The 72,089-nt window shown below is 40.6% G+C and overlaps 1 long non-coding RNA gene across 1 annotated transcript; it reads right to left on the reverse strand.

Annotated features, from left to right (window-relative positions):
* Positions 1–11,066: 11,066 nt before the first annotated feature.
* On the reverse strand, positions 11,067–43,522 carry LOC123943274. The gene is made up of 3 exons (XR_006818606.1): positions 43,400–43,522; positions 31,359–31,462; positions 11,067–11,177 (listed from the first exon to the last, which is right to left on the reverse strand). It is a non-coding gene; the product is annotated as an uncharacterized LOC123943274 (long non-coding RNA).
* Between the last annotated feature and the right edge of the window lie 28,567 nt (positions 43,523–72,089).

Here is a 72,089-nt window from a genome sequence, read left to right on the forward strand (position 1 = left end):
TGGGGTTCAAGTCTGTTGACATTCAGACTGAACTATCCATGCTGTAGGCTCTTCTGGGTTTCCGGCTTGCTGACTGAAGATCTTGAGACTTCTTACTTCCATAATCATGTGAGCCATAATTCCTAATAATACATTTCTTTTTTATATTTGTCTCTGTTTCCCTGGAGTACCTTGACTAACACACCACCCCATCTCTACTTGTTCCATATCCAACGTCTTCTTTGTCCAGCTGGCCCCCAGTTGGGTTCCTCTATCTCCAGTTTTAGCATCTCTATCTACTGACTCTTTTCCCCATGGCTTGTGACATCCCAACTGCCCAGACTACTGGAACTGCCTCTCCGTCAGTCTGACCCTTCCTGGTTGACCTCCTGGCACTGCAACTTCATTTGGGGGATATAAAGATCAGTAAGGCACTCTTGAGGACCTCAGAATTCACCCATTTTACAAAGATTTATTGAGTGCTTATTACTTCCCAGGCTTTGGGCAAATGAACACAAATTCGATATGGTTAAGTCCCAGCCCTCACGATGTTTGATAAACGAGAAAAACAGATAAACTTACCATAATAGCAAAGCAATAGGTGACAGAGGCGTGCTGGAGAAGTGACAGGATCAAGTGGGGAGTTGGAAGCTATCTGGAAGACTTCACAGTGGGGAGAACTCCCTTGAATGCCAAGTGAGCGAGAGTGCCCCCAGGCAGGGAAGACAGCATGTGACAGGGGTGTCACCATGCTCAGTGCATTCTGCCATTATGCTGCTGTGGCTGCAGGTGGGGAGAGTATGTGTAATTAAAAGGATGAATGAAGCCCAAAATGTAATCTACAATGAACTTGTACAATTTACTGAACCTCTCTGAGCCTCCCTCTGCTTCTCTGTAAAATGGAGATTGCCCCATGCAGTGGTTACGAGGATTAAATGAGATGACGGACAGAAGGTGCTTCACACAACAGCAGGCGCAGTAAGTGCTCAGAGGCTCTTGTTATCTCGTGGGTCACAGGCCGGGCTTAGCCTGGCATTTCACAGAGACCGCAGCAGTGCGCTGGAGGAGACTGTACGATACAGGAAGTCCAGAGGGGGGCCAATTACAGTGGGCTGGGCCAGAGACATTGAAGCCCAGAGTGGACAGTCACGAAGAAGTTGGCATCTCCCTTCATTCTGGAAGGTGGGAAAGCTTCCCTGAAGTCACTGTGCATAGCACTTTACCATTGCCTTCTACCATGTTTTGGCCATTTGCCAAGGAGGCTCAACATGTAATTATACGTGACATACTGATTATTAATTGAGTATTTATTACATGCAAGGCATTAGGAAAACTGTCACACTCGTTAGTATAAGATCAAGTTCGTTCAAAAAGATAGTTCTTGTGCGAAAGAACGAACCTTGCAAACACTGAAAGCGCATGTAATTTTTTGATTTGAAGATGTAAAAGCAACTGAATTTACAAAGACTGTAAATTCAACCACTGCTTCTTTTAAAAAAAAATGATATAACATTCAAAACAAAAGAAGAACTCTTAATTTTCTCACAGAATTTATCCAGGTCCCCAAACCACCCAATATGGTTCTGTGGTGCTCAGCTGGAATGCTTTGGCAGGAGAAACAAAGACGAACTCTAGAGCCGTCTGTTTCCTTCAGGATGGTTTGTTCTCATGAGCACACATGAACTCAAATGTTCGCCAGGGCTTTCTGAAGTTCACGTAATATGATGTTGAGTGGTACATTAAACAATGCCTTTTCTTACAAGTTGATTTCAAAGGGAACGCGATAGCGTGGTCTTTGTTGGTTTTTAGGCATATAAGATGAATACATAAGCTCTGTGGTGTGGAGAGGGTTTTCTTTTTTCTAAATGAAGGTGGGAGGAAAAGAGAACCAGACTCCCAAACGTGGCAAGAAGGACCCCTACTTATAGGCACCAGAGTAGAAGCGTACACATTGGGGGGACCTTGTGTGTTATGTTCAAGTTTCCACGCCCAGATCCAGTATATCCCGATGCACTGCCACAGCTTTCTACCAGGGGTTAGGGAGAGTTTGTGTATCAGTTATAAGCCAAGAATGCAGCAATTTTCATCTTGTTTTAATGTAAAAGAGGAAAAAAAAAACGGGCAGGATATGAAAAACACAGAAAGAGCTGTTGCCAAGAATGCCCAGTGCCGATCCTGTATGTTGATGCTACTTTGTTCTGAGATCAACCATCAGTAGCAGTCACCCACCCTTCCTTTACCATGGGTCACAGAGCATTTATCTTCACTCTAAAATCCTGAGGCAGCTCTCCCCTGTTCTCACATTGGGCATCAAAGGTTGCAAACTTCTGCCATATTTTGCCTGGTTTAAATAGTATTTTTAAACATTTGTACCAACATTTTAAAACTGGGATATTTCACACAAAAATCTTAATTTTTCACTTCTCTTGTCAAATAAGAAGATTGTTCCATGGCAGTAAGAGCGGAAGGGGCAGCCCCCTTGAGATGTGAGAGCTAGAGCTCCTCTGCTTCCTATGACCCTGAGGCCGCCGGTCAGTCTCTATTTCTCTTGCTTGGACACTGCTGTGTTTCTTACAACAGAGAGGCATTTCTCTGTGCTTATATCTCTCTCTAAGGTGGGGAAATGAAACACACACACACACACACACACACACACACGCACACGCACACGCACACATACCCCAGACCAAGGGGTCAGCAGTCCTCTCTAGAAAAATCCAGCCTCCTTTGTACATTAGAGGTCTTCACCATTCTTTGTATGCTTCTGTGTTTGCTGCTTTCCATAGCCTTTCACAGAGTCCAGCCTTTCACAGGTCCCAGTGACTAGTCCTGGGTTCTAATTTCTACTCTGCCCCAAACTGGTGGTGTGACCTTGAGCAAGTCACTCCACTGTCAACCCTAGTTCCTTCCTCTGTAAGGTGAGGCAGTTGGTCTCAACCATTCAACTCTGAAACAACGTGGAGCTTTGCTGGCCCAGGCAGGACATTTCTTCTTCTCCATTTGGCCTCTTTTCCATAAAAGCCTCCCAGGGTTAGGCAGCCACTTCAGTCCCAAGCTGGGGATGCTGACTGACTGAAGAAGGAGAAAGAGGAGAAGAAGGATGGGAAATGAGAAGAGGGGAAAAAGCAACCCAAGGAGGAACCCAATCCAGAGATGAGCAGAGGGATAAGAAGGGGAAAGACGGTCAAAAATTTCTCATTCAAAACACCCAAGAATGAGGGGTGTCTGGGTGGCTCAGTCATTTCAACAGTGGACTCTTGGTTTCAGCTCGGGTCTAGATCTCAGGGTCAAGAGATGAGCCCGGGTGGCTCCAAGCTGAGTACTAAATAGGCTTGTCCCTCTTCCTCACCCCTCCCCCTCCCAGCTTATATGGGCACCCTTATACGCATGCTCTCTCTCTCTCTCTCTATCAAATAATAAATAAATAAATAAAATCTTAAAAAAACCCAAGAATGAAATAACATGATAGAAATCTTTTTACACTTTAAACAAAATTACATTAAATTTTAAAAATCATAAATATTAACTATAAAAAATTTGAAAAATTCTGAAAACGAAAAAAAGTAAATAAAAGACATGAACTATAATCGTACCACTTAAGGTCAAGGACTCATTAACTCTAGGTATATGCTCTTAACTTTTGTTTTTGCATTCTTTTTATAATATCAATTATATGATTTATAATTATTAATATATAATTCTTTGTATACTTCTGTTTATATATAATTATATAATATATATTATATAATATCAATTATATGAAAACCTCATTTAATTTGAAAACAACAGAAGTCATAAAGTAAAATAGTCAGAACTGTCCTACTAGTATATCTAGTTAAAACTAGATAGTTTTATATCTTTTTTTTATATCTTTATATCTAGTTTTAACTAGATATACCAGTATACTTCTGTTTTACTTATTTATGGTTTTTTAATAGGCCGCGCTTCCAGGAAAATGCAAAAACAACACAAAACAAACAAATAAAAACCCTCCTTGAATAAAATCTTTCATTTTCCATTACCTTTTCAATTTACCAGGGTAGTTTAAGGGTTTGACATCATTACTTTGACATATGGGCTTTATTATAAAAGGGTTTAAAATAAGACCAATTTGCAGAGTCTTAATAAAGGAATAACTTTCTGCATTCTGACTTCAGGTCTGAACAACATTTTCCTACAATCTTTTTTCTTTTCTTTTTTTTTTTTTTTTTTTTTTAGTGGGCTTTCCTTTGGCAGGCGTTGGGGTGTCATTTCAGAGGTCAAGCATTCCTTATGTCTATTATTTCATTTCAATCAAGAGCTATAAAGTGTTGGTGATAAAATCTTCTTAAAACTGATGATTCCAGTTTTTATGACACAGCCATTATAACCTCAATGGTTATAATTCAGTTTTTTTTTTAAGATTTTATTTATTTGACAGAGAGACAGAGATCACAAGTAGGCAGAGAGGCAGAGAGAGGAGGAAGCAGGCTCCCCGCTAAGCAGAGAGCGGGTTGCAGGGCTGGATCCCAGGACCCTGAGCCAAAGGCAGAGGCTTTAACCAACTGAGCCACCCAGGCACCCCATAATTCAGTTTTAGATAACTCTTTTTGATGCACAAAAGAAAAGTAAGAAGATGTCATTAAAAATGTTTGCAAAGGTGGAAGAATAACCTTATTGCTCCGAGAAGCTGGGGAAGAGCCTATCTCTACCTTAGCTTGTCATTAAGTGTGCTCGGAGAATGGATGCCCCAGATACAAAGCCCAGGACAGGAGAGGCCGCCTCTTCCCAAGGAAAGGCACTTGTTTGCAGGTCATTTTACCTGATTCGCCGAGTATCTCCAACCTTATCAGAATGGAACTACCTGGCTTATTCTATTTCTGCCTTGTTGATACCCTGGCTGGCCTTTCTTTTCCTTTCTTTCTTTTTCTTTCCTCTTTTCTAACCAAGAATGATCTAAAGCCTGGGGCAAGCTTCTGGGTGTTCTCAAGACTTACATGCCACTGCTCAAAGAGGTTGAGATCCCCGGGGCTGCAGTAAAAGGATAAGTTAATCACACATCCCTTGGAGATGCTCTCCTTGTTCTTTGCCAAAACAAGGTCTGAGAAACGAGGACTGCATTTAACAGCTGAGAGAAATTCTACCATGCAAAGCCAAAGATTAGTATTAGATTTTTAGGTTAGAGAAAGTTTTTGTTGTAATAATTTATCTTGGAGAACAAGAGTTTATTTTTCATTTATCAAGAGCTCAGCATTTCCCTCTTTAGAAAAATGCTTTGAGGGATACACTATACCCAGGAAAACACTCACTAACAACATATTTTTGTTTATCAGTTTAAGCTAAAAACTCTTAGAGATTAAAAAAAAAAAATTCCAGGGGAGCCTGGGTGGCTCAGTCGTTAAGCATCTGCCTTCAGCTCAGGTCATGATCCCTGGGTCCTTGGATCGAGCCCCAAATTGGGCTCCCTGCTCCGCGGGAAGCCTGCTTCTTCCTCCTCCACTCCCCCTGCTTGTGCTCCCTCTCTCGCTGTCTCTCTCTGTCCAATAAATAAATAAAATTAAAAAAAAATTTCTAGCGCAGGGAAGGAGGTGTGTCTGTTGGTACTGGTTTTCCCCAGAGTGGAGGACTTAGCCTCCTTTGCATGCCCGGTAATCCCTTTAGCCCTTGCAAGGAGAAGGCTGCCCATGAGAGGTGTTTTAAAATAACAGTACCAAGGATCTGCACAGTAGACGCTCTGCTGCCAGGAGGACCCCCATCTATCTTCAGAGGAAGCCACTTGAGGTTTAATATTTGGAATCTCAGAGCAGAGAGCACTGGAGAAAAGGTGATTCCAGAGTTGTACTGAGGATTATTTAAACACTTTTAGTTACACTTATCAGGAAAAGAAGACAAAGAGAAGAGAACAGGCAGAAGCAGCAGAAGGAATACCCTTTTTAGTAAGTGTGGTCAAAAAGTAAGATACACCTAAAATATTTTCATCCTAATGAGATAAAAATTTAGCTCTTCAACGCCTAAATATCACTCCCCTACCGAAGTCTCAAATTATATGCAGGTTGATGTAAGGTTCAGATGATGGGGTCCTGGTTCATCTGGTTTAACCAAAAGATGCTTACTTTATCCAGAATTCTCTCTTTCAGAATTAGACATGCAGAATCCTTTTTGGATATATCGTGTTTACTCAAATTTTAAACGAAAAACTTTTTGCTAGTGAAACTCACTATGGGTGACTGAAATGTTGCTGGGAGGCCAAAAGCTGTGTGCAAAAACATCTGAAAATGAAACACTCCCAGCACATAATCCCTTCCCCTGCATTGCAAGGTTTTCAAATAAATGAGAAAAGGAAAAATGCACATGAGACCTTGCCTAGGAGAAGAAGGTATGTGCATAGGGATCTCCTAGCTGCAAAGTGCTGACATTTGACACCGCTTTGAACCCTGCGTGCAGCTGGTGTTGGACTCTGAATTCTCTCCCACCTTGTTTTTGGCCTCTCACTCATCCCTGTGGCCTAGCGCCCCAGGGCCTTGAGGGCCTCTTCCCACCGCAGAGGTTGCAAGCAGGGCAGAGGCTGAGCTGGCCAGGATTCGATCGTGTTCAGTGAGAAGCCACCAGAAGGCAGGTCACCAATGACTTCCAGAGAGGCCACTTACTGACTTGCTGGAGAGTCTCTGTTGGTGTGTAACAAGCTTCTGAGAGTTTGTATATAGCTGTAATTAATTCAATCCCAGCCACACTGTGCCGCCGCCGCCGGGAGAGCTCCTTGCGTGAGGGAAGGGCACTGAAAATGTTGTTGTGGCTTCTGGGGTGTGGTAGCCATGGCAGCCCGGGGAGTGGGGCAGAGATTAGGCCGCCACAGAGCCATTGTGCCGGCCAGAAAGAATTAGCCTTTGATGTACACTGGGGTCTCTGTTGTTTTCTTTCCTTTGATACATTTAAAATTAAGATTCCGTGTTAATCTCCAATTAATTCTGAGATCAAGCTTCTATTTTAGCTCCTTGAATGGGTGATACTGGAATGCTTTAAGGGAAGTGAAGCCAGAATAAAATATTTTCCAATTACATTAAATACTTTGTGGGCACGATTATTAGGCATTGTTGTGTTAAGTGTGGGATTTTAAATCAGAATGTTGTTTAAGATCAGAAATCATTTCGAGTCAGAAATAGAGCACTTAGGACAATAGCGCTCCACACTTAAATGGCTGTACAAAAAAAAAAAAAAAAGAGGAAGGTTAGAAACTTCTTTCAAAAGTGGAAGTTCAACTTCATAGGTTGTACATTTAAGAGGATTAAATATGAAGTATGAAAACTCAGGACAGGATAGATAAGATGCCCACCAGATAGGAACGTGAAGCTGGGAGAAGAAATAGAAGGAAGCCTGTAGTGACTAGCTTTTTCTAAACTGCAGTCTGCAGAGAAAATCCACCGGCCCACGTGGGATTTCGTACAGGCCCTGATAGAGGGTCAAAGGACAGCTGACCTGGACTGGATCCAGGCCAGACTGTGAGTTTAGTTGGGACTTAACGAGAGTCACCTTGCTAGACCTCCCCACCCCCATCTCACCATCCCAGGTGTCTACAGCTGAGCCTGGAAGGCGGTGATTCTTTATAGAAAGGAAATAAGCTTCTCCTGGGGACTTTCCAGCTACCCCACAGGATAGTAAAGCATAGTAGTGACCACCAAATGATGCCTGAGATATGGCCAACATTTCTTACAAATTTGTAGGACAATCACGATTTTTAGTACTGCAACCCTTTACCCTCATAAATACAGGAACACTTGTTAGATCATGGGTCTGAGCTGTAGTTTGGGGGGGGGGAGTTTCTCACCATTTCCATGGAAACCAACCCGATATTTCAGTCCTTCTACTGTATTTCAAAAAAAGAGTGAACTTGCATTTTTTAGTCATCATTTCCTCTTTCCTGTCATGTGTCCTGGAAGTTGGGTGAAAGCAGGTAATTTTCTGCTTCTCTCTTCCACCCCTAATTAGGGGCCTGAGTTCCAAGTGATAATATCTTAAAGGGTCTTTACCCACAGAGTGGGATGGGGCGCACTCATCTGCACAGGTTCTGAGGGGGCCTGCCCCTGTTTAACTGGCTGCTAAGTATTTTTTTTTTAATTTTATTTATTTATTTGACAGACAGAGATCACAAGTAGGCAGAGGCAGGCAGAGAGAGAAGGGGAAGCAGGCTCCCTGCTGAGCAGAGAGCCCGAAGCGGGGCTCAATCCCAGGACCCTGGGATCAAGACTTGAGCCCAAGGCAGAGACTTCAACCCACTGAGTGACCCAGGCTCTGCTGGCTGCTAAATATTTTTAATATTACCTGACACAAAAACTTCATTTTATGAGACTCCTGGTCACCCAGTGAAGAGAACTGGTGTTCAGTGCAACACGCTGGGTTTGACATCATCAAAAGATTTGGGTTCAAGTGCCGTCTCTGCCAAGAGAAAATGAGACATTAGGTGTGAACACCTAGAGTAAGAGAGGTAGGACTGTGTATGATGACCCACTCTCAAATACAGCCTTTCTTATGACGTTAACACTGAAGGGAAGCATGCTGGAACATCCCAGGAAGGATCAACCAGGCTGCCACTAAGGTCTCATTGGTCTCATCAACTCAATGCTAAGATGTAGGGTAGACTTATCAAACCTTAAAAAGTATCCACAGGGGGCACCTGGGTGGCACAGTCAGTTAAGCGCCTGACTCTTGGTTTTGGCTCAGATTGTGATCTGAGTGTCAGGAGATCGAGCCCCATGTTGGCTCTAGGCTCAATGTGGAGTCTGTTTGAGACTCTCTCCCCCTCCCATTCTCTCTTTCGTTAAAATGAATAATTTTTTTTAAAAAAATGTACCCACAAGTCCTCAGAAAATCATTACTCAAAGTAGGATTCATTTTGGGTGGCCTCTTATTGATTTGTCTGCCAAATGCAGATTTTTAGACTCTGCTAAATCTAAATTTTGACATGCTGAGTCAGAATTTTGAAAGGTGCATGGCACAGGAATTTTGTTTTTAAACACTCCACAGGAGATTTTTGACAGGTGAATGTAAAGGTAAGAACTACTAGTTCGGTAGCCAAACACTGCGACACTCAACGCTGGTGACATTACAAACAAAAAAGAAGCCAGCTTCTGGATACCCAAACTACCGGCTGCTGCTCAAGGGCTCTCTGAATGCAGCTTCTGAAATGACTACTAGAAAAGTGTGCGTGTGTGCATGTGTGCGTATCTGAGTGTTTAGGAGTTCATGGGATTGTTTGAGAGAGACTGAATGCGTGTGTTTGAGAGAGTGTTGTGCAAGCTGTGCGTGCCTCCCCGGAAGAACAAACACTATTCTCAGGCCAGTCCCTCTGGATTCATGGCAAAATCACTAATTGCTTCTGGTTTCCATGACTTTGCTTGGATTTCCAGAGAACAAAGCTAGACATACTCTTGTCAAACTTGACCCTTATGAACTTAATGACCTTCTGACTAGGGCATCACCATAGAGTCTGTCAAAAAGTTTCCTCTAGTTCACACTAATCTGCACAAGTAAAGGTGCACTAGCTTCAGTTTTATGAAAAGCTTCTCAGGGATCTCTGAGCCTGATACAGTACACACATTAGAGATAAAGTAACAGAACCCCAAGGCCACACAGGCAGTAGGCAGCAGACTAAAACCTGGGGGAGCGGGGGCAGAATTCCTAAAGTTATCCGGCTTCCCAGTCCATATTTTGTAAAGGATTATGTGTCCCCCCACCTGGCCTCAATAGGCTCACTTGTTCTCAAACTTGTGCTTATGGTGTGATCGCCTCTCGGTCAGATGCATAGGAGGAGAGTGACAGTCCAGCTTCTGCAGGACCAATGGCTGCAAACTCCCACTTTTCTTCCAGCTGTCTCTTTTCTCCTGAGTGTGCCAGTCTTTGCCTTTCAATTCAGTTCAGTTCGATTTAACAAACATTTATTGAAGACCAGTTAAGTCCCAGCACTATCCTAGGTGCTATTTGTGTTCGCAGCTAGCGTGGGGAGGGTCCCGGTGACAGATGAGCAAGACCCTATTCCTGCCCTCCGAGTTCCAACCACGGACAGCCCATGAGACAGCTACACAAGTACCCATCCACTCCTCAAACTGTAAAGAATGCTAAACTAGTAGTTTACCCAGAGCTTGGAAAGAGAAAAAATTATTGTCTTGGGGAGTTCACGAAGGTGCAATTGATCAGCGTCTGAAAGGAAGCAAAATGTTTTGAGCCTCATTTCTTTGGGTCTTGAACGATCCCGTAAATGTTTTTAATTCTGTGACAGTGATGGACATATAGCCATAACTAGACATGAACTGAACACTGATTACTATACACACACACACACACACACACATATATATATATATATATATATATATATATATATATATATATATTCATTTAGTCCTCACAGTAGCCCTGTGTAATAATAGACACTGTTATTATCCCCATTTCTGAGGTAAAGAAATTGAGGCAAAGAGAGATAAAGTAACAGAACCCCAAGGCCACACAGGCAGTAGGCAGCAGAAGCAGGTTTGGATCCTGGGCTGTCTAACTCCAGGGGTGGAAAGCCTAAACACCATGCTGAAATGTACACACATTCATATTTTATGCCACCAACAACCTACCCTTTACTTTTTCTGCCTACATAAATATTTTTCTGACCAGTTTAGTATCCTTCTTATTTTTCTTCAATATTTCTACTGTCTGGTGAGAAGAAATGATTCACTTTTGCCTTTAATCCCAATATTTTATTGGAAGTCACAGAAATTCCAACCTGAAGAAGGCATGTCTAAAGGAAGTTTCTCCTCCTTGCTGCTGTTGTCCTGTCCCAGGGTCCACTGTGTTAGAGTCAAATGAGAATGCCCACTGAGGAGGGCAGGGATGTGAATTTTTAAACCTAGACCTACATTAGCGAAGATCCTATAAACGCAGGTCCAAATGATTCTGCCTAAATATGACTGCTGCCCCAACTCCCACCAAACACTCCTTGGGCGTTCTGAATGATCTAAATTTCTGGCCAAGGAAGGCGAAAGCTTCTCATTCAGATCCCCTCAGACCTTTGTGTTCTCAGACACTCAGAAGTGCCACATTAACAGCCACGAAGCGAGCACCCACGGGGGTAAGGAGCACATCACGGGCACCGGGAGTCCCAGGAATCACACGAAATAGGAGTCAAGTCCTTGCCGACTGTGTGCCTGCTGACTCTCTCCACACCTCAGTTGACACCTCTGTGGAATCAAGGCGAATAAGTCCCTGAGAAGGGTTTTTGTGAGAACTGAATAAAAGAACGTTTACAAAATGCTTAGTATGCTGCCTGCCATGTAGTACGGAAACCATACTTCTAATCTGTAGGAATTGATTATAATGGGGAAAGTAGAGTATGAGATACTTTGAGGGCTGAAGGGAAGAGATTAAAAGCAAAGAGTTCAGAATTGGGTGTTCCACTGCACCCGTGCATGTCCTTTGATATTATGTCTGCATCTCGCCCAGGGAAATCACTGCATTTATCAAAGCAGAACAGTTAGAGGCAGAAAAGCTGGACAGTAGTGCCGGGACCAACACCACAGGGGCCCCAAATGTTCTCCATACACTGTTCTGCCACCCAGTGCCCAACCCACACCCCCAACACCACCTTTGCTTGAACTTCCCACATCTCATGGCGTTCCTTCTCGGACGGGCCTGAGGGCTTGGCCCCTGCTTCCACCTCATCAGCCCGCCATGCCAACTTCCCTCACACCACACCTGTCCCAGCTTCACGCAGCTGGGCCTTCAACTTCCCCTGAGACTTCCTCCTGACCCACGGACTACTGAGAAGTGTATTGTTTATTTTCCAAATCTTTCTATTATAGATTTCTAGCTGAATGCCATTGTGGTCTGAGAACATATTCTTGGTGGATTTCTATTCTTTTAGCTTTACTAAGGTTTGCTTTATGGTATGTAAAGGGTATGGGGTACGTTGGTGAATGTTCCATGTGCACTAGAGAATACGAACTCCACTGTTGTTCGATGCAGTGGTCTGTAAGTGTCAACAAGATCCAGCTGCTGGCTAGTGCTGTTTAGATCATCTAAATCCTTATTCATTTTGGGGCGCCTGGGTGGCTCAGTCAGTTAAGCAGCTGACTCTTGTTTTCAGCTCAGGTCATGATCTCAGAGTTGTAAGACTGAGTCCCTCATCAGTAGTCTGCTTGAGATTCTGTTTCCCTCTCCCTTTGCTCCTCCCCCGGCCCTCTCTCTTTCTCTCCCTAAAATAAATAAATAAATAAATCTTTAAACCCTTATTCATTTTCTGTCTATTCATATCCGTTTATTAGAGAGGGTTGTGAAGTCTTCAGTCATAACTGCGTATTTGTGTATTTATTCTGTCGGGTTTTGCCCCATGCATTTCAAAGCTTTTCTAGCACATGCATACACATTTAAGCTTATGACTTCTTGGAAAATTGACTTCGTTATTATTATTAAACATCCTTCTTTACCCCTGGTAATCTTTGTGATTCTGTGGTCAACCGTGTCTGAAATTAGTGTAACTACTCCAGCTTTCCTTTAGTTGACCTTTTCATGTTATATCTTTCTCCTTTTTTTTACTCTTAATCTTAGTCTTTACATTTAAAATGGGTTTGTTATAAATGGCATATAATTGGGTCTTGTTATTTTACTCAGTCTAAATCTCTGTCTTTTGGGGCACCTGGGTGGTCGGTTTGTTAAGTGTCTCCCTTCGGCTCAGGTCATGATCCCAGGGTCCTGGGATCAAGCCCTGCATTCAGCTCCCTGCTCAGTGGGGAGCCTGCTTCTCCCTCTTCCCCCTGTTCGCATGCACCTGCATGTGCGTGCTCTCTCTCTCTCTCTCTCTCTCTCTCAAATAGATAAAAAACATGTTTAAAAAAATAAAATACATCTCTGACTTTTAACTGGCATGTTTAGATCATTCCCATTTAAAGTGATCATTGGTATCATCACATTGAATTCTACCATCTTGCTAGCTGCTTTCTCTCTAAGATACTAGTTTCTATGTCCTCTTCTGCTTTCTCTGGGTTTAGCTGAGCATTTTTATTTTTCAATTTTATCTCTTGTATTGACTTGTTATTTATGCCTCTTTTTTTTTTTTTAGATTTTTTTTAAGTGATTGACTAAGAGCTCTACTTTTCAGTGATAAAGAGTTTGATCATTTTGTGTTTCCTAAGAATGGGTTCGGAGAAAGGTATAGTTTTATTTCTTGCTAAGATGGTCTTTGAAATACTTTGGTTAAAATAGCTAGAATTTAAATAGAATATTGCAGTATGGAATATAATTTCATTTGAATAGTATGCTGAAATTTCATATGTAAGCAATGAACTAACAGACACTTTTTAAACATAGGAAGATTAAATCTGGATAAACAGAAATACTTTTCTGTACAAAAAGGAAAATACAGTGACTTTTTAACTTGTTTAGCTTTATTTTTCTGAGAAAACATAGCCAGAAATTATTGAATTTTCTTCTTAGGAAAATCCTGGAGAAATTTTCCCTTCTAGAGAAGCAGTTCTTATTTTTGTTTTGGAACCAGAGTCTCTTGGAGAACTTGATGAACAACACCGTTGAAAAACACATATGCTCCTCTACACATCAAATTTTGCATATAATTTCAGAGAATTCACTGAATCCCTTAAGAGTCTCTAAATCCCTGGTGAGGAACACCTGCCCTAGAGTAAGTAGTGAATGTTATCAACAAGTATTTTGCTGTAACTATATATCTGGGTATGTAGGCCAAATAGCAGAAGTATCAGGTTTGACTTGAGCTTCTTGAGCAGGGCAAGAGAAACTCTTATTCTCTTAAACTTTTTACTAAAGCAGCCCCACAGCCAGGTCACACCCAGATCTAGCTCTTAAATTTGTCACCTGCTCAGGTCTATACTTTAATATGACTGCAGATGGCAAAGGAAGCTTCTACAATGGCAAAGGGAACTTAGATGGTGAGAGCCACCTGGCTGGTCTACATGCCCAGCGTACCCAGGATATGTTTATCTCCTTTAATGCCATAGGGTAGAATTCTCCTAGGTGCAATCACTGCTTAAATTGTAGCTATAAACACCATGACAAATTTGTCCATGAGCAAATTTTCACACTAACATCAAAACTCTCTTTGGTAGAGAGAGGGAGAAAGAATGTTTTAAGTAACTGCTTGTATTTTGAAAATAGTCTTCCATTTATACTTAAAAACTCAGTCACAAACATTTGATGGCCGTGAGTCCTGAAGAATAGACCACCTATTCCTCCCTTATTCTTCTGCCAGGTTCTAACTTCTCTCTCCAACTGTAATACCCTCTTGAGTCAATCAAAACAGAGTTACTTGAATCCTCTCAGTAACAATTTTATAAGCAAATAACACCATTAACTTTGTTCTTCTGCAAAGGCAAGTCCCATTGGCTTGTATTCCATTCTTTCCTTTCATGTATTTGCCCCTCTTCATGATTCAGTAAAATCCATATCTTTAAGATATTTCTCTCATTTGCAAAGGAATCCCATTTTTCCCCAATTGACATAATGCCACATAGAAGTATTTTTAATATTATCAAATAGGGATGATGGATCCTATGTTTGGATCATATTTTTGAGTATTAACATGTTTACTTTCCACATAGTAAAAATAATAGAGTATTTTCATTAACCAGATTGAATGGAACTCTTTGCAAACAACCATTAATGAGCGGTTGACCTGTGGCCCAGAAGCTCACTCTGGCAGTTGAGTGCATTTGCTTGTAAAGCATTACAAGCATTTGCTTGTAAACAAGCAATGTTTATAATGGGGGGAAAAAAAAACCCTCTTTTCCAAATTTCCTAAATAAAAATGTTTGAGAAAACTTCTTTTCCAGAATAAGTTAAAGGAACCCTGAAGAAACCAAAAGGCATTCCTTTTTGCATGTTTGTGTCTTTTTTAGTGCCCTTTGAAATAATCAGAATGTCAGGACTTTGGCATTTCTAAAGGTACTCTAACCGGACAGTTTTAATTCCTCTTTATGCTTTGTAATAGTTTACACTCTACCAAAGATAAGCTTCTCTTTCCCTATCAACTTTTCTTTTCCGCTTGATAAACAATGATACTTTTTAATGTGTTCCCAAAGAAGCCAAAATGAACTTAGATCAATTTCAGGGACTTCCTTATTTACATGTCATCCTCATGATAGCCTCGAAACTATCATCCAACACAGCTCATCTATCCGCCTCGTCCTCCTCCTCTGTCTTGAGCATCTTCTCTCTGAACAGGAGCCCTTTCTTAATTGCTTGGCAATAGTACTAAGACTCATTTTCACTTAGCGCTAAGAAAAAAAAAAATACATTCCTGGTTTGATTCTACTTTTCCGAATAAAATGAGAACTAGAAAATAAACACACAAGTAAAAATTGGTGCATGATTTTCTCCTTCAGTTCCTCACCCTAAAATGAGGTATTGCACAAAATTTCTGATGTTCTAAGTTTTCCAAGATTGTGGTGTTACAGTACACTGTGTCACCTAATGGATCACCTAATATACTGACTTTAGGGCAGAGCAGGCCACTCGGGAAAGGTTAGCCACCCTTGTTTCAGCCAGCATTAGCCTCTGACAACTATGGTGTGTTTGCTACTCGAAAGCATCGTAAGTGCCTGGGGTGCCCATCGAGACTCACTTGTTTAGTAGTTCTGCAACTGTTTGCAAGTTCAAGGAAAGTTATTCTTTTCCTACAGCACCACCACAAAGCGCTTCACTTCTTGCATTTTCAAGAATCAGAGTGTGAAGGACAATAGAGGGAAGGGAAGAAAGGAGGAAGACAAACCTATGAAGACAGAACTTGAAGAGGGAGCAAGATCAAGGTCTCAGTGGAGGTGAAATAATCTTTTGTGGACGAGTGAAGAACAAAGGTCAGAAGAGGAAATCTGCCACCCATTTTCCACCCTCTTACAGTTTGGGGGTTAGGTGGAGGAATTTTCATCATTTTCTTGACCTGTACATGTGCCTCATCAATTAAAAAGATCCTTGCCATAGAGAAGTTGAAATTTTTGTAATGTTTTAAGTGTATCCATCTTTTCTTGCTTTCCATGGCTTCTGGGCTTGTGTCCTATTTAGAAAGGCTGGACTCATTTCATTCATTCCATGATTATAAACAAATTTAATCATATTTTATGCTAGGAGCTTCATTTTTAATATTTCAATATTTGATCCAGGTTTAATTCAGCTTGTGAAAATTAGAAAATTTATCTTTTTTTTTTAATATTTTATTTATTTGACAGAGAGAAATCACAACTAGGCAGAGAGGCAGGCAGAGAGAGAAAAGGAAGCAGGCTCCCTATGGAGCAGAGAGCCCGATGCGGGGCTTGATCCAGGACCCTGGGATCATGACCCGAGCCAAAGGCAGAGGCTTTAACCCACTGAGCCACCCAGGCGCCCCAGAAAATTTATCTTTCTTAATGTAATTTCATTTCAGTGCAAATTCCATGCAGTTCACACTTGGATCAATTAGTCGTTGACTACTTACTATCAACCTACTATGAGCCAAGCCAGTGAGGGCTCCATAAGAAATATAAGACATGGTGGTTGATTTCAAACAAGTTACACTGTGGCTGGGGGAAACAACTACCGCCCTGAGCCATTTCTAGAACAAGAGAGCATATAATTAAGCACTTAATATTGAGATAGTACCTAGAATTGGTGTGGGACCTCTGAGGATGGAGAAATCTCCCTAGGCTGCAGTTGTTAGGGGAGACTTTGTAGACAGGATGGGGCAAGAGTTGTCTATGTACTTCCCCAAATGTTGAAACAGAAAGCTACCAGCTATGTGCATACGTGTGTGCACGTGCGTGCACTCATATGTGCAGTTTCGGTGGATACCCAGTTTTCACAAAACTACTCCGCTGTTGGGAAAATATACCTGCCACAGACTAAGTAGGATTTAGGTGCTTACTTGCAGATTTGAGACAGGGTTTCTGAACTAGAAGGAAGTCAGAGTGGCAGGGTAGTGGTGGGAAATATGTGCCTGGGGGCGGGGGAATGCTGGCCTTCTAATCACTACCCAAGCATCTGTTAGATCCTCCTGCTCCTCCTGGCATCTTGCCTACCCTGATCCTGCCAGAGAGTTCTGCCAAGTGTGGGTGGGCATCCTCTGGAGGTCTCCATCCTTAAGCGACTGGCTGCTACTTCCTTTCTCCTACTACTTGAAAGAGTCACCACCCAGCTAACTCTTAACCAGCCCAGCACATCCTCAGGGTAGTGAAGAGCAATGAACAATACCTTAGTACACTATTTCTTTCTTTTTTTTTTTTTTTTTGAATTTTTTTTTTCAGTGTTCCAAAATTCATTGTTTGTGCACCACTTCTACAAGTCTTTTTCGGCTGCTGGGAATAAAAGTTGGTTCAGACCTTGAAAAGGGCAGACGAGACAAGGATAGGTATATCAATATATTTATATCAATAGGTATACCAATATATTTTAAAAGTCTTGTGTTTTGGGGTACCTGGGTAGCTTAATAAAAACATATTGCTTACTGTTTTAAGTGTTTAAAAATTAATTCATTTAATCTTCAGAACAATCTTTTGAGATATGCACTATTATTTTACAGGTGAGGAAAGTGAGATACAGAGAGGTTAAGTAACTTGTCCATGGCCACCAGCTAGTATATGGCGGAGCCCGCATTTGAACTCATGCCGTCTGACTAAAGTCCCTGGAGTTAACTACACACTATCCTACTACCTGTGATGGTTAATTTCATGTGTCAGCTTGACGAACCACAGGGAGCCCAGATTAAACATCACTTCTGGGTGTGTCCATGAGCGTGTATCAGGATAAAACTAGCATTTGAATTGGTAGGTACAGAAACCTAGATTGCCTTCCCCAGTGTGGTAGGTGGGCAAGTAAAGTTTGCTGAAGGCAGCAGGCCCCTCAGAGGAAAAGAGCAAAAGTCAGAGGAAGGAGTAATATTCCCCTCCCCCTGCTTTATCTTCAACCTCACTGATCAAGCTGGGATATCCCATCTTTTCCTACCTTTGGACTGAGACTTCTGCCACTGGCTCCCCGGGTTCTCAGACCTTCAGACACTGACTGAATTTGCACCACTGGTTTTCCTGGGTGTCCAGTTTATAGATGGTAGATTGCGGGACTTCCCAGCCTCCATAGTTATGTGAGCCAATTCCTCATAATAAATCTTCTTGGATATATTATAGACATAAAACCAATAAGATATTTATATAACCAATAGGAGACATACAGTTGACCCTTGAACAACATGGCTTTGAACTGTGCAGGTCCACTCACATGAATTTTTTCCTATAAACACAATACAGTACTGTAAACATATTCTCTCTCCTTTCTGATTTTCTTAATAATATTTTCTTTCCTCTATCTTACTTTATTGTAAGAACACAGTATAGGGGCGCCTGGGTGATTCAGTGGGTTAAGCCTTTGCCTTCAGCTCAGGTCGTGGTCTCAAGGTCCTGGGATCGAGCCGTGCATCGGGCTCTCTACTCAGCGGGGAGCCTGCTTCCCCCTCTCTCTCTGCCTATTTGTGATCTCTGTCTGTCAAATAAATACAATCTTTAAAAAAAAAAAGAATACAGTATATAATACAAAAAGCATATAAAATATATATTAATTAACGGTTATATTACCGGTAAAGTTTTCAGTCAACAGTAGGCTATTAGTAGTGAAGTTCTGGGGGAGTTAAAAGTTAGGTACAGTGTTTTGACTAGATGGGGGTCAGTGCCCCTAAACCCCATGTTGTTCAAGTGTCAACTGTTTATACATCTCCTATTTGTTCTGTGTCTCTGGAGAACCCTAATACAATGCCTAAACAGTCGGCATGAAGGAGCATGAAGATATGGCTATGAGGCTGTTCATCCAACATAAACGTATTAATGCCCACTGTGTGCCAAGCACAGCCCCTCTTCCCTTTCCGAATGGATGGTAAAAACTCATCTGTGAGTCATGAAAAAAATTTAGTGGATTGTGACCAGAATTTCTTTAAAATGATACAGAAAATAGGGGCACCTGGGTGGCTCAGTGGGGGTTAAAGACTCTGCCTTCGGCTCAGGTCATGATCCCAGGGTCCTGGGATCAAGTACCGCATTGGGCTCTCTGCTCAGTGGGGAGTCTGCTTCCCCCCACCACTCTGCTTCCCTCTCTGCCTACTTGTTATCTCTCTCTGTCAAATAAATAAATAAAAAGATACAGAAAATAATGGAATACAAATGATCAGAAAGTGAGTTTCATGACATTTTTTTCACTTACGTTTGCACAAGCATGTATGTACAGATTAGTGTTGAGTCAGAATACCATGTACTTACTGTGAGTTACAATCAGAAAGGCTTAAAAGTCACCAGTTCAGTAGGAAAGAAAAACATCAGGTAAGTAATTATACTTATATCAAGTTAATTTTTTGAAATAATTGCAAAAAGTTGTCTGATTAATAAGAAGTTATTAAATAGATTATGATACAGACATTTAATGGAATTCTACCTAGAAACTGAAATTGTATTGTAGGGAAGTATTTAATGACATAGAAACATGCACAAGATATAGAGATATGGGGGAAAGTCAGATTATAAAACAACACGTGGAATATACATTTAAAAATACATGTACATATGGACACATGCACATTTGTGTATTTGAATAGACAAGGACTAAAAAGGATAGTCATCAAGATGTTTCTTGATGTGAAGTTACGCAAAAAATATTCTTTTGTCTATCTGCTTCTTCTGTAATTAGTGTAATTACTTTTATAAGTTATGTCATTATATAAAATAAGGTATATTTATGTGATTAAATAATAAGGATTTAAATAATAAGGATTAGCATAAACATAATGAAAATTCTCACAAACAATAAAAATAAAGAATTCTACAGAAAATAAAAATAAAGAATCTTTACAAACAATAATAATAATAATAATAATGAAAAGGACAAACTATTCAATAAAAGAGTGGGCAAAAGATAGAAACAGATCATGCATGGAAGAGGAACTTTTCTTCCCATATAAACACGTCAAGTGATGCTCAACCACACCAGTGATGAGAAAAATGCAAATTAAAACAAAAATAAGATAAAATATCTCTTTCTTCAGTTTTGCAAACTGCTAAGCCTGCCCTATGAAAACTACCCCACAAAAATCAAGTATCTGACCTGGAATTCCTGAATGGAAACAGATGAATGGGTACCCTGTACATATCAAAGTTGCCCGGGTACTTAATATGTGCTTTAATTTCTGCCTCAAATTCCAGGGCCAGAGGTCAGAGGGACTGAAACGCTGGCATTGATTAGCAGCCCTATAATATCATGAAATAAATCATTAAATGAGGTACAAAGCCTTCTCCAAAAAAGTACAGAAACTTCTAACACAGATAGAAAGATAGTGTTCAGGGGCACCTGAGTGGCTCAGTGGGTTAAGTCTCTGCCTTCGGCTCAGGTCATGATCTCAGGGTCCTGGGATCGAGCTCCACGTCAGGCTCCATGCTCAGTGGGGAGTCTGCTTCTCCCTCCCCACTGCCCCTCTGCCCTGCTTGTGCTCTCTCCCAAATAAATAAATAAAAATCTTTTTAAAAGGATAGTATTTATAAACATAAGCAATAACTGATAATTATTTCAGTGTACATCCCAATGCACACACACTCACACACACACATCATGTTAATCTCTTAATATATATTACCTCATCTAATCCCTCCATCAGCTTTATCGGTTATTTACTAGCCCCATTTTTACTGTAAGACGGCTGAGGCTACAACAGGTAAGTGGAAGAGATGGGATTTGAGTCCAGATCTCAACGCCTCCGCAGCGCGCAATCTCAGCCACTTGGGTAATTCCCCACATTGCAGCCTGATGGTGGGTTGTGCATGATGTCAATTGAGGATGCTGTTTTTGAGGTCAGAGGGCTTCAAAGAAAGGTCTGGGGATTACTGGTGACAGATACAGGTTTCCTTAAGTTTCTTAGAGTATACATTTATAAAATGGTCACGACTGGATTTTTTTTTTTTTGCTGATGAAAATTCAAGTGTCATTAGACACAATGTGTCTTATTCTGGCAAGAATTCTCTGTTAATGTGCACAATAACAAGGAAGACTCTATTGTGGTTTTTTTTCTATGATGATATAATTCATTTTTTAAAAGATTTTATTTATTTATTTGACAGACAGAGAAATCACAAGTAGGCAGAGAGGCAGGCAGAGAGAGAGGGGGAAACAGGCTCCCCACTGAGCAGAGAGCCCGGTTCAGGGCTCGATCCCAGGACCCTGGGATCATGACCTGAGTGGAAGGCAGAGTCTTAACCCACTGAGCCACCCTTATGGTGATATAATTCAAATAAAAAGACACTGAAATCATTGTCCTAGACTCTTTCTACAGTTTCATAAAATATGGTTATCATACTATATTTGGCCCAGAGAGTTCTTATTATAAGTTCTTATTATAAGATAGTCATCAGAATTATGACAATAAGAATAATGATAAAGGGCGCCTGGGTAGCTCAGTTGGTTAAGTCACTGCCTTGGGCTCAGGTCATGATCCCAGAGTCCCGGGATCAAGTCCCACATCCGGCTCCCAGCTCCACAGGAAGTCTGCTTCTCCCTTTGACCGTCTCCGCTCTCATGATCTCTCTCTCTCTCTCTCAAATAAATAAAATCTTAAAAAAAAAAAAAAAGAATGATAAAAACAGGGGCACATGGCTGGCTCAGTTGATGGAATATATGACTCTCAGCGTTGTAGGCTCCAGTCCCATGTGGGTATAGAGATTAGTTAAAAAATAAAGTCTTTTTTTAAAAAAAAGAAAAATGATAAAAGCAATAATTGTATTCATAATAGTAATGCACTAAAGGAAAATATCGATGATAGTCATGTGTAAAGGCTATGTATTGGAGGGGCACCTGTGTGGCACAGTTGGTTAAGCGTCTGACTCTTGGTTTTGGCTCAGGTCATGATCTCAGGGTTCTAGGATCCAGCCCCGAATCTGGCTCTCTGCTCAGCAGGGAGTCTACTTCTCCATCTTCCTCTGCCCCGCCCCCCCCCCTCGTTTGTGTACACACTCTCTTTTTCTCTCTCAAATAAATAAATAAATAATTTTTTTTTTTTAAAGGCTGTCTATTGGAGATATATATTTTGGAATGGAATATGAACTTCAGTTTTTTTCTTTCATCTTTTTTGGGAGATAAAACCCACCTGGGCAGGACCCAGTAACTAGAAAGTATGCATCACTTTTAATGCGACACAAGACACACTTGGCCATTCTTAACAGTTTCTGGCAATAATGTCATTTAGCACTTGTGTCCTTTAAATATCCCATTTCTGCAGTAACTCTTAGTTCCAGTAGCCGTGGTGATGGCTGACTGTGCTTTACAGTTGGCCAATGTCTTTCATGAGCGCTCATTACTCGGATTGTCTTACTTTTCCTACCTCTTTTCCCCTTCACCCTGATATCTTTATTACTTTATTTTTTCTATTTTATCATCACCATAAAGAACTTGGGGGATAAGACCGAGATAAATACATGCAAAAAGAGTCAAACAAACTATCTCGCATGAATTTCTCCCTGTAGCCAAAGAGTTCCAGGTCAGATGGCTTAGCTAATGGCTTGTAAGTGGCCTCGGAATGGGAGTCAGAGACTGAAGTCTCAGGTACTACGGTGATGACAGTAGGCTACATCTTATACCCCAGAGAACTGAATCTGATTATGCCTAGGATCATTACTTTCTGCTTCCTTCTCTTCCCAGTATTGTAGTCATTTCTTTTCTTTCTTTTTTTTTTTAAGATTTTATTTATGAATTTGAGAGAGAGCACAAGCAGGGGGAACAGGCAGAGGGAGAAGCAGACTCATCGCCGAGCGGGGACCCTGAAGCAGAGCTCTAGCCCAGGACCCTGAGATCATGGCCTAAGATGCCCAACCATCGGGGCCATCCAGAAGCCCCTGGTTGTAGTCATTTCAATCAAGCCCAATAGAATGTGGTCCCTGCAGAAAAGCTGGGCATGTGGGAAAAGCAGAGCAGAGGGCTAATTTGTGCTCTGCACAGATAACTCTTTTTGACATAAAAATCTCTGCCCCATATCTTTTATTTGGACTTCTGAGAGTAATAATGATACTTCAGTTACCTGTAAAGTTATAAGGCAAGATATATTTACTTCTACATTTTAAGCACACACATGCACAAAAACAATAGGGAATGTGTCATCACATCCAGCTGTATTTAAAGATTTTCCCAATAATTAATTCACAACAGGTGATGAAGCAGTTGTTAAGTACACTTTCAGTGAATCTACAAAGACAAATGAAACGTTTTAACCAACAATAACATCATAGCAGCTAAGTATGTAAATAAAGTAAAATGAAATTAGATAATTACTAAGATAGATTATATTTCCAAAGTTTCCTCAGACACGCGGCTCGCTGGGTCCTACAGGGTTGAGGGAGGACCGCTGTGTATGTCCCCAGGGCCATAGCAGTGGGTGGCAATATGAAACAGAACACCAGCTGGTCTGGGACATGGTTCTGATTCACCATCCTCACAACTGTGCTGGGACAGAAGTGGAGGGTACGAATCACTGTAAGAAAAGGGGTGTTTTTATGGTCTGGGCTGGTGACCAGCTCCACGGGGGGGAAAGCTGCTAGGGTTAAGCAGTTCCCTTCAACATTGCTGCTGCCTCAACTTCTTTTTTTATCTTTGTATCCTTCCCTGAGAGTTCTAAGAGCTGGAGCTCAAATTCAGTGTTGAGCTAATAGAGAGAGGGAAGGCAAGAGGTTAAACCAAACAGTTAACTGTGTCTCTTCAAAACTGACATTTAATACAGGGTGTAAATCACTAGGGGAGCCTGTTATTCCTTCAGGAATGCAATTACATAGGGTCAAATAAAACATGAAAGAAACCAACAAGTTTTAAAATGTAGTATGTTCTCAAAAGTAGGCAAGAAGGAATGTGAAGCAGTTCAAATATGCTAACACTCCCTGCTGTCCTATAGGAGAGGATTACAAGGGGAGGTTTCTGCGCTTTAATGATTATGTGGTTAAGCACGGGTATGGAAGCCCATCGCCCGATCTGACTGCTCCCCACTGGACCCTCAGCCTCCCAGAGCTCCCTGCATTCATTCAAAGCAGGTGTATGCTCTGCCGTTCAGCCCATTACCATTACAGTCCCATTACCAGCCCTGCCCTCCACTTAACACTTTTCAAAATTGTTTATATGGCAGTACAGAATACACCACGGATATTTTTTTTTTTTTCCTATTTCACTTGCTCCTACAGGGAAAAAAACAGAAACAAAACCAAAACCACCAGGAGAATCCTTATTCTGTGACCTCAAGATAGAGAAAAATCTATGTTGGACTCTGTTAAAGGCATTCTAATATTTATAGCTACTTGTAAATTGTGTAGGTGCTAATTTACACCATGGGGCAGTGGAAGGTGGGCTTACGTTTATATTTTGGGAAGTATCTGTTACAGTTCAGCGCATTTCAAAAATCTGATGCCTTGAACAGGTGGGCTGGCCCCCTTCAGTCTAACATCCTCATGACCTAGGGTGATCAACTAGTCCCAGCCTACCCTGTGCTCTCTTGGTTCTAGCACGCGACATCCTGTAGCCCAGGAAACTTCTCGTTCTCCAGTAAACCAAGATGACTGGCCATCCTATCCCAACACATGTAGCACATGTCCTTTCTTTGCCCCTGTGCTCCTAGCCCAGGTATATATCCCATGTGTGTGCACCGGGTGTGTGTGCAAATAGGTACACACATGATAGGCAAGCGGATTCTGAATCAAACAGAATCTGTAATTAATAATTTCTTTAGTGTCTTGCTTTAATCATATACAACAGCATGGTGGAAACTGGGTATAGATTGTGTGAGGAGAGAAGATGGCTGGGAAGGGACACTGGGATCACTAATAAACTAATTACAAAAGAATTCAAACAGAACAGGCAGGTCAGCTGGGTTCAGATTCCTGGACAATCACTGACTTTTATAAGCTAGTTCTCACTTCTCCAAGAAAAATACAGTTTCAAATGAGTTGTGACTCAAACTTGATTTTCCTTATCTGGCTTACAAAGTGTATCATACTACAAAGCTGATTTCTCAGGGTCTAATTCCAAAGGGTGCAGATTCTATCTAGTTGGTTGACTCCTGGGAGCTTCCTCTCCCCCAACCCCACCCCCTCCCACCCCACCCCCGTCCCATCCCTCACCCCCAGCCAGGCAATGGTGGCCCCAGGCTGGTCCTTTTGAATCCTGCCCAAGGGCCGGCAGCTGCCCAGGTCAAGCTCACCGACTAACAGGCACCTTGGGGGTATGTCTCTGAGGTGCACAATTTCCTGAGCTCCTTGCCACATCGGCAGTTCTGTGGGCTCCCAGGTCTTTCCAGCAAGCCCTTGGCAACTCCACAGACTGCATGGCCGCCCCAGCACCCAACACCATCCTGACTACGAGCTGAGTTATGAAAGTCTGGGAATCAGCTGAGCTCCTGTGAGCAGCCTAACTGAGCAGACCCAAGACCAGAGTAAATCTTAGCTCATCTTACACATCTAAGTCTTTTGGCTCTTTGGTTCTTTCCCTGATTACTCTCCTGACAGTGCAGTTGGAGATCTGTCCCAAGAGAATCCATTTTCCCTGCCCATTCCCGCCCCCCTTTTCTGCCTTCCCATCCTTCTCACTTTGTGGCTATTTTCTTATTCTGTCAAGAGATGCCATATTGATACCTTCACCAGAAATAACACAAAATAAAGCAAAAAGTGATGATAAATAATGTTTTCTCTTCTGACTTATGTAAACCTCTTACCTCAGAAGCTCTCCTTTCCTGTGCTTAGAACGTGTCTGTCCAGATCAGACACGGCATAAGCATCAGTCTCAAAACTTAGTCAAATGCAAAGAATTTGGTGGTAGACAGAACAGATAAAGCCTCGAAGAGTAAAGGAACAGACTTGGAAAGGAGAAAGGTGCCTCCCTAAAATTTTCAAATGAACATGAGGTGTGCACTGTGGGGACAGAACCTGGGCTTGGGAGGCAAACAGATCTAGGTTCGAATTCCAGCCCAGGCACTCACTAGCTATGTGATCTTGGACAAGATACTTCACCACTGTAAATTTCAGGTCCTCCTCTGTGCCATGGGGGATAATTCTAGTTTTAACAGGAGGACGGGAAATAACATATGTAAAGCACTCAGTACAGTCGATGTTTAAGAAGCAGCTTCTACTACCATGGCGATGGATTTCACAAGGAAAAGGAACCCCTTCCAACAGCCCATAGTGCCTTCTGTGTTTTTTGACAGCTGGGTTTCTTCCCTAATGGACATCTCTAGGAACTCTGCTCTTAATCTCAGCTCTCCACCCACACTCCCCAACTGGCCTGAGGCAAATCACTTATCTGTCTCAATTACTTCATCCCTACAGAGGAGGATAATAATATTTACCTCCCTCAGAGGAGTGTTGGGAGAATTAATGAATGCTTGCAAAGTATCCTGAGATCTACAGATGAAAGGCAGTGTAGAATTGCAAAGTATTATTATAAATATTAGTGTTATTTTGACACATTTGCATGCATGCATGTGTGAGCAAATTTGCACCCACAGCACGGGATGAGAGTATGTGACTTTCAAATATCATCCTGCGAGCACCGCTGGCAGCCCTGGACGTTTATGTCTGTGTCATTTATACACAATCAAACAGCTCGTCCCAGAAATAAGAATTTAGGTAGCTGGTGTAAAACTGACCGCAGCTTATGTTTAAGTGCTTTCTAGAGAAGCCTATTGGCCAGTGCCACAGTCCTTCCAGCTTCCTTTAGGGGTAAAACCTGACTATGTGATCAGCTCCCTAAAAGGCAGTGAAGTGTAACCCTCAGACCTCTCCATCTGCCATTCCAAGAAACGACTTTGTGCCTAGAAGAGTTTATTCCTCAGCTAACTGTATCCACTTGCAAAACACACAGTCATAAAGTCAGATTGCAAAGAAACACCTCTTTCAGCCCACCTCACGGCCCCATTCTGCCCCTTCCACACCATTAGTGCCGAGCTCGAGGTCTTGTCCCTCCTCTCCTCTCATCAAGGGCCCTGTTTCCTCCTAGTTGCCTTTGCTCCCCACCGACTGGATTCTCTCCCCTTAAGTGGTGTGAGGTAACATTACAACACCATCCTCCATAATCTCACATCAGAGAACTCCCCATAGACCACTTCTGTGACCTGCGCTTTTAGAAATAAAAGAGTAAGAGCAAATGGAAGTTACATGAGGAAGTTAAAATTCCCTTGTGCCTGGGGACTGAGCCCTCGGCTGCCATTCCTGGCTGTGTGAGGATGTGGCCGCCTCCTCTGACTCCGGATACAGAGTAGCACATGGGCGTGAGCAAGACATATGTCTGGTCTCCACCATAAACCTTTGCAGCCTGGCAAGAAACGGCGAGGCTTATTCCAGACCCAGATTCTTGTTCCTGCTACAGCCATCATAAACGCCCGCTGACACCAAGGAAGAGCAAGCCTGTAATCCTCATAAAAGAACATTCTTGAACCCTGGAAACCAAAGACGGATATGGATGCCAGTTTTTAAACCAACATTCCCTCGGCTCCTGGGTCAGATGAGACATTGAGGAAGCAGGTGACTGCCTTCGAGTTACGGGTTAGCGGCTACACCGTGGCCTCCCTGCTCCACACATCTCCCTCCTTGGCTGGGCAGATGGCCTGGAGTTCCCACAGCTTGTGGTTAAGACATTGTCTCCAGAAGGCTGTGTGTAGAGTGGAAATATGTGACATAAAAATCAACATGTTAAATCATTCCAGCAGTGTGCTGGGTCCAGCTCGCAGGGGCCTGGGAGAGCCAACTCTGTGCATCTCTTCCCAACCCTGCATTCCCATCACACCGATAGCCTGAAATCAGCCAGGGGTACCTTGAAACCACCAAATATAGCAAATCAGGCTTCCCTGCTCCCCGCTTGGAGGAAGGTGATTGTGAAGCCTTAACTGCACACCACCAATTAGCACCCACTTTGGTCCATTATCATTTGGTAATAAGACAGGTTTATGCTATAGCCAAGGAACGAAGTCCAGGTGGGTCTTGGGTTGGGAAGGCACAAGGAGTCAACCAGGACAGCAGGCAGCATGCTGTGGCCTTTGTCTGGGAGCAGCCAGCGGGGAGTGAATGGTTTGGGGAGGAGTGAGCAGCATGGCTCCTTCAAGTTTTTGCCAAAGGTTGGCCTGCCTTGTAGATTTTAGCCCCAAGCAGGGGACACATCATGTGTACATTCCCGAAGAAGTTAACAGAAGAAACGTGGGCGTTAGACCCTTTGTAGCCCTAAAAAACTGTATCATCTCTGAGCCTCACTTCCCTTAACTGTACAGTTCTGCTAACCGTACTCCTTTGATGGGATTTGTGGATTCGGAGAAATACTGCTTGTAAAGTACTTACCCTTCACAGAAGTCCTACTATTGGTGAATTGACGGACATTTCACGGCCCCCTTCTTACTCAGTATTTGTCATGTTCATCCATCTGGACTGAAACCTTCAACCCCTCTGGCTTCTGAAACCCCATGCACTCTTCGTTTTCCTTCTTCTCTGATCCTGCCTTTATTGGGTCTTTCTTCTCTAATCCCTCTCAAAACTTAATCCAGGGCCTCCTTCTCTCGTTTCTCCGCACAGCCTCATTAGGCAATCTCATCTAGTCCCATGGATTTAAATGTTATCTTCATGCTGATGACTTCCAGACTCCTAGAATTATCCTCTGTCTAGACCAGTGATTCTTCAAGTAGGAACCCTGGACCAGCAGCATCAGCATCACCTGGGAACTTGTTAGAAATGCAAATTCACAGGCCCCACCCAAACCTTCTAAGCCAGAAACTCTGGGGGTGGGCCCAGCAATCTGTTTTATCATGCCCCGCAGGTGTTTCTGATGCTCCCTGAAGTTTGAGAACCTCTGGCTCAGGCTAACATATTTAATGGCCTTATTTACATCTCTACAGAAAGACCAGACTTAATATACCCAACACAAAACTCCTGTTCCCTCCCTATTTCTGCCCTCCTACCCTGTCCTCAGAATTGTTCCGTGGAGACAATGGTATTATCATCCACTCAGTTACTGGAAATCAAGACAATCCTCCCTTTGTCCCAGCTTCCTCAGCTCACACCTAATCCATTAGCAAATCCTATTAATTTTGAGCTATAACATAAATTTATGACTTTCTCCACATACCCATCACCACCACCACAACAGGGGCCACCATCAGATCTTGCCTGTTCAAGCAAGACCAATGCAACCTTTTCTACCTGCTTCCACTCTGGTCCCCCCCGCCCCCACCCCGCCATTCTTTCGGTCTCAGCAAGAAAGCTAGATCTTCTTAAAATGGAATTTGACTCATGTTACCCTCCATCCTAAGATACGTTTTGGTTTCCCTTTACACCTGAAATAAAATCCAAACTCTGTACTATGGGTTCCATGGCCCTGCATGGCTTGGCTCCTCCCCATTTCTCTATTACCTCACCTAGTAGTGCTCTCTCCCTCCCCTACTCTGTCCTATGCTCCCTGGTTTTGCTCTTAGTTCCCTGAACCAGCTAATGCCTTTCTGACTCGGGGACTCTGTTCTTCTGTCTGGAATGTTCCTCCTCATCCTGTGATGGCCGCTTCCCATCCTCACAGTTTCAGGTTACATGTCACCCCTCCTTTGTGTCCTTCCTTACCACCTATTAAAATCCCTTCCACACCCCATTATCTTATAACCTTTCCATGTCCTTGCTGGCACATCTGCAGTTTGTTAGTTTTCTATTCAGTTATTTACTCTCTTGGTGTTGGTTGTGTTTGGTTTTTCTCTGCCCCCTCCACCTACCACTTGAATGTAAACTCACAATGGAAGGGGGGATGCTCATCAGTGTTCGTCACTCTCAGTGTCTGGCACAGTGACTGATGTGGAGTGGGCAGTGGTTGATGTTGCCATTATTATTAACATGGGGAAAGGAGGGCAACCTGCTTTACTGTCTATCAATTCACATATTAATCTCAGGTAGAAATACCCTCACAGACACGCTCAGAGTAATATCTGACCAAATGTCTGGGCAGCTGTGGCTTAAGTCAAATTATACATAAAATTAACCATCACCACACTGCTGATAAAAATTAGAAAGATTAAGACCTTAGCACGACAGAGAAACCAGTATTGAAATCCACGTACATCTCACTCCGAAACTCGGTTACTATCATTTGTATTCACGATTCCCAGGCTCAGTGTGTGCTACAAAGAAGATGCTGGTTCTTGTCTATAATAGACAAGCAAACAAATGGAAACAGGATGTTAACTGGAAATTTTCTACTGAGGCACCAAGATGAAACAGAAAAGAAATCCCAGCAGAAGGTACAGACCAAGATGTAAACACTTAAGGAAAATGTTCAGAACTAATTTCTTGGCTGTGGGTATGTTCACCCATAGCGCAGATGTAAAAGGACAGATACAAGGCCACCACGTGGGTCTGACTCACTGGGCTTTGGGATCCATCCCTTGAAAGTGCCTAAAGTGGGGCTTTGGAGAAGAAGACTTCCTGGGGTCCACTCCCGACTGTGGCTCTCACTGCTTAGAGCTCCTGCCACCAGGGGGGAGAGAGAGGAGTACCTGCTCCTCATCCTAGTTCTAGTGAGAGAGGCTCCAGAGGGAGTATCTGGAGAGTCTTCTGGGTGTTTTTTCAAGTCATGAGACAGAAAAAGCAAGAGTCTGGAGAACAGCCAGTACAGCACAGTAATAACTGCAAGCCAGTGCCATGAGAGCCCCCCGAATGTGGGAAATCCACAGAAGAATGTCGTCCCAGTGTCATTAAAAATGGAGCCTTGCCCTGTCTCAATAAGCTTCTGCCAGAGTTCAGAAGAAAGTGGAAGAATGCGGAAGCCGAACGATTGGGGAGCCTGCAGAGTGACCAGCCAAAGAAGGGAAACTGCCCACTTCAAAGGAGTTGAACTTGAAGAGGCCCCCCAGGGGACTCTCTGAGGAACCCACAAAAGAACTTACAAGATCCAGACAAGGCAAAGTCAGCTTAGGACAGCAACAGTCCAGTAAGAACGTGCCAAGTCCCCCATCTCCCCGCCACTGGGTGTCCTGCATAGTCAGTGGGGAAAGGAGGAGAAATGCGAGGCGGATAAGAAACGGACAGCAAACCCTCTTCCAGGACTCAAACAGGGCAAGAAAGGTGAATTAACATGACACAAATTCAGATTTTGATTACTACACAGGACTGGACAATTAATTACTCAGTTGAGGCCATGATCATGGACACACGTGACTACAGGGAATTTTTTCCGCTGGAGTGATCAGTGAACCAGCCCAGCCCAGATTTTAATCCAGAGTTTGAAAGTGGGGCTAGTTCTGCTACATAAATGTTAACTGTCTATGAATCTAGCTTCATCAGCATACTATTTCCAGAATGAAAGAATGACGAATATATGAATCAATAAACCGAGCCCCAACGATCCCCAGAGCTAACCTGTCCATGAAGAGGAGACAATTCCAAGTGCTATGTATCCTTTCAGATCCCACTTGTCTGTAGCATCTGCTAATGGAGCTCCAAGATAAATCCAGGAGAAGGTCCTAGAGAAACAAGGAGGTTGTTATATGGATTATTTAGCCAAAAGGTATGACAGCTGAAAAGCTTTTTGAATTAAAGAAGCCAGATACCTATAAAAACAATTCTCTTCTCCAATATACCATCTCCCCTCCCAAAAGACGATCCAAAGTCAGCAATTTGGTCTGTAAATTTCTAGTCCTTTCTCTATACATGGCATAAATACAGGGGCATGTACTCATATACATTTTGGTGTTTGTTTGCTTTTTCAATGGATTCACAATATACTTGTTATTCGATAATATTTGTTTTGACTGAACAACATGTTTTGTACTGATATATCATAATTTATCCATCTACATTTCTACTGATGGATATTTAAATTGTATTTAATTTATCAAAGTGATACAGAGGACTTTTTTCTAACATCTCTGCAGGCACAAATATTTCTTTAACATAGACTCCTTGTTGGGTCAAAGATCCATCAATGTAGACAGATACTGCCTGAAAGATATCCATTAACATTTCTACCAGGACTGTCTGATGGCATTTACTTCCCCCCCAACTTGCTGATGCTGGATATTACCAAGTTACAATTTTTTCCCAATCCATTGAGTAAAAAATGACATCACAGTGTTGTTTATATTTGCATTTCCTCCATAAGGAGCAAGGCTCACCATCTTTTTATGTCTGTGGACCATTTGCACTTCTCTGCAGTTAATGATCTGTTCACATTCTTTCCCCATTTTTCAATTGGGTTGTTGATCTTTCTTTGTATTTGTGAGACCCATTTTTATTTTGTGGATACTAACTGTTAATTACATGTTTGACAAATATTTTTATCTCAGTCTATTTGTGTTTGAATTTAACTTTTTAAATGGTATCTTTGAGGAAAACTTTATATTTTTATGGGAAATAAAGCAGTATTTTTTTCCTTCTTGGATTGTAGGTTCTGTGTGTTGCTTAGGAAGACCTTACCCCAGTGAAATATTTCTCCATCTTTCCTTCTAATACTCTTGTAATTTTGCTTTTCCAAGTTGAAGATTTTAATTCATTTGGAATTATTGTAGTGTGAAGTAGATATCTATACTTATTTTTCCAAATTGTTCCAACACCATTTCATTCTTCCTTCTTTGGTTAAAATTAAAAATACCATTTTTTAAAAAGATTTTTATTTATTCAACAGACAGAGATCACAAGTAGGCAGAGAGGCAGGCAGAGAGAGGGAAGCAGCCTCCCCACTGAGAACAGAGCCCGATGCAGGTCTCAATCCCAGGACCCTGGGATCATGACCTAAGCCGAAGGCAAAGACTTAACCCACTGAGCCACCCAGGCGCCCCCCAAAATACCATTCTTGTTATAAACTAAATTCCAATTCATTTCCTCATCTCTTTGGAGATTTTCTATTCTGTTCAGTTGTTCTCTTTATATAGGAGCTAATATTTTACTTTAATTACTATAGTTTCATAGAAATTTTGATATTGGATAAGTCAAGTTCTACCTCATTTTTCCTCATTTGATTTTTTAAAATCTGGTATTTTTGAGAATCACTTTTCAAATTACATAAAAGTTTGAATTTATTAATTTGCAACTGGTATGACAGTTTTATAGTGTTAAACCTCCTTATCCAGAAACATAATTTCCATCTTCATTTATTGAGGTCTTCTTTTATGTTCTTGAATAAGGTTTTAAAGTATTATTTACATAAGGTTTTATGCATTTCTTGATAGATTTATTTCTGATATTTTATAGTTTTTGTTACTTTTGATATTACATTTCCTAATTGCTGGTGTAGAGATACTACAAATATCTTATATCCAGCCATTTTATTGAAAGAATTCCTGTGGCACCAGGGTGGCTCAGTTGTTTAGTGTCTGCCTTTGGCTCAGGTCATGAAACCAGGGCCCTGGGATGGAGCCCCACATCAGGCTCCCTGCTCAGCGGGAAGCCTGCTTCTCCCTCTCTCACTCCCCCACTCTTCCTGCTTGTGTTCCTTCTCTGTCTCTCTGTCAAGTAAATAAATAAAATCTTTAAAAAAATAAAAAATAAAAAAATTTTAAAATTCCTTTAGTTAATTCTCTTTGCTCCTCTCTGGAAACTTTTGTTACTATGACTGATATTTTGACATCACAGACAAAGGTGTGAAATATATTGATGTGTCCTTTAAATAGCTCTAAGATTTTATATCCAACTAGGGAGAAAGAAGATATAAATACAAAATTTAAGCACGTAGTAAAGAGTTTCGGTGGACAGAGTTATCAGCAACCTCAGTAGGAGGTTGTGGACTTTAATCAGATGGAAGAATTGGGTATTTTGTAATTTGAACCCAAGAGAAATGAATTTGAACCCAAGAGAAACTTAAAGGGTTTATACTTGGAGTCCCTGTTGTCATAGCAACAGTGAAAGGTGCTCAAGGTGTCTATTAGAGATGAGGGGAGAATCAAACTGGATATACAGATCCCAGGTTCCTTTCTCTTAACCTGTGTTTACTTGAGATGATAAAACCCAGTTTGATAGCAGTGGTAGTGTGTTTCCAATCTCATGGAAGTGTAGAATTTAATATAGTCCAAAGAAAAACTTAAATTATTGATACTTTTGTGTTATATTTAGAATAATTTGGGTAGACTTGGATTTTGAACGGGCATGAGGTTTCTGACAGATTAGCCTTGTGATTTCAATTTGAAATGTGTAGCTAAATAACTGACTTTAGAATTAGGGATTTACTGTGGGGCGCCTGGGCAGCTCAGTCAGTTACATGTCTGACTCTTGATTTTGGCTCAGGTCATGATCGCAGGATTGTGATGTCCAGTCCTGTGCCTGGCCCCTGGCTGGGTGTGGAGCCTGCTTTAGATTCTCCCTCTCCCTCTGCCCCTTCTCAGCCTACAGAAAGAAAAAAAAAAGAATTAACAATTTATTTTGAAATATGAAAGAGAATTTGACCAAATCCGTAAAACAGTATTAAATAATATGAACTATGCCTCACTTGCAGGTTTAATTTATTAGATTTATAAAAGTTGTATACATGCTTAGGTTTTGCTTATTACAATAGGCATGTTTAAGGTTATGAAGAAAATTAAATTCATCAAAGTTATAAGTACATTTTGTTTCCCTTAAGAGAGTAGAAGGTGTAAAGAGAACTAATTTGGGGGCACCTGGGCAGTGCAGTCATGTAAGCGTCAGCCTCTTGGTTTCTGCTCCAGTCCTGATCTCATGGCCGTGAGATGGAGCTTCACCTTGGGCTCTGCTCTTGAGGTGGACCCTGCTTGAGATTTGCTCTCCCTCTTCCTCTGCCCCTCCCACTCGTGCTCTCTCTCACTCTCTCTAAAATAAATAATCTTTTTTTTAAAAGAGCCAATTTTTAAATAATTTAGTCTATAAAATGTAAGTTACTCAAATATTTTTTAAAAGAAGTGAAGGTGATTGTTCTTATTTAATAATACTTACAAAAAAGATTTGTAAATTGAAATTAAAGGTTTAGAGAGAACTAAAATTTTAAAGTTTCTTGCCCTAATACACTGAATATTCATTTTTAAATACATGAATTGGTTTTACTGTGCAAATAAGCTAGTAATGCTCAGCCACCACAAAATTCATGCTGATTACTTTCTTAAAATTTTGAGTTAGATGATCGTTTCACTAGAAATAATGTCAGTTTTATTGCTTCTTTTTCCCTGTATTTGTTCCTTTTATTCCTTCTTCTTGTTTATACATTGACAAATATTAAGGCAGATAGTAACTATGTTTTATTTCTGACTGTCGTGGTAATATTTCACTATTAAGCATGAAGTTTCCTGTCAGTTCTTGAATATAACTCATACTTTACTAAAGATATTTCTTCCTTTCCTTAGATTAAAAGATTTTTTTAATTGCAAATGGGTACTGAATTTTGTCTAAGACTTTTTTCAGCTTCTATTGAAAGATCTGAGCTTCTTTACTTTAAACTGATAACATCGGGGATTACATTAATATATTTCCCAATATCAAAATTTTCTTGTTTTACTATGGTAAATCCCAATTGGTTATGATATAGTAACACACTGTTGGATTTTACTTGGTAAAATTTTTAGAAAGATTTTTATATTTGTATTCACAAATGAAATTGGTCTATAATTTTATCATATATTATTTTTGTCCCTTTTTCTACTTCTAATACACTTTATTTTTAGAGCAGTCTTATGTTCACAAAAAAAACTGAGTGGAAGGTATAGAGATTTCCCATATATCTCCTATCCTAACACATGCAGAGCCTCTCCCACTAGCAATATCCCTTTCCACACTGGTACATTTGTTGTAATTCATGGACCTACATCTTTGATACATTACTACCACTCAAAATCTATAGTTTACATTAGGGTTCACTCCTGATGTTGTACATTCTGTGGGTTTGAGCAAATGTATAATGTCATGTATTCAGAATTATGGTTCCTACAGAATATGTTCACTGCCTTAAAAATCCCATGTGCTTCATCTATTCATCCCTCCCCACTTTCCCCACCAGTCCCTTGCAACCATGGATCTTTTTATCCTCTTTACTTTTGCCTTTTCAAGAATACCATATAGTTGGAATCATACAGTACATAAACTTTGCAGATTGGCTTTTTTCTTTTTTAGCACTGAGTAATAGTCTTGTGTCAGGATGTACCATAGTTTGTGCTTTCGCCTACTGAAGGACATCCTGTTTGCTTCCAAGTTTTGACAACTATGAAAAAAGCTGTTATAAACACCTTTGTGCAGGTTTTCGTGTGAACAGAAGTTTTTGGTTCACTTGGGTAAATAACAAGGAGTGCAACTGCAGGATCGTATGGTAAGAGTAAACTTAGTTTTGTAAGAAATTGACAAACTGTCTTCCAAAGTGGCTGCAACACTTTGCATTCCCACCAGCAATAAATCAGAGTTCCCTTTGCTTCTCATTCTCATCAACATTTGGTGTTGTCTGAGTTTTGGATTTTGGACGTTCTAATAGGTATCTTATTATTATCTTTTTTTTTTTTTTTTTAAGATTTTATTTGAGAGCGAGAGCGAGCACGAGCACAAGCGGGAATATGACAGGAAGAGGGAGAGGGAGAAGCAGACTCCTCCTGAGCAGGAAGCCCTAAGTGGGTCTTGATCCCAGGACCCTGGGATCATGACATGAGCCGAAGGCAGACGCTTAACCTAATGAGCCTCCCAGGTGCCCCCTTATTATTTTAATTTCCGATTCCCTAATGACATATGATGTGGAACATATTTTTATGTGCTTATTTGCCATCTGTATGTCTTCTTTAGTATAGTCTGTTCAGTTCTTTCACTCATTTTTTAAATTGAGTCTTTCATTTTCTCATTGCTGAATTTTAAGAGTTCTTTATATATTTTGGACAACAATTTGTTATCAGATGTGTCTTTTACAGACATTTTCTCCTAGCCTGTGTCTTGTCTTCTCTTTCTGTTGACATTGTCTTTACCAGAGCATAAGTTTTTAATTTCAACAAAGTCTAGCTTTTTAATTATTTCTTCACAGATCATTCCCTTTGTCTTTTATCTAAAAGGTCATTGCCATACTCAAAGTTACATAGATTTTTATCCAATATTATCTTCTAGGAGTTTTACAGTTTTGTGTTTTACATTTAGTTCTATGATCCATTTCGGTTAACTCTTATGAAAGGTATAATGTCTATACCTACATTCACTTTTACTGGTTGTGCACACACAGCTCTCCTGGTCCACTGTATTGTCTTCACTCTTTGTCAAAGATCAGTTGACTACATTTATGTGGACCTATTCCGATGTCTTTATTCTGTTCCATTGATCTATTTTTCTGTTCTTTTACCAATGCCACACTGTCTTGAGCTTCATATTAAGTTCTGAAATCAGGTAATATTCGTCTTCTTTGTTCTTCTCCTTTAATATTTGGTTGGCTATTCTGGGTCTTCTTCTTCTCCATATAAACTTTAGGATCAGTTTGTCAATATCCACAAAATAAGTTGATGAAATCTCAATTAGGATTGTATTAATCTATAGATAAAGTTGGAAAAAACTGACAACTTGACAATATTGAGTCTTCCAAACCATGAATATGAAATCTCTCTTCATTTATTTAGTGCTTTGGTATCTTTCATCAGAGTTTTATAGTATTCTTCAAAAAAGTTTTGTACAAGTTGATCTTGTACAAACTTGGTAAGATTTATACTTAAGTATCTTGCTTTGGGGACTGCTAATATAAATGATAATGTTTTTTATTTCAAATTCCACTTATTCATTTTTAGCATATAAGAAAGTGATTGACTTGTGTATTTTAACCTTGTATCCTACAACCCTTCTATAATCACTTGTCAGTTCTAGGAGTTTTTTGATAAAGTCTATAGAGTTTTCTACATAGAAGATGATGTCATCTGCAAACAAAGATCGTTTATAGCTTCCTTCCCTATCTGTATACCATTTATTTCCTTTTCCTGTGTTACTGCATTAGCTAGGAAATCTGGTATGGTGTTGAAAGCAATGGAGGGAGGGAACATCTTTGCCTTGTTCCTGATCTTAGCAGAAAAGCTTTGAGTTTCATATGATTAAGTATGATGTTAGCTGTAGTGTTTTATTTTGTTTGTTTGTAGATGTTCATCATTAAGCTGAACAAGTTCCCCTCTACTCCTACTTTGCTGAGAGTTTTTGTCACAGAATGGGTGTTGGATTTTGTCAAATGCTTCTGCATTTATTGATATGATCATCATATGTTTTTTCTCTTTTAGACTGTTGATGTGGATTACAGTAATTGATTTTTGATTGTTGAACCAACCCTGCATACCTGAAATAAATCCCACTTCATTATAATGTATATTTATTTTTATACATTGTTGGATTTGATATGCTAATATTTTGTTGAGAATTTTTGCATCTGTGTTCATAAGAGATATTGATCTGCAGTTTTCTTAAAATGTCTTTGTCTGGTTTTGGTATTAGGGTAATGCCAGCCTCATAGAATAAATTAGGAAATATTCCCTCTAGCTTCTATCTTTTGGAAGAAATTGTAGAGAATTATTCTAATTTCTTCCTTAGATGTTTGATAGAATTTACCAGTGAACTCATCTAGGCTGGGTTCCCTCTCTTTTGGAAGGTTATTAATTATTGATTTAATTTCTTTAATAGATACAGAATTATTATTATTATTATCTATTTCTTCCTGAGTAAGTTTAGCAAATTGTGTCTTTCAAGGAGTGGATCCATTTCATGTAGGTTATTAAGCTTATGGGTATAAAGTTGCTCGTAATATTTATTTATTATCCTTTTAACATTCATGGTACCTAGAATGATGTCCCCTCTTTCATTCTGATATTAGCAATTTGTGTTTTCTTCCTTTTTTTTCTTAGTTAGCTGGCTATGCTTTTACTGATTGTATCAGTTTTTCCAAAGAACTAGCTTTTGATTTTGTTAATTTTCTCTATTGACTTCTTATTTTTAATTTCATTAATTTCTGCTCTAATTCTTATGAGTTTTTTTCTTTTTTCTTTTTTTAAAGATTTTATCTATTTATTTATTTGACAGAGAGATCATGAGTAGGCAGAGAGGCAGGCAGAGAGAGAGAGGAGGAAGCAGGCTCCCTGCTGAGCAGACAGCCCGATGCGATGCGGGGTCTCGATCCCAGGACCCGGAGATCATGACCTGAGCCGAAGGCAGAGGCTTTAACCCACTGAGCCACCCAGGTGCCCCTGAGTTTTTTTCTTATGCTTACTTTGGATTTACTTTGCTCTTCTTTTTCTAATTGCCTAAGGTGGAAACTTAGATTATTAATTTTAGATTTTTCTTGTTTCCAATATATGCATTTAATGCTATAAATTTCCTTATAAGTGCTGTTTTCACTGTACTCTACAAATTTTGGTAAGTTATACTTTCATTTTAATTTAGTTAAAAATATTTTTATATTTCTCTTGAGATTTCTTCTTTGACTCATGTATTACTTAAAATTGTCCTGTTTAATCTCCAAATATTTTAAAATTTTCCAGCTACATTTCTATTATTGAGTTCTAATTCAATTTCGTAAAGTCTGAAAGCAGATTTTGCATGATTTCTATTCTTTATACTTGTTAAGTTGTATTTCTGACTCCAAATTTGGTCTCTCTTGGTGAATGTTCCATATAAGCTTGAAAAGAATGTTTGATCTGCTATCATTGGATCAATTAGTCTATAGGTTTCAATTATACCCAGTTGAATGATGGTGCTGCTGAGTTCAGCTATGTCCTTACTGATTTTTTGCTTGTTGAATCTATCCATTTCTGATGGAAAAGTGTTAAAGTCTCTATCATAGTGGACTCATCTATTTCTCCTTGCATTTCTATCAATTTTTGCGTCATGTATTTTGATGCTGTGCTGTTATGCACATAGACATTAAGGATTGCTATGTCTAAATGGAGTATTGACCTCTTCATCATTATATAATGCTTCTCTTTATTCCTGATAATTTTCCTTTCTCTTAACTCTCCTCTGTCTAAAATTCATATAGTTACTCCTCTTTTCTTTTGAGTAGAATTAACATAGTATATCTCCAACACTTTAGTTTTAATATATACATGTCTTTATATTTAAAGTGAGTTTATTATAGACAATACATACTTGGTTATTTTTTTATATACTCTGGCAATATCTTTATTTTAAGGTTTTTGTTTTTATTTTTATTTTAAGTAATCTCCACACCTAGTATGAGGCTGAACTCACAACTCTGAGTACAAGATTCACGTGTTCCACTGACTGAGCCAGACAGGCATCCCCAATCTGTCCTTTAACTGATGCATTTAGACCATTCACATTTGAAAAGTGATTACTGAAACAGTTGTGTTAACAGCTATCCTTATTTGTTACTATTTTCAATGGGTTGCCTTTGTTTTTTATTCTTATCTTTGTCTTCCACACTTTTTCTACCTTTTGTGATTTCACTGAAAACCATTTTATTCTTTTATTAGCCCATTTCAGATATTTCATCACTTTTAGTCAATTTTAGAATTTGTAATTACCTAGAAAATTGTACATTTCATCAAGATTTTCAAGCTTATTTATATCTTTTTTGTTTAAGTAGAATTCCCAAGTAATTCCTTTCTTGTTTTTTAAAAGATTTTATTTACTCATTTGAAAGAGCAAGAGAGGAAGAGAGGGAGAGAGCACAAACAAGGGGAGAGGCAGAGGGAGAGGGAGAAGCAGACTCCTTACTGAGGTAGGAGCCTGGCATGGGGCTTGATCCCAGGACTTGGAGACCATGACCTGAGCCAAAGGCAGATGCTTAAGCATCTGAGCCACCCACATGCCCCTAATTCCTTCCTTTCTGCCATTTTGTTGTCTTTCTCACATAAAATATATTTCATGTTCTCTATTGAACTATAAATGGAATAGCAAAAGTTTTTGTCTATTTCATAAGTCTTCGTTTTTATGTCCTTTTGATTTTATTACTAAAATCTTTTTGTAGTTTTTACAGTTTAAAAGGATTTTTATTTTCATCTCTATTATGCTGTTCAGTTTCACTCATTCACTCATTCGTTCATTTATATCTTTCCTACTTCTATAAGTTAACTGTTTTAAGCAAGACTATTTCATTTAACATGGTCTATTCCAGTGATGATACATTCCTGCCCCACCAACAATAGGAGTCACATATCATTATTCTGCCACCAGGTGGCTGGCTAGTGATACTGAGATATGGTGATACAGCAGGGCTCAGAGCTGATATCTGTTGTTGATGCACTGGGCACCCTTCAGAGGTAGGGGCCCGATCCCATACATAATTTCCATCCCTACTGGCATACTTTCCATGAACTCATTAAGCAATCACTAGAATGACCAAATAAAGAGACTGCTGATTGACTTCCATGGAGCGGGTCATCTGGTCCATCCTTTAGCCATTTGATTATTGAGAAGGTCCTTAGTTGTGAAGATCCTTAGTCAGCATTCATAAATATTTGCAAATATGGTAACACTCTGGGTCAAAGACAGGGCAATGGGAGTGGCTCACCAGGTGCATGTAATAAGGGGGTGCACTGTTTGCAGAGAATTTAAAAAAAATAAGAAAAGCAACTATAAATTAATCTTCTTTTTATTAGCAGCATGTGCTGGCAATTCTAAACAATGTCAGTGATACAATACTCCTCCCTCAAAAAAATCTTTTGTTGATTTATGTTCTAAAAACTGTTTGCACCTGGGGAAGATCACTCCTACCACCTGCTCTTGGTATATCAAAAGTTTCCATCCACTTACTCTGCGTCTAGACCTTCGTATTGCCAATCCTGCAGTATTATTTTTTTCTAGTCTCCAATTATTGGCCCCTGATTATCAATTTAGACTCATAACATAGGACATCCTTGTTTCCAAGAAATGTGAACAAAAAGATGTACCACTTAAAATTCTGCCCAGAGGGAGAAATTCTCTTCATCACCGTCACTTGTCATCATTGTCAATTCATCATTACCAACACACACAACTGAGGTTGTATAGTATAGCAGTCTGCATATAGTGCAGAATCATCATCCATAAATCAGGTTGAATGTTTTGTTTCCTTATTTAAATGGTCATATGCTACTTTTCCCACCATGAAGCTCTATCATTGGGTTGAAGGAGATATGGTTATACATCAAAGATGAGGATACTGAAAATGGACACCATACATTCACACAGCTTACCAGTACTTTTAGGTCTGTTAGAGCTCAGTCTCATGGGTCCCTCTTACTGTTGAAGAAGCGCCTCTATGCACACTCAATCTTATAGCTTGATAGATAAGGTAACACCCAATTTATGATCAGCAGTTCTATAACAAACTAGATAGAGCCCGCCTCTAGGATAGCAGCTGACTGGAGTTTCTACCTAATTAATTCCTCAAGAATCCAATGACATTCTCCAAACAGAGTTGCTGTCTTCACCGCTCATTTGGGACAGTTACATAGGGATAGAAGGAGTCACCACTCCTGTATCTTTCAAGTTTGTGATGAAGTCAAATACCTTTGCAATATTTCCAAGAATGAGGTATTGATTTGATTTCCTGTTCCCTTATGTTCTTGACGTTATTTGCATAAAATTATTCACAAGAGTCCTTTACTATCCTTTTAATACTTCTAGGATCTGTAATGATGACCTCCCTTTCATTTACACAACAGTGGCTTGTGTTTTCTGATTGCCTTAACCATATTTTATTAATCTTTTCAAAGAACAAATATTTTACTTTTGTTACTTTTCTCTCTTGTCTGTCCATTTTGTGTTGATTTCCATTCTTTGTTCGTTTAATTTTTCTACTTAGTTTTGGTTAAAATTCTCTTCTTTTTCTGTTATCTTAATGTGGAAGCAAGGATTATTGACTTTAAGTCGTTCTCCTTTTCTAACATAAACACTTAAAAGTATAAATTTCCCTCTGTCCAGTGCTTTAATGGTTTCCTCTTAATCTGAAATATCTTCATTATCATTCAGTTTAAAGTATTTTCTAATTTCCATTGTAACTGATTTTTGATCCATAAATTATTTAGAAATACATTGTCCAGTACAAGAATTTGAGAATTTTTTAGATAGCTTTTTGCCGTTTTTGTTTTTAGAAAACATATTCCGACTAGTTTTGTTTTCAAGGCTCTGTAACTTATGAGATTTGTTTTATGGCCAAAGAGTACAAACCAAATCTTATTATTTGTACAATAGGATGTGGTACAAAGTAGGCATTCCGTAAATATTTGATGAATAAATAAGTGAATGATGAGTTACCACACTCACGCAGAATAAAGTGATGCACAAATTACAGAGGTCAAAAAAGAATAGTGAAATCATGATGGGGCAGCAGCATATAACCTTTCCATAGGGGAGAGTGCAAGGTCCTTGTTCCATAACAATAGGATCTTGAGAAAATACAGAAAGAGTATGAGAAATCCTGCAGCCAGAAAGTGAGAACCAAGGACAAAGCCTTAAGAAACAGACAGCAAATGCTGGAGACAGAAAGAAAACAAACCAAAGGGACCAGAATCTAAGTGAGACTTCACCTCTCCAGTCAAGATTTGATTAGTTTGTTGTCATTTGTAGACTACCTATGATTTAAGAAAGCCTCTGGGTGCCTGGGTGGCTCAGTGGGTTAAGCCGCTGCCTTCAGCTCAGGTCATGATCTCAGGGTCCTGGGATCGAGTCCCACGTCGAGCTCTCTGCTCAGCAGGGAGCCTGCTTCCCTCTCTCTCTCTCTGCCTGCCTCTCTGCCAACTTGTGATCTCTCTCTGCCAAATAAATAAATAAAATCTTTAAAAAAAAAAAAAGAAAGAAAGAAAGCCTCATGTGTATTAATGCATGTTTTAACAATTGACATACGGACAAAGATAGCTCTAAGTAAACCTATATTTAGGTTCTTCTTTTTTTCTAAACTAATGCCTGTTGCTTTCAATGTCCTGAACAAAGTATCCCGTAATATACAGTCACCAGCCAGGTGCCCTGGTAGATGTCCAGAATAATTCAATCTACCAGGACCCCATCTACACAGAATAATTACGTCCAGCTGGGGCACTCCTTAACTCGATGATTTAGGTTGGTCAGTCTTAGAAATATTAGAGAAACAATCTCTCATATGGGAACCCTGGCTGGTCTTGTTACAACATAGAATTTCTTTACTCAGAAGGAGTTTAAATAAGAAAGAAAGAAAGCATTTCATGATTAACTCCTTCCCCAGTAAAATTGCTTTCTGAAAGCACATATTTTGGAGTTTCTTACCTATACCATCTCATCCAATTAAAAATTAGAACAGAAACAATAAAAATTTCCATAGAATACTTTTTTTAGTGTAACTTTTTTTCTGTGTTGATACAACATAACTTAGCAAATTCCATAGTGATGGTTGTTCAGATTGCTGCCGATGTTTTGCTGTTGTAATAAATGCTACAACGAACACATTTCTGTATCTATAATTGCACTCTTATGATATTTGCCCTTTAAAATAAATGTTAAAGAAGTGGGATTTCATTTTTGTCATCCTAATGGCTAGCAAAATTCAGAGCAGAGTAAATATGATGAGGAACTGATACTGTTCAAAGAAAAAACTTTATAATTTCACACACTTTCTGCGCTCTTTATGTAAGTTTCCTTAAAAATAAAAAAGCAACTTCTTTAAAAAAAAGAACTCTAGGCCCTGGCTGGCAGCAGCTAGAAGCTTTTGGGGCAACTCTACTGACCATTGTGTCTGAGACTCACCTCTCTGTGGTTTGGAAGACAGTAACATTGGGCCACATAAGGCTTGCAAATTCCCACAAGTCTTTCTTTCTCACCTGACAGAATAGAAAATACAGAATTAGGTAAAAGACATCTGTTTCCCCTCTTTGGCTTTTCTTGGATTATGATACTGCATTTTCTAATTGTTTTTCTCCCATTCAAGAGCCGCCTTTCCTTGCAAAGCAGAGCAGGGGGAGGTCCTTTTTCAGTCTTTGCTTCTGAGGCTTGGTGACCCAGTGTGCTTGCTACATCTTTGCTGCAAGCTTTTCGTGTGTTTGATGTGCTTAATTTCATCAATTGGACCTGAAGAGGTCTTCAGGTCTTCAAAGATTCTGCAGAGGTGCTCAGACTTTTGGAATTCTGCGTATGTCAATATTGGGGACTATTAGACCATGGACCAAATGCTTTAGTATACATACACAACCTTTTAAGGTTAAGTGCATATGACACAAAGTATTTTATGAGAATGTATGTTGATTCTATTTCTCTAACATCAGATTGTAGAGTATTAAATAAGGTAAAAATGTTTTTGGAATAATTATTGTTGCTTTTTGGAGTGTGGTTGGGATGGAAAGTAGAAAAATAAGAAAATACATGTTAGCTTAATTAAGCACTCAAATACTACTTTCATGTTATTTAAGTATTCAAATTGATACTAAGACTAAAAATTATATTTTGATACATTTTGTTACTTGTCATCAAGCTTCAAAATTTTCGTGAAAATTCAGATTTATAAGAAAAAGTTAGTATCAGTTGACATTATGGAAAGACCCATAATAGCTCCCTGCCCATGGTGGCATACAGTCATAATTTTCCTGGGTCTTGGATTCCTCATCAATAAATGTTGAACTAAGCAGTTTCTAAATAACCCTCTCACCCTAAATTCCATGATTCTATGTATTTAGAATGAAATGATTCATTGCTCTGTAGGTCATATATCTCTCTCAGGAATGCAAGGAGTTAACAAAAGAAAAAATCTCTAGATATAAATACAGACTTTTTGTGAACTGCCAATAATCTATTATTTACTTGAAAATAACCCCACAAGTTGTTTATTGATGTAGTCCTTTCTTTAAGAGTATCAATTTAAGAGGAAATCAAATACACACACAAAAAAGAGGAAATCACTATTCTATCTGAATGTATGGTAGTATGGCAGGGCTGGGAGAAAACTTTCAAAAACTCTCCTCAACATTTGAAAGAGTAAAGACACCAAGTTGGGAAGACTGGAAAAATCTGGACTTTGAATCATGGATGAAAAAACTTCAGTTTAGCCAAGTATGAGGTTACGTTTAATGTGGTCTACTTTTTTTCTGCTGCGTTGCAGTGCAGTTGTAAATGCTGAATTTTGATGAAACTGCTTACGTTCTGATTGGTAATGATGCTCATACATTTTGAAGATTACATCTAGTCATTTCGTGACCCAGTTTGACTATTTTAGAACCAGAACAAAGGTAGCATAACACAGTGCACCCAAAAAAGCTGGATTACAGACTAGATTCTACGACCTTGGACCTTCTGCGTCTGTTTCCTCTTTTGTAAAATGAGAATATTGAACGGCTCAGGTCTCCTCCTCCTTTAAGATTCTGTGGTTCTATAAATGAGCTGGCCAATGGTTCTCATTGTCTATCAAAAAGAAAAAGAAAAAAAAAAAAAAAGACTCTAATTCATCCCTGATTCTAATTCTAATAGAACTGATTTACAATCAGAATTGCTTGTTTTCAGGGCACCTGGGTGGCTCAGTCAGTTAAGCAGCTGCCTTTGGCTCAGGTCATGATTCCAGGATCCTGGAATCGAGCCCCTCATCGGGCTCCCTGCTCAGCGGGGGAGCCTGCTTCTCTCTCTCCCTCTGCCTGCTGCTCTGCTCTGCTCTTTCTCCCTCTGCCTGTGATCTCTCTCTATCTCTCTGCCAAAAAATAAACAAAATCTTTTTATTTTTTATTTTTTATTTGACAGACAGAGATCACAAGTAGGCAGAGAGGCAGGCAGAGAGAGAGGGAGGAAACAGGCTCCCCGCCGAGCAGAGAGCCCAATGCGGGGCTCAATCCCAGGACCCTGAGATCATAACCTGAGCCGAAGGCAGAGGCTTACCCCACTGAGCCACCCAGGCATCCCTATATAAATAAAATCTTAAAAAAAAAAAGTATTTCTTGTTTTCACCTTAATAATGACAATAACAACAGCAAACCACCATCCTCTACCCCTTCTGGGTTTTGAGTGTCCCATCCTCAAATACAAGAGCTAAATCAACATGAAGAAAGGCTCACAAATAGAAATAAAGGATACAGAGATGAAAAGAAGCTCAAGCACAGATTTTCACACCCAGGCCTAAGGAAGGAGAACAGGCATATTAATGAAGATTCTTTATTGCAGGTGGCATTAACCTAACTCAAATAAATGTAGGCAAATTAAGGGAATTTATTAACCCTCATAAATAGAAGGTTCAGAAGATCCATCTGGTTTCAGTTATACCTTGGTCAAGGATTATAAATGACAATATCAGGACTCTGTCTCACTTCCTTCTCTGATGGGGAGTTCTTCAACCAGTTCTTTCCAGATCACCAACAAGATGATGGCTGAAAGCTCAAGACTAAAAATCTATATAAGCTTAATAACCAAGAGAGAGAAACATGTTTTGTTTTGTTTGCAAAATAACTCCAGGAGAAAGTTCCAGGAAAGAATAATTTACTGATCTGACTTGATCATGTACCCACCCATCCCTGTACCAATCAGTATGGCCTATGAGATGGGTTCTCTGATTTATGGAAGCTGTGTAGGTGATGTTTCCACTTCTATAGCTGGAGTAGGCAGTATAGTCAGGCCTATGAAATCCATATGGGATGGGTTGCTTGTAGGAAAGAATATATACTGAAAAAGTGGGGACATAGTGCTAGAAAGATCACAAACAGAAGGCCACTATGATAGATTTCATTTGACATTGCACACTGGGGTAGGAGGCAGCTATCCGGAATGATGAGTTCTAATAAAAGGGATCCTAAGCTAGGAGAAGGCTAAGAACAAGCTTGAAGGCTGACTAGCAAGCCTGCAGCAGACTCTGCAGTGGACGGAGAGAGATGTGTAAATCACAGAGTTACTATCCCTTCCTAGTGTGAAATCATGATTCTCTTCCTACTAAGTATGGTCAATTCAACCACGAACTCTAGAATGCAACAGGGATAGGCCCTTTTTTTGAAAGTTTCTATCTATTCATGCTTATAAAGCTACCTAAATTCTTAGAGATGGGAACCCCTCCATGATGGAAATCTTTACATTTTATTTGAAGTAATGTTGGCCTTTAGGACATGAAAAGTGATTGTAGCTAGCAGTGGTTTTTAACAAAGAATGTATATCAGAATCATGTAAGTTATTTTTTTTGTTTTTTAATTTTTAATTTTTTATTAACATATTATTTTAAAATATAAACATCTAGTCTCTATCCCCAAACTTTCTGGTCCAATAGGTCTTAGTAAGATCCTAGAGGAGTGATATATGACCATTCTATATGAAAGCTTTACATGCTCAGAGTAAAAACAAACAAAACAGGACAGAGAGGTACAACATGAAAAGTAGAAAGTCCCCTCCCTCTTGAGGAGGGATTTAGGTGGGTAATGGAGAAAAGAACAAATTTTCTTTTGTCATATATAAATGTCCATATTGTTTGAAATGCTTTTTTACAAAAAACCTGAATCAGTTTTGTATTTTATAATAAGCTTGATCATCTAAAACACTTATTTCGGTCAGAAACTACAATGTCCATGCCAGCCAAATTGTCTTCCCTTTGACTATTCTAGTTGTAGGTTATGGAAACAGCATAAAATACTTTTGAAATTTCTTTTTGAGACAATATATTTTTCTTACTCCCCTGAGGTAACCTTGTGGACAGTTTATATATTCTTTCAGAAGATTTCTATATATATAAGTGTATATCTATATCATAAAAGAGGCACAAACCCATAAGTAAATACATATCTATCCTTTTATTATTATTGTAAACACGATGGAATTATACTATTATGCATATTCTAGTTTACAATTTGTTTTATTTACTTAATTATTTTGGCCTCTTTCTCACAGGATCCACCTATACTTTCATAAAATCTACCTCCTTTTAGTGACTTCATAATATTCCAAGTTTTTCTCCACATACTAATAATGCTTCAGCACACATTCTTTTAAATATATATCTGGGCAGCTGCGCAAGTACAGCTGTGGGATATATTCCTATGTAAGGCATATTAGTATATATGTACATTTACATTTTTGATGAATACTCTTGAATTGCCCTCCAAGAAAACACACCAGTTTAGAGAACCATCCAAACTGAAATAGTGAAATATATCACTAATCAAAAACCACTGTACTTGAAGGCTGTTACTTAAAAAAGAAAAACAAAAAACCTGTAATTTGTTTGTAAATTTGTTCCAAATCTTAAGACATCTCTTGTCACAAGAAGTCATATGTAGAATGACTAAGTTCTAGAAACCATATCCATTGGATCTCTTTATATACTCTGACTGGTATTAAAAGCTAGGGGCCTGGGGCACCTGGGTGGCTCAGTTGTTAGATGTCTGCCTTTGGCTCAGGTCATGATCCTATGGTTCTGGGATGGAGCCCCGCATTGGGCTCCCTACTCAGTGGGAAGCCTGGTTCTCCCTCTCCCACTCCCTCTGCTTGTGTTCCCTCTCTTGCTGTGTCTCTCTGTCCGTCTGTCAAATAAATAAAATTTTAAAAAAGATTAAAAAAAAAAAAAAAGCTAGGGGCCTGTGAGACTTTGGGTGAAGATTGCAAGACCTTGCTTGTGTCATCTGCATCAGGATTTCTGGCCATAGAAGCCACACAAAGATGCAACTCAATGACTGCAAGATGAATCTTTTTCTGTCCATCTGGACTTTTCTCTGGCCTGGGAGCCACAGTGTGATTCTGAGTGCTCAGTGACCACACGGGCAAGGCTGAGCACACTCAGAGGAACAAAGCATCTAGAGCTTTCTTGAAAAGCAATTTCCACAAGAATAAAGCACACCTTTAGGAATTTTAGGCACAAGTGCACACACGTGCACACACACATACACAAACACCCCATACATAGATCTTATGTGGAGAGACACAATGTTGTAGAGTCTTAGTAACCTTTGATGAGATTTAGCAATTGACAAGGGAAAGTGGGAACTTTCTCAAGGTTGTGTTAGGGTACCTGAATTACATTTATGACTCCTAATCCATGGGACTAAAGTAAGAGAGTCTGATAAATTAAGTACCCAGATAATCTCAAACACTTATTCAGTCAGTAACTAGAATGCCCATCCCAAACAAATGGTGTTCACTGAGGCTGTTTTGGTTGCTGGTGACCAAAGAACAATCTAAACTAGCTTAACACACAAAACAAAACAAGATGTGGGTAAATGAGTATTAGGATACAGGGTTTCTCACAAACACCTATGACAGGAATTTTGAAAGGGACTAGAACCAACACTTGAGAGGCCCCACTGTTCCCTAGACAGTATGTGCCTCCACCTCTCACCTCCTCCTCTGCTCAGGCTTTTTTATCTCCTCTCTTCCTTCTGCAGGGCAGGGCTCCAGGCCTTTTCCAACCCTTGTGGTGGGACAGACACTGCGCTGCTCTTGGACTTCCATCAGCTCAGTTCCAGTGACGGGCTCTATCTACTGGGCTAGCTCAGAGTCTAATTTTCAAAATTCTATTAGAATAGAATAATCTGTTTCAAATTGAGAGAATCCAGCTGGCCCAGCTTGACTCAGGTGTCCACTCAACCTTGGCCAGAGAAGGTGGATTTGTGTAACAACAGAATAGCACCTAAAGTTTATTTATTGCTAACTACACTTTATAAGCTTTACCTTTATATAACCTTCAGAGCCCTCCTTTATCAGGACCTTGGAACAGTTTTCAGAAAAAGAGGGTAGTTGTGAGTTGTGCAGATGTCCTAAAAGATGTCTGTGACTCAAATCTTTCCCTCGGAGCCTGAGGAAATTATGTGCAGAGAGACAAGTGCACGAAGAGCTTACTTGAGCCTTCTAACTCAGTTAAGTAATGCTGAAATGGGACGAAGTACAGGACCTCAAGTGTCCAAAATACCTGAGTTCGATTCTAACTCCAGGTTTAGTAGGTGTGTGGCTTGGACAAGTTCCTCTACGTCTCTGCTCAATTTGCTTTTCTTTCTGTGAAACTGTGAAAATAACACATACCGTGTGACATGGCGTGCACAGAGTGTTACCTCTGTTACCTGTGAGGCACTTACACAGTGGCAAGTAATGAAGCATGCCTCCTCTGTGAGAAGGAAATGTCCAAAACAGACACACATCGACAGGGAGGGAAAGGTGGAGAAGCAAAGAGTCTGCTTGCCCTAATGAGCATTATCATTACATATAATATCATTATGTAATAACAAGAAATAATAGTTATCAATTATTGTATATACGTGATGGGAAATTTTCTCAGTGCTTTACATATATCTATGTATATTAGCTGAGTTACTATTATTGCCCCATTTGGAGGCACAGAGAATTTAAGTAACTTGTCCTACGTTACACAGCTAGTAAGTTGTAGAAGTAGGACTTGAGACTAGACAGTCTGTCTCCAGAGCCGACATCTTAAACAAGACTCTATACTGCCGTCAGCCCAACTCTACCACAGGCTATCCTGCCACATGTGTTCCCGGACCAGAGAGGTGTCTGTGGATATACAGACGCAGAGAAGACAGTGTACCTTCAAGTTTTCAAACTTGCTAGAATCCCCCCTTGTTTATTCCACATGCCCCTTTTAATGAGGTTACCTCATCAGAATTAATGGATTGTTTTTCTTCCTGATCGGTGGTATAAAGTGTAAACTCTGAAATAGTTTGCCTGCCACACTCAGTTTAAGCCTTGGAAGGCTTACTTGCAAAAGCTCTTAGAAGCACCCATGAATAAACAAGAGAGAAAAGTTATACCAAGGAGAGACATTTTTGTTTGCACTTTTTTTCAAATCTATCCAAACAACTGAATTCGAAAGCTTTCTCTGACACCGTAGGCAAATGCTTCTTCCCCAGGCACAGGCTGTCCGAGACAACACAGACCCAGTGCTGGGGGAATCGGAGAAATTTATAAATGATGTAAGGTTTTATTTTTGCCAGGTTCTACCTCAAAAGAGGTTTTATTTTTGCCAGGTTCTACCTCAAAGAGCAAGACCCTGATAAGTGGTAGTGAAGGCCGATGACTTCTAAAAGAATTAGAGGACATACATGTGGCAGATGCCATTGGTCAGGGGGCCAACTCCCATTCTCAAACCCACCTCCTTTGCTAGAGGCTAGAAAAGCCAAATATTTGCCTTCCTGCTCTCCTGCAGCTAGGGTTGTCTATGTGAAACAGTTTTAGCTCCAATGAGGTATAAGTGGAATTCTCCAGGGGCTTCTGGCAAATCTTTGCTTTCTTGATATAAGGGACAGATGTCACTAGCACTGTCCCTTCTGCCACTGCCTTCTTCTGGCCAGTGATAAGGACTAGTGCCTAGAGCTATGGCAGTCATCTTGCAACCACAAGGGATGGGCCCACAGAATTAGAGAAATACTAGATCTGGTATTTTTTTGAGTTATTACCAACCACCAACAACTATTTATCTCCAGAATGCCTGTTATATTAGTAAAATAGTTTAAGTCACTCTTAGTAAGGTTTTCTATGGATGCCAAAAGCATTCGTATTGATACAGCACGATAGATATTTTAGCCCATTTATTGCCTTTTAATTCTACGCCTATCCATCTATCCCTCAGAAATCCCCCAGAAGCTGGGTTAAAGAACATTACTTAATCAAGCCACTGAAATGATTCACAGGGCACAGACAATTAAAATGAGTTCTCTTTATAGTTTATCCCCTAATCATAATAACTATTTTAAGACTAGTATCATGTTGTTAATAGTATGGCGGCACAGTGTGTCATTAACCAAACTTAGTGTTAGTCAGTCTAATATACACATGGAGTCCAAAAGAATGTACAAAACCATTTTTTAAATCTAGGCTTCAGTTACATATTTCAACTTTATAGAGTTCATGGTCAAGAGAAACAGCTGTGATCATTTGTTCTACCTCACCCTTCCCCAGCTTTCAAATAGAGCCTCCCAAATATGCCCTAAAGATCACCCATGTGGCCACCCCCTCATGGGCACTAGGAAATCAAGCTCCTCCTTCTTGGACACTCTCCTCTCTTCCCCCACATCTAGAGATGGGCAGAGGGATTTACGGGAGCAAAACGAGCCCCATTAACTAATATCATTGAGTATATAACAGGCACTCACATGTTTATTAAATGAATAAATTAAAAAGGAGTATCCACCCTAAAGCAGGGGTTTCTAGAGAGACTTTAGAAGATGTGGTCTGCCTTAGTCTGGGTGGCTGTAACAAAAATACAACAAACTAAAGATTTATAAATAACAGAAATTGTCTTTCCCAATCTGGAGCCTGTGAAGTCCAAGATCATGGTACTGGCAGATCTGGTGTCTGGTAAGAGTCTGCTTCCTCATGGACGGTTTTCTTCTCGCTGTACCCCCCATGACAAAAGGGATGGGGATCTCTCTGGGGCTTCTTTTATAAGGGTATTAATCCCATTCATAAAGGTTCTACCTTCATGACCTAATGAAGGGCATCCTCCTGAAGGGGATCTCCTCCTGAAGGGGATCCCTCTCAAAGGTATCTCCTAATACCATTACCTTGGGGACTTGGATTGTAACATAGGAATTTTGAGATGACACACACATTCGGTCCAAGCACGATCTAAGCAGACTCAAGCATCGTTCATGACTTCGCCAAGTAGAGAAGTGATAGGGAGAACAAGCCAGAAAGAACCCACAGCATGAAATGAGGTGCTTTACAAGAATACAAGAGTGGTGCCCTGGGAGAAGCAGAAATAATTTCATGCTGCAGAAGTGTGGAGTGTGAAGCCAAGAAGTTGGCAGGGATTGAATCAGCGTGGCTCTTGGCGATGGAGAAATGTTTGAAGGGTTTTTAAAAAGGAAATTAGCATGGCTTTGGATTTCAGAAAAATCACTTTGGGGACAGTTAGGGAATGGATTCAAGACAAGAGACTGGATTCAAGGAAGAGAGGCTTATTATGAGTTCCTGGAGAAATAAGAGGCCATGAGGTTCAAACGAGTTAATCCATTCGCAAATATACTAAGCACAAATTTCAACATTTCAAAGTACTCCACCGTGTTGAATTCAAGTCAACCACGTGCTGAGTTGTGTACCACCCAGACAGTGTAAAGAAAGGCTGACCCTAAGACCCTCATGCTCTCACTGAAAGGGAGGAGGTAACGAAGACTAGGCCACCTGCCTGGCGTTGAGGGGAGGGCACTTGGCACTTGCCCAACCGTTCATCCTTTACAGTTCTGACAATGATTGTATAGTTCTGAAGGTGAGAGCCATAACCAAGGTCACGCGGTGATCAGCCCGGAATAGTCTCTGGCTCCTCCTGAATCCAATTCCATGCCCTCAATTCCAGATGACAAAACCTGCTGCATAAAAAAGTTCAGTTAAAATCTAAAATAAAACAGTCACTTGTTCTTAAAAACAAAACAAGCACAGTTTTTCAGCAAAATGTCACGAACCTGGATGAAACTGTAATTTGGGAAGTTGCAAAAATATGGCTGTACCATCCCACTGGCCAACGCCTATCACATGACCATAAGAATCGGGCACCGCCCTGGGGCTCCACCTTGCCTGGTTCGTGGGAGACTGTGTGAGGCCGAAGCTGGAGTGGGAGGTCAGCTACACAAGATGGTCCATTTAACAGCTGATCTGCTGGGACCAGTGCCTAAGAAGTTAATTTCTAGCTTTGAGATGGTTTCTGGTAATTGTAGGTAATTTAAAATATAATTTCAATTTAGTTGGAAAAAAACTCTGTTTGCAGTGTTTATGCTCATCACTCTAATTTAAGGTCTAGAATGTGGGATGAACTGCGTTTCAATGCACGCCCATTTTGCATCTTCCTGATTTTACCACCAGTGATTATAAAAACAGCCTCAGCAAACCTCAGTCTGCATTGCAAGACAGATGCCGCAAAGCTCAGATATAAAGTTTCACATTGCTGGAAGGTTAACTGTTGTGCATGTTAATGATTATCAGATAGATGAAGAAAACCACAAGGCTCCAAAATGCAAAAGCCCCTCAAAAAAATCCAGCTTGCCCATGTTTATAATAAGGCCACTTTATTATTTTTTTTTTTTTCAAAGAAGGATGACTATGGCTGAGCTCAGTGTGGTCTGCATGCAAGCTTAATGGAGGAATAATTATACAAGGCTGCTTGTGAGTGGGCCAAGAGAGCTTCCCTCTGGGTTGTGTGTTACAAACTGCTCCACACTGAGCCCCGACCATCTACGACTTTGCAGGGTTCAGAGATTTCTTACCAAAGTGAGATCGAGTGTTTTAAATGTACAGGTTTATTTTAAGTGGAGAAAAAAATTAAGGATATAGTTTATATGCTTTTATAGAGATTTTAAAAAATTGTCTAAAATGTGAATAGGAGGGTTACTCAATGCCAGGCATCCTGGTAATGATCTATAATCCAAAGAACTATCACGAGCCAAATCTGCCATTGTTGTTCACCTAGGACACATGCAGCCAAATGACTAAGAAAATAACCAAAATGAGCACTTGATCTAATAACCTCACGCACAATCTCCCATCTACCAGCTTGCCAGACTCTGCCGAATACAGCTCAGAGCAGACCACAACACCACCCATGTTAACAATGGCACTGAAAATCACACTCCGAGTCTGAAAACTGCGGGTCAGGGGTCAGAATTTGATGGTTCCTAGTATCCAGAACCTGCCGTCACAACAGACCCAAACTAATGTCAACGAGCAGTACCACTTAGATCATGAAGATTGCCTGGAAAGCTTGCAAATGGAGCCTAAAAGTTTAACGACTGGGAAAACAGAATGTGCTCCGTGGTAGCAGACCCAAATCGATCTGGCTTTGCCAACAGTGACTCAGCAAACCTCTAGCCGCCCCCCTCAGTCTCTGTCCCTCGAGGTAGCCCCTATTATCAGTTTTCTTGTGTGCTATAGTCCATGCAGCTCTAAGTCTGTGTACGTATGTCACATACACACAATGGCAGCTCCAGAATTTCTCTATGGGGGTGCTTAGGGGCTGCGGGTCTGAGTGGATGTGAGTAAACTACAGAAAGCTACATTTGCCTGGGATTTTACCGAAGTAAGGAGAGAGAACATTTGAGCACCAGTAGAACTAAGGATAGCAATGAATTATAAACCACTGGAAAAAAAAAGAGAATTCAAGAGTCCATACTGATAACAAATAAATAGTAAATAATACATAAAGTGTGGAGGGGAGTCCTGGGCTACAGTGAAATACAATGACTGATGGTGAATGAAGTAGTACTGAAGCTGCAGGACCATTATTTTGCAACCATGATAAGAAAGATTTATCAGAAAGGACTCGTCATTGCATGCTACACCTAGAAGGAAATTTTGATGAGGACCAGAATATTTGTATCATATTAAAGTGCCTTCCCAGGGACACATAACTGCAAAATGTGGGCAGGGGCGGGAGAATAATTACATAATGGAGAATTTGGAAAACACCTTGACCAAGTCATTGAAATTAACATTACTGGTGAGAATGGACATGATACTCCAAAGGACATAATATCCCCTATGCAGCACTATATACATACATAACATCAATCTAATCACAAGGAAACATCAAGTGAACCTGAGATGAGGAATATTCTGTTTTTTAAAAGTGGGGGCAGGAGTAAAAGAGGAGAGGGATGGCGGTAAGGATTATATTCTTCAAAAATGCTACTATCGTAAAGGACAAAGGAAGACTAGGAAAATGTTTCAGATTAAAGGAGGCAAAAGAGATACGACAACCAAATGTGATACCAGACCCTAGACTTGATTCTGTACAAGAAGGAAAAAAATATTCTAAAAATGATTATTAAACCAACCAGCAGAATTGGAATTCAAAGAGTAGAGAAGATGCCAAGCCAATGGTAGGTTTGATCCTGCTGTTTCTGTCAAACCACGGCCCTGCCAGCCCCACCCGTGCTCAGGGAGCTCCATAAAGAGCACTCGAAGCTTCTGCCCACAAAGCTCCTTCTCTGTCCAGGGAACCAGGAGGTGACAAAGCTCCAAGGAAGGGTAGGTCGTTTCTGTAGCAGGAACAAAAGGCCATTTTAAGTTTTGCCTCAGTAAATGAAATTTTATACCATGTCAGTGATACAGGCCCAAGATTGAGGATCGCATAGAAACTGTACCACAAACTCCTTTCTGGTCCCCTCAGACCAGCTTCTGCTAAGCTCACGTAAAAACGTCCTCTTACCTTACGTTCATTTAAAAGTCAAACAAACTCCATTTAAGTATAGTGTATGGCAAGTGTGGCTAATAATTGCTTGGGAAAACAAAAATGAATCAATGAGTGAATGAATGAACAAATAAACAATGAAGGCATTTGAGGAATGCTCTGATAATGAAGACTGCTTATGTGACTTATGTAGGAAAAACAAAAAAGAAGTATGTTATCTCTACCTTAGCTCTCGAGGAGCCAGGCTTAGGTAATGTAGTCATTTCCCTATATTTGCTTCCAAACATTAATGCTTCTATATTTGAACCAATATTAAGTCTGGGAATAAAAAACAGGAAAAAGGAGACAAATTCCTTTAAAGGACACATAGAAACATAATGTGCTCATTGCCAGAGTTCTCATAAGGTAGACAAAAATGGGAAATGAAACATATAGTGTAAGAAAACAGTAATAACTTTGAGATAAATGTGTGTGTGAGGAATAGAGGGAAGAAAGTGACAATGATTGAGTGAAAAAATAAACATCTGAGCAAAGCAGAATCTGTAATTCACCCTGACAGAGAAAAAGGAAGCTGACTCAAACCTCACCAGGCCCCTGAATGCAAGAAGCGGGGTGTGGATACGGGACTGCTGATACCAAGCATCTATGGCCAGGTTCTGCTTGGCTCTAGAATGTTGGGCGTTAATACAGCCCATTGATTTGGGAAATTTGCAAATTTGTTCCAAAAGCAAGAAAAAAATTCAAGGAGTTAATGTTCCTAAAAAATAAAAATAAAAACCAGAGAACAAACAAAAAAGCATATAAAATGTCCACACGCTTAAAGAAAATCATCCTGCAGTGCTTCTTGGCCATACTGGACACTCAGTAACCTTTCCCATTCTTCCACTTCTACTTGTAATGCAACACTTAGGTTTTGCACTGGAGAAATGATCCTTCCCCCACAGAATGCACTGTGTTGGGGCTGTCAAGTTGTGCACTCGAGTCACCAGGCGTGTAGTAGTAGAGATCAACAGATCTGTCTGTTGAATGAATGAGTGGATGAATGAATGAATGGTCCCAGCCCTCCTCTAGCCAGGCAATGAGACATATTTCTCCCTGAGATTGGGTCTTAAGTGACATGTCACAGACTAAAAAAATTCCAGAAACCAATTCATCCTAACAGAGACGTTCTAATGAGACCATGCGTTTTTGTTTCCTAGACCCCGGGATTCCTGTACCATGATTCCTGTCCTTTCAAAGCCAGGTGCCTAAGCTTTCTTTTTTATTCTAAGAACTGTCATATATACTTCCAATAAACTCTCCCTCTGCTTAAGTTATCCAAAGCTCGTTTCTGCTGCTTATGAACAAAGAACCATGACAGACACACATTTCCCAGCTTGCTCCTGTCGAGTACACCAATTATTATCCCCAAATATGGTCTTGGTAATAAGAAGGTTAGAGGAAGTTTATGGACCTTTCTTTCTGCTTTTGTTTCCATGTGTCTAGTTGATTTCACCAAATACACTTATAAGCAGGAACCTGAGGAGCTGAAATAAAAAATTTCAATTCTTTGCATTCCCCTGCAAGAACTCTTGATTATTGTGTCTAAAAGTATCTGTTGTTCAATAGATGTTAGTCAGAATTAAAGGTATTTATATTAAGAAACCGCTTATTTCTAGATTAATTTCAGAGGGTGTATTTGCAATTTACCAATTTCCAAAGCCCCATCTACCACAAATTTCCCCTGATTTTCACATCTGCTCAGGAATAGCCTGAAGCAAGAACAAGGCGACACTTTTGTTGCTAAAGTTTCAACTTGCCAAGTTTGCCTAGCTATGAAAAGAACAAATTTTAACAAATACTAGCATCATCCCTTTTCAGAAATACAGTTTAAGTACCCAGTTTTATTTCGCAGTCTAGTTACTTTTCACTGAAAAGACTAGAGGAAATTGTTATTGTTATCTTGCTTTCAAGTAATTATTTTTTAAGTAATTAAAAAATACCCATTGATAATTTTTATAGTGTTGACCATGATTCCAGCACAGCTCTGAGCACCCAACAGATGTTTAAGAAATAGTAAATTCATGAACAAATGAATACTTTATTTTTAATTGTGGGGCAATTTTGGTTTGGTGCATCATCCAGAGTTGGTTAAAGAGTATCTATTGCATAGCCCTTTTTAAGTCAGTGGAGACAAGTATCACAGCAACTTGTTATTTTTGATAGTTCCACAAACTCTGTACAAGCTTTAGAGCTCAAAATTGTCCCATTATAGAATATAAGCCTGCAGTGCTGCCTGGGATGATCCTATGGTAAAATTAATACTCCAGAGGTCCCCCTCCCCAGGCACCCCTCCTTTGCCTTCATATCAAGCTATAATATTAGACCTTATCTGAAACTACATCTTATTGGCTCCTTCCCTTCCCCTATCCTGTTTCCCCCATTACCTTTTAGATACTTCCCAAAGAGTAGCCAAATCCCTATCTCAGGCTTTGCTTCTTGTGAACCCAACCTAAGAGAAAATATGCTGCTATCTAAATAGAAATATTATGCAACAATACCTATCAACTTCCTTACCAATCACCAATGAAATTTCAAATTTTACCAAATGTGTGGATGACAGCAAAGGATATATCATCATTATATAGAATCAGCACAGGTAAATGACAACTATAATTTATTGAGGGCCTTCTATGAAGACACTATCTCCTTGAATTCTTTTCACAATTTTCTTAAATAGGCATTACCACACATCCTTCCCAAATAAAAAAGTTAAGAATCCCACAACATCAAATAACCCAACCAAAGTCAGATAACCAGCACGTGACAGTTTATTTTTAGTATTTCCTGAAAGGTCTCATAGGTTGATCATAATATTCTAAAATACTCTGAAAGAAAATGGTAATGTTCCTCTGACTTCTCATTCTTCAAAAGTTGTCTCTTCAGAAATGACTGACATGTTTTAAGGCTTACTTATGAGACCCAAAGCAGATTTTTTTTTCAAAAAAAGAAATTAGTCTTATCACATTACCTCCTTTGTTAACCATAAAAAATAAACCAACCAACATCCCCATAGCCAAAAGGAGGGGGTGATGGTTGTTAAAACAGCATTTTAGTTTTAGAACTTGAAAAGGAGAGCAGGTAAAGAGCGTGTGACCCACTGTCAACCAGAAATACCAAAAAGCCTTTGTTAGGGAACTGGATGAAGCAATTACAAGCATCTTCACAGGCTGTCAACCTCAGATATCCATCTTCCCTTGAAAAGCTTGTGTACTCTGTCATCAGGGAGGTTATCTCAACTTTTTTGAGCCTATTTTTACTTTCAGCCTGGCTTACCTCTTAGGATAATCATCTCCTAAGTTCACTTACCATCAAGAAAAGCAACACTACACTAATGCAACCCTAAAAAAAGCAAAGACACGTGGTTCAGTCTTCGACTAGGTCAGATTTTTAAAAAGGATAGTCTAAAAGGTCAAAAATAATTGCAAAAGAAATTCATAGGCTAAGTGAAATGAGCGAGACACAGAAGGACAAATACTGTAGGGTTCCACTCGTATGAGGTACTTAGAATAAATAAATTCATAGAGACAGAAAGGAGAATAGAGGCTGCCAGGCACTGCTGGGAAGAAGGGGGAAAGGAAAGTTATTTAATGGGTCAAGTTTCAGTTTAGGATAATGAGAAAGTTCTGGAAGCAAGAGTGGTGAAGGGTATCCAATTCAAATGTACTTAATGCTGCTAAACAGTAAACTTATTTAAAAAGATTAATAGAGCAAATTTTATCTTATGTATATTTCACAATTCTTTTTTAAAAAAGAAATTCTCGGGGTGCCTGAGTGGCTCAGTTGGTTGCGCAACTGCCTTCGGCTCGGGTCATGATCCTGGAGTCCTGGGATCGAGTCCTGCATCAGTCTCCCTGTTCAGCCGGGAGTCTGCTTCTCCCTCTGACTTCTCCCCTCTCATGTTCTCTCTCTCATTCTGTCTCTCTCTTTCTCAAATAAATAAATAAGTCTTTTTAAAAAAAGAAGAAATTCTCATTCTTACCATATTTTCTCTAATCCTCTCCAAGCTTTCTCAAAACCCATACTCACCAACATCAGTCTCTTCCAAATCTACCCTTAAACTTCTTAAAACTCCTCTCTGGCTGTTACCTTTTATCCTCTTTCCCCCCACCTTTTCCTCATGAGTCCATGTCATTTAAGAACGTGAGAGATCGAACCCTTCTCCTGGTGTAGGAGAAGGAGAAATCATGAGCCAGCAAGTCCTCTGCAGTGAGCAGGGAAAGGGAAAAGTCTGGAAGTAATCACCTGTAGTAATATTAATTTCAACACACACATTTTATGCTTAAGCTTTCCCGAGCTTCCAGTGCCTCTCCTTATCTGAGATTTGATGAACAAATCTGTATTTTCCACTGACATACATGATTTCACAAGGAGTTCTCAACTTCTGGCTGTAATACAGAATCACTTAGGGAGCTCGAAGTCTTGATGCCCAGGCTGCAGCCCATAACAGCTAAATCAGTGAGAGCTGGGGGCGGGGCGGGGGGAAGGACTCCAGCAAATGCATTCTTTTTTTTTAACTCCCCATATGCAGCTAAGTGTGACAAGCAGTGTTTTAGAGAAGGTCCTTCTCAAACATTAATGAGTATACTGATTACACAGAGACCTTGTCAAAAGATCTGATGCTGATTCTGATTTGAGTGGTCCACAGGAAGCCCCAGGGTGCTGCGTTTCTAACCAGGGGAATGCTGAGTCAGCTCTTCCTGGACTCGGCCTTGAGTGTCAAGGCTTTAGGGAACGAGAACCTTCCAGGTTTCCTTTCTTAGCGGGACACTTATATACACAGCCAATGAAGGCAAGCACAGCTGGGCCTCCCAGCAGAACGGGTCTGGAAAGATCGCTGGGGAGAAGCTGTGGTGGCACAGGGACTAGGGCAGCCCCTCAACGGCAGGTGCTCATGACCCTGCCCTTGCAGCTATTCCACTTCTGCTTCTAGGTTGGTCTGGGGGCCGGCCACTCAGCCTCTTCTAACTTCAGGATCGTTAACAAGTCACTCAATTCCCGAAGCCTCAATGTCCTTATGCATAAAATAGGAATAACATAACTACGGGCCTCCATGAGGCTACATGAGGACTGACAGAGATATTCAGGTACAGCACTGTATATGTCTGCCGTGAGACATGCCTGTCTTTATTTCTGCTCCTGCTGCCAACAAAAAACCAACTTGCTATTAATTGTCTCTTTCCCCTTTTGTGTCTAGACATCTGATACTTACAGGCCATTCATTGTAGCCCCTGTTGCTGGAGCACTGGGACCATCTGTGTATCTTGGTTCTAAAGAGGAGGGACAAAGCACTCAGAGACATATATTTTCATGCAGATGGCATAGCCAAAATACTGATAAGATTTTGCCCTGTGAGTACTGTTTTTGGTTTTTTACTAATTTTGTTCAGAAATGCTACCCCAAAAAGGACAAAGAGAGTCTCTCAGAGCTCAGAACTTGGTAAGGAGATACTAGCTAACAATGAGGGCTTCTGACAGAACTCAATGCAGCTAACGCATTTGCTCATCACCACAACACTGTGACCTAGGGATTATTATCCCCATTTGGAAAATGAGGAGACTAAGGCTTCCAGGGGTTAAACTATGGTCACATCACACAGCTAGTAAGTGGAAGAACCAGGGTTCAAGTTCGAGAGGCTTTCTCCAGAGTCCGCTCAGACCCATGGTGGGACAACCTCTCCACCAACATCTCTCTCTCTCTGGGTTTTTGCAGAGATGCCTGACAAATGGCATTTTCAGATGTGACATTCTCACAACATGCCATGGAGATATATACAATATTCCCCGCCTTCTGGCAGGAACCTAAAAGGATACTAGGAAATAAACTTGCACTTCCTCCAGTTTATGCCAAAATGCAGATGAACCATTCACAAACCTCAGTATTATTATCTGCAACTCAACCTATTTCAAAATGGCTTCTCTCTTGCATACAATGTGTCACAGTCATTTGTTTTGGCCGTCTAGTATCTGAAGCTCCAGCCCATCTTTGGGAAGGACCTACCGTGTGACTTCCTGAATTCCCTGATTCTTGCTTTCTGCCTCTCCTTGTCAGCCCGGGTATGGACATGTGAACCAGACTTCATTCAGTCAGACAGTCCCATCTGGAACTTCGACACAAAGACACAAGGAGAGCAGAAGATTTATCCTAAGGCCGGAGGAGAGGGCAGAACGGCCAGTAGCACCAGCATCAGGGAGGGGCCTCCGCTATGAGATGACATCTCAGACTGTTGCTGAGCGTGACTTTGGCCGAGGCTCCCCCTGCAATGCAGCCTGGTTATGTTAGCTTCCCAGGACTGTCCTAACAAAGTACCACAAACTGGGGAGAGTGAAATGACTATAATTGATTCTCTCACAGTTCTAGAGTCTAAAAGTCTGAAACTGAGGCCTTGGCAGGGCCATGCTCTCTCTGCAGACTCTAGGGAAGGATCCTTCCTGGCCTCTTCTAGCTTGCAGTGGGTGTTCCTTGGCAAGTGCAATGTCTCTCCAATCTCTGCCTCCACCTGGGTCTTCCGTTAGGTCTCTGTGTATAAAGCTCCCATTCCTTTCTCTTACAAAAATGCCAGTCACTACATCGGGGGCCACCCTCAGCCAATATGATGATATTTTAACTTGATTATATCTAAAAACCCTATTTCCAATTAAGGTCACAGATACGGGGGATTAGGACTTCAACATATATTTTGGGGGAACATAGTTCAACTCACAACAGCTATACTCATGCTGATTTCTTGGGCTTGGATCTCTGGCCATCCCAGTGATCTTATGGTTGATCCAATATTTTCTCATAAATCCTTTTCCAACTTAAATTAGCAAAATTAGTTTTGCTGCTTGCAACTTTAAAGCTTGACCTGTCTTATCTCTACCTCTATTTCCTTGACTTTCCACCTAAGAATCTCCATTCAGAGTTCACTAGGGATGAGCAGAACAGTGACTTTATGATGGCAAAGGCCTATCTGCTTTAAGGACAAGGTTGATTCCCATTCCAGTCTCTGGATCAAGGAGGCTGAGGAGAGGATGGATGACCTAGGCCAGTATTAAAGGAAGGACTTAGAACAGACCTGAGCTCATGACTGAAATGCATGTAGAACCTACTGATTTCCTAAGCTGTGAGTTTGTTCTCAGGCTGGATCTCATTTTGGAGCAGAATCTGACTAATCTTTGCCTCTGGCCAGTGGATGGTGTGAGGCCCGTTTTGGTGGCAAAGGACCACACTGCTAGCATCAGATCCCATAGATGTTGCCCCAGTCTGTATAATTTTCATCAAGTCGTGACAGCAGCACCAAAGGGGCTAACTAACATTTCAATTGTATTTGGTCTAAAGTTTCTAAAACCTCATCAGTGCTATTAAAAACAATAACATTATGCCAGAAAAAAACTGCAGAGGAAACAAAACATTATGGGGTTCTAAGAAACACGGTAATCAAAGACAGCTGAGTCTAAAAAGACAAATCCATGTCAATGACTTCAAGGAAATGAAAATACATTTAAAGTGTCTGAGTAAATCAACTTCACAATTGGCCATTAGGACGAAGAGTAGCAAGGCTAGTTTTTTATTTGCCCTGTTTTGCTTCCTTTTTTGACCTGGCCCTTGCTAACTTCATGGAGTTATGGTAGTAGGGCTGGAGACCACATATGGTTGGAACTGCCTGAAACTATCTTTGCCATTATTAGCAGAGAGCTTGTTTGAGAATGAAGCCAACCCAGGAAAGAAGAATCCAAGAGATACATACAAAGTTATTATTTCATTTGCATTCCACAATCCAGCCGTATCTAAAAATACCCATTAAACTTCCAAGTTATTTGAACCAATAAATCCCCTTTTTTGTTTGTTTGTTCAAGCTAGTTTGAATTGGAGATCTAACCTTACCAATAAATGACAATGTACTATCAAGTGCGCATATCTGCTTTGACCTCATTTCCTTGGATTGCTGTTGGCCCTGGAATGTTATGCTGAATGGACCACATATTTCAACTGGGATGGTGGTTTCTGAATTTCTGTCATCTGGCATGCTATTGAGAACATGTGCACACAACACACACACATACGCTAACAGAGAAGCACTTTCATAAAGCAATCTTCTGATAAGTACATATCATTGAATTATCATTATAGTTACAGCATGGCCGTAACTATAATGGAAATCAACTACCCTGGTTAAGAAATCTTCTCTTCATCCTGACACAAGCCCTGTCCATCACTATCTCACCACATCATATGAACAAAATGACAATTTACTTCCCTGAGTTTCAACATTTCCATGTATCCTAAGTAACCTGTGCTATTTCACACTTGACATATTCAGACAATGTATGGGTAGTTTGGCTCTCAAATAGGTTAAGCGCCTGAGTCTCCCAATTCAATTTCTCCAAAACCCATGGGCATGGCCTGAACATTCTCATCCATTCACACATTTACTCAACCAATCGGTATCGGGCACTCACTATCTGCCAAGCCCAGGTGTACGCACTGAGGACTCCGCAATGAACAGAAGAGAATAACCTTCTGCTCTTCTGAGGCTTCCACTCCAGTATGGGGAGACAGAAAACAGACACATTTAAAGTCGATCTAAGTCAGATGATGAATACATGTTACAGTGACAGATTAAAGGTAAAAAGGATAGGAGGTACAGGGCAGGTGTGGTGAAACAGTGAGCCTTGTGGTTGTCTGTAGAAAGAGCACGCCAAACCAAGGGCATGGCACATAGACAAGGCACTGAAGCAGGAACAGGCAGGAAGCCGATGTGGCTGAGGTGAAGAGAATGAGGGGCTGTGTGGTAGGAGATGGGGTGACAGAGGTATATGTTGGGGAAGGGGTTGATGGAGAAAATTTAGAGACTTCCCAGGCCACTATAAGAACTTTGGATTTTATTATGAGTCAGTTAAGAAACCCCTGGGTGGGTGTGAGCAAAGGAGTGACATAATCTGACTTTAAGTTTTAAAGAATTTCTGCCTGCTATGTGGAGAATATAACTAGTGGAGAATATAACTAGTGGAAATCTGAGAAGTGACTGAACTCTGGATATATATTTTTTTTAAGTTTTTTTTTTTTTTAATTTATTTGACAGATAGAGATCGCAAGTAGGCAGAGAGGCAGGCAGAGAGAGAGGAGGAAGCAGGCTCCCCGCTGAGCAGAGAGCCCGATGTGGGACTCGATCCCAGGACTCTGGGATCATGACCTGAGCTGAAGGCAGAGGCTTTAACCCACTGAGCCACCCAGGTGCCCCGAACTCTGGATATATTTTGAAGATAGAACCACCAAAATAACGGGATGTAAGCAGAAGTTTTCATAAATGTCTGCCCGGGCTTTGGTCTGACCGACTAGAGAGATGAGGATGTCAGTTACTTTGATGCAATGCCTACATGAGAAGCAGAGATTTAGAAAAGGGGAAGAATCAGGAGTGTGGTTTTAGACATCTGAAGTTTAAATGCCTATCAGATACCCACGTAGATGAGATAGTTAGCTACATGAATCTGCGGATAAGGGGAAACTTCTGGGCTAGAGATGAATACTTGGAAGTCATCAGAGTACAGATGGATTTAAAGTCATGTGGTTAGATGAGATCACCTAGGAAGCAGGTCCATACAGAACAGAAGTGATCTAAGGACTGTACTCTTGAGCAGCCCAGTGCTTAGAGGTTGAGGAGATGAGAAAGGACCAACCAGCAAAGGAGAATGAGGTGAGCAGTAGGATGGTAGGATGAAAACTAAAAGATACCATAGAATCTAAGTAGGAAAAAACACCCATTTCATGAAAGAATGAGTGATTCGTTGGATTAAATGCTGATATCAGTCATGTAAAATCAGGACTGATAATTGGCTATTGAATATAGCTACGCAGAAGTCACTAGAGCAGGTTCAAAAAAAAAAAAAAAAAGAATAGGAGAAGATAAATTGTAAACAGTGACTAGAAACAACTTTTTTGAGGATTGGATTCTATACAGCAACAGAGAAATGGAGCAATAGTTGGGAGAAGTGTGGGAGTAAAAGAGTATTTTCACTGAAACTGGACAGTATTTTAGTATGTTTGTATGCTATGGAAATGATCCATTATGGGGCGGGGGGAGAACTGATGAAGCAAGTGGGGAGAAGGGACAATTGCTGGACTCGTGTTCTTGAGTAGTCAAGAGATGAGGTCTAATGCACAAGCACTGGCGTTGGCCTTAGATTAATACACAGATCATTCATCCCTATAACAGAAGTAGAGGCAGAGTATAAAAGCAAAGACGCAGATGGTGGGTAAACGATGCAATGGGATTTGGTATAAATTGTCTTCTGACTACTTTATTTTTTCAAGAAAACAGGATGCATATTCATCAGCTATGAGGATGAGGAGAAAGGTTTGGATGGTGTGAAGGAAGCTGAAAAGATGTGATATGGTTGCCTAGAAAAGTAGGGGAAAGACAATGCAGTTGGGACGCTGGGCAGCACTAAGGGCCTACGTGAGGCCAGAGGTCATCTTCCTGCTGTGTTTTGAGCATTGTGGTGATGAAGAAGCTGATGTCCACAGGTGTTCAGAGTAAAGTCGGGGGCGGGGGGAATATGCAGTACTTTTAAAGCAAGCCGGGTCTTTAAGATTTAAGATATGAAAGCAAACAGAGCTCCACGGTTCAAAGACAGAGAGACTGAAATCTCAAAGACAATTAGTTATAACTTGAACATTCTTAGAAATAAAATCAGAGAACTTTAGAACTTCAAACGAAAACAACCCTAGTGATGTTCTTCTTTGAATCCTTCATTTTACATTTGAAAACCAAAGCCCTGGAAAATTAAATCCCTTGCCCAAGACCACATAGCTAGTTAGTAGCAGAGACAAGTCTAGATGTCAGTCCTCCTCCATCTTTACTAGTCTTTCCTCTTTCATTTACTGGCAGGGTACAATGAAATTTCAGGATGGTCCCTTTTCTTATTGCACACCCAGGCTCTTCTTTATCTTAATGTTTCCAAGCCCTGTTTCATCTTCCCCATCTTCTATACTGAAGATCCCCTGCTATCTGTCAGAGCCCCGCAACCCTCCCCCACCCTGTCACCCTACACCCCCGCCCCCGCCGCCACCCCCCACCACCAAGTGCCTCAGCCAAGCATGTACTTCACTGAAGCTTTCCAACAGGTGCATTAGGCTGGTCAAGAGCACAGTCTCAGAAAACTAGGAACTGGGATTCACTTGGGAGGAAGAAAGGGGAATGACAGGATGAGCCTCACTGAAATTCTGCAGCTGATTTCCTTGGCCTTGACAGATCCACCATGGTTTTCAGGTGCCAGTGATAAGGGTATAACATTCTCTTAATCCTGCTTTCCTTCTGTCCAGGCAGGAGCTCAAGAGACTTTTCAAGCTCCGAATTGTATGTGTTCACTGGACAAACAAATGCCAAGCTACTAAACAGATCTGGACCAACCAGCTTGGGGATAGCCTGCAGCCTGTGTCCCATCTGAATACCATTTGAACACAACTGGTTAAAGTTCTTCCAATGATGGCTTTTGTTATCTATAAAATTAAGACTAAACCAGAGATCAAGGAATTTCAACTGGAAGCTATATCCTGTCTCCAGTCTCCCATCTTGGTGTAATTTAAGTGAGTTACAGGCCCCTTTAAATTCACTTATTTAAAACAGATACTCATCCAAAGAGGCACTCTATAAACATTTGGCACATCTTGATGAACACTTCAATTGCCCTTCAAAGGCAGTGGAAACAACCTCAAAACCAATTACTTATGCTCTCCTCCAAGAAGTTCATTAATTGGAACGAGGGCTCTGCCTCTGGCTGAGTGTGTCCTCTCCACTCTTTAATGTCTCACAATTGTCCCTTCTGGGGAACAGTGGTATGGTTCCAGGCAATTCTTTTTGAATTTAGAAATTATTTAAATATAGAGGTAAACGGCATTGATGGGGACCAGGAGTTAACATATGTCGCAAAGGGATACATTACTTAACCTGTCCTCTCTTCTCCTGATTAAAACAATTAAAAAAATGTAAGGAAGTCCACATACCTTGGTATCCCCACATGCTGGATGAAAGATTAGGAGTAAAATCCCCTAAATAAACCAAACCTTACAGTGTTCACTTGCATAGGCCCATCCACATTACTCTTTCCTATATCCACTTATCTCCAATATTCTAACAGTTCTCAGACCCTTGACCAACCAGCCAAGTGGTTTGCAACCGCCCACATGTTGGTTCTGTTCTCCCTTTGGCCACTTCTCCTACCACACGAAGTGGATAATGTGCTGCACTGTCCAAAGGTGTGTTCACTGGCAGAGTTTCTCCTCATATACCCATGTCCCAAACCAACACATCCACAACTAAGCTTGGCCTTTTGCCTCCTTTGTCAGCTGGCCATAAGAGATTATGTATGTGGCCACAGGGATGAAACGAGGGAAGAAACTGTGCAACAGCAGCGAAAGACATGGGAATCTAGGCCACTTGCTCATGCTGTCTGGTTGTGCCCACTCTCAGATGTACCGTTTTTATCTTATGATGGATGGCTGTTGGGATAGCCTATCTTACAACTTGGTGGGTCCAACGGAACCCAGGTAATGGTGGACACTTCTGCCAGCCACTCAAGTTTCCATGAGTAGGTGCTTGGTCTCTACCAGAAGCCCAAAGCATACCAGGACCTCATTTTCAATTAATATATAATTCACCATGGTGTAGGTATGACAGTGCTTCAGAACCTGAGGCAGTTACATTGTGATTCTATTACCATAAACCCCATGCAATTTTACTGCACTCCTTACTGCAGATAATACCACGGGTTCTGCCAAAGCATGTGGCCAAATAGGCAGGGCTTGTTTGCACCACAGCTTGGATGTGTTACATATCAATTTCTTGCACTGGACCCCAAATCAAGGCTGGAAACATTTCATGGACCTTGCTCCCAGACACAGAATATGCTCCCTCCAGGTCTAAAGAGGCCACCAAGCGTTCTTCTTTCTTATTAGCAGTAGGAAGTGAGAAATACAACAATTTGTTAAAACCAATGGATTCCTGAAAACTCTACTGATAAGCGAGGCCTCTGAATATTCATGAGGTTTATCTCTTGCTCTTTATAGTCTGTGTGCCATACACCAAGTGCTTCAAAGTTTTTGCCACTTCATAACCATCTGGTCTGATTAACACAATGTCAACAATATCATGGAATGTCCTATGGACTATCTAGATAGTCCACTTCTCTCTAGACTATATTATGACAGATGACACAGCCATAGGACAAGACTGTAAGTGTGTGCTATTGTTAATCCTATGTGAATGCAAACAGCTTCTGGTCCTCCTTCCTGATGAAGATGAAACATATATATCTGCCAGACCGGTGGCTGTATGCCAGGTACTCGAGTCCATGTTAATCTGTTCTAGCAAAGACACCACATCTGGCATAGCAGCTATAATAAGGACCACTACTTGGTTGAGCTTGTGATAGTTTACCTTTATCTTCTAGGATCAGTCTGGTTTTGTAGGGGCTAAACTGGGAAACTAAAAAACAAAGATATGTAAAGACCATGACCCCTGCATCTTTTAGATCTTTAAGACTGGCACTAATCTCTACTGTTCCCTCTGGTATGCAATAGTGTTTTTACTTACTTCCAGGGCTGGGAGCAGGGGTTTCAGGGGTTTCCACTTGGTCTTCCCCCACTGCAATGGTTCTTACCAGAAGTCAAGGAACCAATATGGGTTTCGGCCAACTACCATGTATGTCCACTCCAATTATGCATTGAGGGGTTAAAGAAATGGCTATGGGGTGAGCCCGAGGTCCCAGTGGATGCACTGGGAAACAAGGCTTTTCAGACAGAGAGGTCTGCCTCCAGCTTTAAGCAATGGGACGGTTCTAAGTTAAAAGAACAGAGTGGACCACTTCTGAAGGCCCAGAGGGCTTAAGGGGCCCTCTGTTTTCAAGATTCTCAAGAGTATCAACCTAGAATCCCACTGTTCCCAGCCAGAACACTGACCTTGGATAAAATAATCACCAAGGCTGAAAATTCAACCTTTTTGTAGATCTCTCTTGTTCTGAAAATTAAGTCTTGAGCTTCACCCTCAGATATTTCTATACTGTGGCTGTGAGGGATGAGCTGCTTCTTTACTTTCTACCGAAGGGGACCTCTGACTTTTGCACTTGCATTAATGGCTAATGCCCCTCAGCCATTCATTGTTTTTCTCTAGCACACTGATAGTCCTCAGTGAGAGACATATAGCTCTGATGCTGTTATAATTACTATGTTCTCCAAATCTTGTAATAATTAAGACATCACACTACCACTGCTTCCCTTCTCTCATCAGTGTTTCATGCCTGTTTACCACCAGTGGCCATTTTAATAATTATACTGCAACAGAATGTCAGGGGCTATGCATACTCCACCTACCATCAAAGAATGGGTCTTCACTGCCAGCCAGCCAGTGGTGATCTCATTCCCATATCCCATTTTAGAGTTTGCTTCCTCAAGCCATTCCTGATACTAAAGGTCATACACAAGGTTCCCTAGAAAATGGGTCCTGACATAGAGATTTTTGTGCAGGAAGCTACTGCAGAATATTCTCAGTGAAAAGCCCTCAAGGGAGTGAGGGTTGGACACAGAAAGAACTGGAATCTCAAGGGCCCCAGGAAATACTGCAGGAGAGCTGTGAGTTAGGACAGCCCTTCAGAGTGGTCCCCCACTGAGGCTAGTGTTCTGGACACTGTGTCCCTTCACTGACCAGTTGATGAAAGACAGCTGCCCCTTCCTGGGGTATAACTTTTGGTGAAGCAGCTCTGTATTAATTTTCCGGGACTGTCACAACAAAATACCCGACTAGGTTGCTTGAACAACATAAAATTATTTTATCATATTCTAGAAACTAGAACTCCAAGATCAAGGTGCTAGCAGGGTTGGTTTCTCTTGAGGTCTCTCTCCTTGGCTTCCAGATAGTTGCCTGCTTACTGCCTCTTCACAGCATCCTCAGAATCTAGGCCCAGGCAACTCTTCTGTCCCTCTGCACATGCACAGCTGTATCCTAATCTCTTTTGATAAAGACCCCAGTCAGACTGGGTGATAGCCCACTCTAACGGCCTCATTTTGACTTTATTACCTCTTGTAACAGCCCTATCTCCAAACACAATCACATTCTGAGGTTATAGGGGTTAAGGTTTCAACATTTCAATTTTGGGGAG

Source organism: Meles meles, chromosome 6 (genome assembly GCF_922984935.1).
Source record: "Meles meles chromosome 6, mMelMel3.1 paternal haplotype, whole genome shotgun sequence".
In the NCBI taxonomy this organism is placed as follows: domain Eukaryota; kingdom Metazoa; phylum Chordata; class Mammalia; order Carnivora; family Mustelidae; genus Meles; species Meles meles.